The 72,089-nt window shown below is 37.5% G+C and overlaps 1 protein-coding gene and 2 pseudogenes across 2 annotated transcripts; 1 reads left to right on the forward strand and 2 right to left on the reverse strand.

Annotated features, from left to right (window-relative positions):
* Positions 1-35,196: 35,196 nt before the first annotated feature.
* On the forward strand, positions 35,197-36,239 carry LOC114265984 (vacuolar iron transporter homolog 4). The gene has a single exon (XM_028206861.2). It carries the CDS (start codon positions 35,287-35,289, stop codon positions 35,974-35,976), a length of 690 nt encoding a protein of 229 aa, XP_028062662.2. The 5' UTR covers positions 35,197-35,286; the 3' UTR covers positions 35,977-36,239.
* Positions 36,240-37,817: 1,578 nt separating this feature from the next.
* LOC114265983 (uncharacterized) lies at positions 37,818-42,444 on the reverse strand (annotated as a pseudogene).
* Positions 42,445-48,169: 5,725 nt separating this feature from the next.
* LOC114265978 (uncharacterized) lies at positions 48,170-58,735 on the reverse strand (annotated as a pseudogene). The gene is made up of 13 exons (XR_014364734.1): positions 57,887-58,735; positions 55,857-57,137; positions 54,462-55,014; positions 54,257-54,364; positions 54,073-54,173; positions 53,869-53,959; positions 53,655-53,765; positions 53,510-53,575; positions 53,119-53,178; positions 51,786-52,343; positions 50,556-50,682; positions 48,961-49,076; positions 48,170-48,652 (listed from the first exon to the last, which is right to left on the reverse strand). The product of XR_014364734.1 is annotated as an uncharacterized LOC114265978 (transcript).
* Positions 58,736-72,089: the final 13,354 nt, after the last annotated feature.

Genomic DNA, 72,089 nt, shown 5'->3' on the forward strand with positions numbered 1-72,089 from the left:
GGTTTTATTTTGCATAGTATTTTAAGCTCGCTTATGCACTGTTTTGGGTTTGGTCACTAACTGTAAAATACCATGTTTTGGGCCCCTATTCAAATTTTTTGAAGGGCCCTCCTCTGTTTGAGGCCAGAAACCATCACTTGCTTCTTTGTCTCCTTTTTGGCCCACTTCTTGCACAATGGTTTAGCCATACTTGTGTTTGTTTTCATGGCTTCTTGAAAACTGTAAAGTGCTTCATTTTGAGCCCCTCTTCAACTTTGTTGAAGGGCTCTTGGCCATTTAGGGCCAGAAGATGCTACTTGCTTCATTATCTCTCTTACGGGGCCATTTTTGCATGCTAACTTAGCCCTATTTGTGTTCACTTTTTGGCCTTGCTTAAAACTGTAAATATGCTTTTTTTGGGACTATCCTGATTCTGTCTTCCCACTTCATGTTCGAATAATGCATGCTTTGCATAGCCATAGGTCATTCCATGTACCTAATTTCATGTTTCGGGTCTCATTCCATGTATCGGGTGCAATGTTTCCATGTTCTGGGGTCGTTTTGCATCATATTTTGCTACTGAAATTTTCATGCTAGTATGCCATATTCCATGCCTTGCCATGTCTTGTTAGAGTGGCATTTGGTGCCTTAGGGTCGGTCCTCGGTTTGCGTGCATGTGTGCACGCATTTCGAGTGTCTCATTTTCATCTCATGGCCTCCTATGTGAGTGTGGCTGAGGTCCACTAATGTTGGTGTAAGTCCATCATGCATTGTGTATGCCATTTCATTTCATAGCGTTGCGTATGTTAGGTTGTATGTTAGAGCATTGTGTATGCCTTGTTGCATTGTGCATTGTGTATGCCATCTCATAGCATTGTGCATGCTAGGTTGTATATTAGTTGCATTCATGCATGTCATGCATATTGCATTGTGTTGGGGATAGGAGTTAGCCTGAGCACGGGAAACAAGGGGCGTTTCGTACTCCGAGTGACGGAACGTGTCTCAATTCCTCGGTCGCCGACACTCCGGATTATCCATGATGGAGTCTAGGCCTTGTTGTGTCCATATGTGCATTCATTTCATATTGAGTCATGCAATTCGACTCCTCGGCCATCATGCATTGAGATGCGTGATTGGTGGCACGAGGATCGAGGACTACACTCCCTGAAGGGTAGTCATGCATACATATGTGAAAATACTTTGCCATGCCCCTTTCTTGCTCTCTGTTACAGCAAATCCAGAATCAGCAGCCTTCCGAAGCTTGGCACGTATCCCGAGAATAATTGCAAATAGAGGCTAATTGGGGCATCGCAATAGATTTTCGCGCAAGGCAACTCAAGTATGCATCATCCATCATCCGGAGCAGAGTTGAGGCAGTCCCTGGCTTGCATGCCAATTTATTGCTTTCCTAATTTAATTTGTTAATTAATTAGGGTTTTGTACATATTTGGACTGTAATATTCATTCCAGACTGTATATTATTTATTCAGACCCTCTGCGCGAGGGCACAACTGTAATAAGTGTGCGGTGTGTGATGTATGTTTTCCAACCCCACGTCTTTCTTCCTTTTATTTACCCGCTTATGATGGTTAGATTAGAGCATGTTTCAATTAGCATACAGTATGATAGCATGTTTGCATTCATTCATCTGTCTTGCATGCACCGGGCTCGGCGCATCATACTAACTGCATTGAATTTTCAATTCCAAGTTGAATACATGTTAGCTGTAGCATTTCATATGCCATGTCTGGAATAGCCGAGCCTGCTATAGTTGCACTTTTGCATGTGTTGCATTAGGCATTTCTGTATAATTAGGATCATGCATGGATTTCTAATTAGTTTCTATTTTGGCTTGGAGTACTCAGTAAGTTTTATGCTTTAGCATCCTTGCATGCGTGTGAGTGAATGCCATGATAGCATGCTTACCATAAGGCTATGTGCTTATGTGATATAAACTGCCTGAATGCCTGCGGGTGAAGGTTGAGTTATTTGAATTGGAACAATTCATTAATTGTGAGTTTTAAGCCCACTAGATAGTGGCAAAATCATGTTTTCTAAGCCCACCTGAGGGTGGCAAATCCACGTTTTAGCCTACTTGCGAGTAGTACCATCAAACCATTTTCAAACAAACAAACATGAAATGTTTTGTTCCAATTCAAGCAATCCAGTCTATACTTGTATGCTGTACGCATCACATAGTAAATCTAGGCTAATAACCGGAATAAGAACGCATAATGTTTTCAAAAATAGATATCATGGTTAGTAGAGGCTGATCTTTGATCGGGCGAGCGGGGGTGCTCACGAAGTGACCTTCCCCAATCGTACCCAAGTTCCCGAGCCGAGGCAACTTTGGTGATGACGGAAACGTGGCCTTAGGCAAACGAGTCAGGGTTTCCTGAATTTTCCCAAAATAAAACATTTAGGTGGCGACTCTGTATCTGGCAAAGCAGTCCATATTTGGCACTTCTTTCAAAATATTTTTTCTCAAAACGATTTGCCGGATTTGGACTCTTTGGTTCAGATTTAGAACCGTGACAATTTGAGAGTCCGAACTGTAGTGAACCCAAATGAACAGAACGGGACTCGTTCCTCCCGGGGCGTTCGGGGACGTCTACAGATTCTAGCGACTCTGCTGGGGATTTAGAGAACTTGACTCGAACTCATGATATCTTTTTTTGACTACACTTATGTGTTTCTTTGCATTACATTTGCATTGGTGCGCCTAGGACACCGTGTTTGCCATCTGCTATTCCTGAATGGTTTGCCGGAGGCTTGTCTTGTCAAGACATGACTATAAGGCTGACCGGTTGTGGGCTCTGCCAGTATGGGAACACAAACCCCGGTTTTACCGGGGCACCCTTTTCGACCATTCGACCTAGTGCATATTCGGAATCCACAGTGACCATCCCAAGCTAGGTCAGGTTGCTTACCCGATTTAGGTTGTTTGAAACCGCTGCGTGCGTAGTGAAACCCTAGCTCCTGACAAAATAGGACAGGGAAACCCTACCCCAACATAGGGGTGTTTTGGCTCTCACTTGCTTGCTATGTGCTTTTAGGGTGTGTCCCTACAGGAATGCATGTATCAGTTTGCAAGTTTGGGCATTAGGCCTGCGGGCACCAGTTCAGTGTTTCTGGGTATCAAGGGCCTGCGGGCACCAGTTCAATATTTTGGGAATCAGTTATATCTGCGGGTATCAAATTCAGTTTTGGGGGCAGTAATTTTGGGAACAGTGATCAGCGGTCGAATGCAGTTATTCAGTTATGTTCATGTCTGTATTAGTGGGATTGGGCTGAGATGCTGTATGTTTTCTCTTTCAAGGTTCGGAGACTCGATTCAGAGCAACCAGTGTTCTCCTTTGCTGAGGTAAGACAGGAAAATGTTCACCGGTTCTTCAGATCCGTCAATCACCAGTCCGGTCCATCTGATCCGTCAGTCACCAATCACATCACCTCCGATCAGTTCAGCAGACTCGTGATGACGCAAAATTAGAAAGAAATTATGGTTATGGCAACCGCATCAGACCAAAGAATCACATTGTTGGGTGATACCGATGTTGAAGTGCCACACCCACCCAGGTCACCTGCCACACATCCGATCTGGGAACCCCAGTTATTTCAAACCCGTGAGCCCACCACATTCGAGTTGATGGGAATGATTGGTGACCTTCAAAGATCTGTGGCGGATCTAGCCTGTGGAATGTCGGTTCCGCCACCAAATGCATCGTATGTTGGGAATTTCATGCCGCAGGAGCCCCCGCTACTGGGGCGAATTGTAATTGAGCTTAGCCAACCTAAAGCTGTCTCAAGCTCTGGCAATGATATGTCAACAACAGTCGGACTTCGTACTGGTCAAGCAACCCAAACCTTCCACCAAGCTGAGGCTAGTGGAAAGAACAAGATGAAGATGGACATTGATCCCTATGAACAACTCCAGCAAGCTGTTGAGGCTTTGAAAGCCAGAAGGTTGAATAAGCAACAAGTACTTGCAGTTATGGCTAAGACTGTAGATGACATCTTCCCCACTAAAGACGAGAGCAGTTCAAGCCATGGGGAAAATCGAGATGGGGATCGTCGTACCAGAACAGTTCCTTCCAATTTTAACCCTACACCTGGAAAAGATCAGAGAGCCAAGGCAGCACCTGTGGATCCTTTTCCGAGTGCGTCCAGCAAAAACTCGCAGACTTCGAAATATCCGCCCCGGGGTCGTAGGGCCTTCCATGCCCTCTACACGCCTTTGTCTAAGGCCCTTCAAATCCTCGTAGAAAAAGGGCATCTCAAACCCCTCGAGCCTCGGCCTCTCCTGAGTCCTCTTCCGGTTAAGCATGATGGTACCCAGTACTGCGCGTACCACTAGCAAACTGGTCACAGCACCAACAACTGCTTCCGTTTTCGCCACGAAGTACAGGATCTGTTTGACAACGGGGTTGTCCTCCCGCCAAGCTCGGCGAAGTCTACCATCACTGGGTCAGTAAACTTCGAGGTAGTATGAGTATGTGATCAGGGGTTGGACCACCTGCGGGCGGCGCTCGGTTTACCTCAGATGTGGCGTATGGCACGTACTTTTTTTTTTAGCATTTGCGAATGCCAGTTTTGTAATCTCTGACTTGGGTGTTGAATCAATTCTGTAAGTTCTGTTTTGAGTCTGTCTCTTTGTTTTGAGTCAGTCTTTTTGTTTCGAGTCTGTCTTGTTGTATCGAGTCAGTCCTGTTTTGTTAGAGTCAAGTGATTCCGGGGGTGTTACCTCGGGCATCACTGTTTTGTCTTGTATCTATCTTTTGGCTTTCTTTTGAGTCTGTTTCTACCTTGGAGCTAGTAATGCCAACAGATTTGAATGAACAGCAGTGATTTTCATATTCTTGTGTTCGCTTCTGCCTTGTGCCAGTTATACCAGAAGTTCTGAATGAAACGACAGTGCTTTTCGCCTACTCTTATGCACCCCAAAATCAATGGATTGACCTAAGTTTTTCAAAACTTTTTGAACACTGCGGTGAAAACGAAGATGAAGGAATTCCTCGGGTTTTGCAAAAATTTGATCATTTGAGAGAAAGAGAGGCATGCTAAGCCTTTAATGATTGAGATCATGCTTGTTAATGTGAGTACTGAGAAGGATCCTGGCTTGATCTAGATTGGTCCCACACCGTCTTCAGCGCGAGCGATTAGTCGCTTTCTTAAAAGATTTCAAAAAAAAATGTTTTACGCGGTCCTGCGAAGACCTGTGTGGAATCGCTCTTGAGATTTTGCAGCTTAGGATCGCTCTCAGCCTCGAGACTCGACTCCTCATTTTCAAACCTTGGACTAGAACTCAGAAAGTTCAAAGTTCAACTACAATGTAAGGCCTGTGTGGCCGGATCCAGAACAGCCCGTGAATTCGCGGCAACAAAGTCAGATCAAGAAGCTTGCGAAGCTAAATCAGGAGCACCCCTCGAACTAGGGGCAAGAATTTCAAATGTGCTCGAAGAGTCCAAGATGAAGATCGACAAGAATGCCAAACCCCAGAAGGGAGGAAAGAAGAAGACATTGTTGAAGGACAACCGAGTTCCTATCCACAAACACTAGGGGCAAATTCACCCTCCATTGGATGGACTCTTGCATCGTCAGTGAACAACAGCCATTCTCCTGGATTCAGATGACTTCGGGATCTCAAAACCATTTGACATGGACAAAGCTATACTTTTACCCTTGAGAGGCTCACTGGGCCAAAAAGCCGGAAGGGCGGCCCAGGCAAAAGTTAGAGCAAAAAAAGAAGAAAAAAGAACAAAAAAGAGAAAAGAACAAAAGAACAAAAAAGAAAGATGCAAAGAAAAGAACAAAAAAAAGAAAATCAAAAAAGAAATGAAAAGAAAAGAAAAGAACACAAAAATTGAAAAGAAGAAAAACATAACTCGCAAGGTTGAAAACCCGCAAAGGGCGGCCTTGGCAAAAGTTAGAGCGCAAAAGGAGAGGTTAAATACCCGAGTGTACCTTAACCCCGAACTACGTAAGGCTTGATTCTCATCTTTGGGATACGTAGGCAACATCATTCTGAAGTCCAGCCGTAAAACACTTCAAATTCGATTGTGTCCATGCGATAGTTTTGATAATCTTTGTTTTCTCTGTATCCGAGAATTTGGTTGTGTTCGTCACTCTAAGGACTGACTACAAGGCGCTGCGGGGCCATTCAGACAAGGGGCAACTTTTCGTTGCCATTCAATGCGTTGCGGGGCCATTCAGACAAGGGGCAACTTTCCGTTGCCATTCAATGCACTGTGGTGCCGTTCAAACAAGGGGCAACTTTCCGTTGCCATTCAATGCGCTGCAGTGCCGTTCGAACAAGGGGCGACTGTCCGTTGCCATGCAGTGTCTTTCAGACAAGGGGTAATTTTCCATTGCTATGGGTCCGAGGTTGTGCATCTCAAGAGTAGGTTCCGTGCTCGTTGAGCAGTGGTTGTTTGCAAAAATGGTTTTTGAGAATTTTTACTGAGGTTGACTAATCTTCTCGAAAAGTACTCCATTTTTCAAAACTGGACCATTTCTTGGACCCAAAAAAAAGAAAACTCTCAATGCTCATAGCCTAACTTGCATGATTTTAAATCAGAAAATCGAATAAGCGCGTTAATCTAACTCTCATGTTGGTCAAAACTGTTTTAGTAGAAAGCAAAAAACAAAAAATGGTCAAAATGATGAATTAGGGGCACAGTTGAGTCAGGTGTTCTGTCTTTTCCCCTTTGTCAAAATACTTGCCAGAAAAGGCACTCTACTTGTCGGAAAGGGCACCGTATTCGCCAGAAAAGGGCACAACAAAGGGCAGAAAGCTCTCACATCCTCCAAGCAACGAGGTATCAAGCAAAGTGCGAAGCACGAACTAGAATGGGGCAAGATATTCCACTCCATCATCTGGACAGATCTTATCACGTCCAAACTCCCTAGCAAAGCATCATCGACTGATGTTAGCTGCAGATTTGCTACACACCCAGTTGTAGCGCAACCTTTCCGTGGGAGGAATTCACTAGCTGTGAGTGAAAGAAAGAGAATCTAGCAGAACGCTAGGGGCACGAGCCCACAATTTGCTGTTTATCCATCAACCACCCAGGGGAGGGATGAAAAATGAGAGATTGAATAATAGAGAGATGTGCGATGAGAGGAAAAGTGAGAAGAGGGCTTTTTCAGAAAAACAGAGCTTGAGGGTCGAGTGATGTGAGAACCACAAATGAGAAAGGGTGGGAAACACTACCCGGTGAAACAGGCTCCCTGTGCACGTCTGAGTGTCATGTCTTTTTATTTTATCTCGATTCTTGTTTTGAGTTGTTTCGAGTGTTACTCGATGTGTCTAGGTTGTGTACCTTTTATTTCCTTGTTGAGTCGTTTTGCTGTGTTCAGTCGTAGGCTCAATACTTGGTCGAAAACTCATCTCTCAATTTCAAAAATAAAATCGTTTTGTGCTCCGAGTGCCGTGCCGTTCTCCACATTTGTACAAAACAGAATTTGTTCTTTCATAAAACTGCAGGGTCCACCCCCGATAAGTGTGAACGGTAAAACAAGGACCTATCTGAAGCTATATAAGTTCCGGACTGCAAAGCAAAAGAAAAGAGGGAAAATTTTGAGCATCTGAGTGTGTTTCACCTTCAGAAAATTCTGAGATTGTATTCCATATGTACCTCTTCAGGCCTTGTCAGTGCTCCGAAGAATGAGTGTGCCTCTACTCCAAGCTTAAGCATGCTTCAAGTCAGAATGGCAATTAAAGCAGCAGCAGATGTTATCTCTCGCCATTATGAACAGGGTGTGCCCTTTCTGAGCTGAGTGTGTTGCAAAGTCCTCTAAGAGGCAAATCAGAGGCACCAGAGTACATATTTGATGCTCCTCTATTGCATAGAATGTGCACTTTCATATACACTTCTGTTACATGCGTACCGCGCATCGTTATGATTCATGCATAGAATATGCTTGCTTTCGATTCTGCATAGAATACGCTTTCAATATTGCATAGAATATGCTCCTGTTTCTTGCATAGAAAATGCACCTCATTTTGCATAGAACATGCATTCACTCACACTGTCTTGTGCACTTACACTTTGTATCTCACTAGCACTGTCTTCTGCATCTTGTGGTTGTATCTCACTCGCACTATTTTGTGCATTGCATATCACTCGCACTGTTTATCGTATTACACTGTTTAGTGCATTTCAAAATCAATCGCGCTGTTTAGCGTATCGCACTGTCTTGTGCATTTCTAATCACTCGCGCTGTTTAGCGTATCGCACTGTTTTGTGCATTTCAAATCACTCGCGCTGTTTAGCGTATTGCACTGTTTTGTGCATTTCAAATCACTCGCGCTGTTTAGCGTATCGCACTGTTTTGTGCATTTCAAATCACTCGCGCTGTTTAGTATATCGCACTGTCTCGTGCATTTCAAATCACTCGCGCTGTTTAGCGTATCGCACTGTCTTGTGCATTTCTAATCACTCGCGCTGTTTAGCGTATCGCACTGTCTTGTGCATTTCTAATCACTCGCGTTGTTTAGCGTATCGCACTGTTTTGTGCAGTTTATCACTCGCGCTATTTTGCACACTACAATCGCACTGTTTTGTGCAGTTTATCACTCGCGCTATTTTGCACACTACAATCGCACTGTTTTGTGCAGTTTATCATTCGCGCTATTTTACGCACCTCCATCGCACTGTTTTGTGCAGTTTATCATTCACGTTATTTTGAGCACCTCCATCGCACTGTCTTGTGCATTTCAAATCAATCGCGCTGCTTAGTGTATCGCACTATTTTGTGCGTTGTACCATTCGCGCTATCTTGCGCGTACCACCTGCACTTGTTAATGCATTGCACTTCACTCGCGCTATTTTGCGCATCGCACTATTTTGTGCACATTACTTGCATTGTGCATGCATTTTATCACGCTATCTTGCGCATTTCACCTGTACTTGTTAGTGTATTGCGTCGCGCTATCTTGCGCCGTGACCATTACTTGCATTGTGCATGCATTTTATCGCGCTATCTTGCACACCTCACCTTTAGCATCGCACTGTTTTGTGCATTCACTCTACTCGCACTGTTTTGTGCACCTTTAGCTCGCATTGTCTTGTGCACTCACCTGGTCCAGGAGACCTTAAATCCTCTGGTCTTAGGAGACCTTAAATCCTGCATCTTTATTCGCACCGTCTCGTGCACTTTCCGGTCTAGGAGACCTTAAATCCTCTAAAGGTGCAATTCCTTTGGTGTTTGTCATGCCCGAACGACTTTCGATGGTCTGGTATAGCCACCTGCCTGTGTTAGTAGTGAGTTCCTAGGAGACCAACTGAGACGGTGGAAACTAGAGTTCAAATGGCTCATGCCTAAAACACAAAGGTTCGGGGTTTCCGAGACTAAAGTCTGGTTTAAATACCCAGGGGTATATCCTCGGCTTGAAATCTGTATGGCAGCCCCATAGATTGAGATAGCATGTGCATACGCCTCAATTCTTGATACTGAACCAACCTAGTCTGTCACCCTGTTGGAGAATAGGGAAAACTGCGACCATAGTCAGGGAGAAAAGTAGTACCTGCGGTTCAACCAAGGAGAAACGAAAGATCCCCAGCAGCATGAGGTAAGTCATTGCCAATTGCCCCTGTAAGGTACCTTTACCTCTTAGCTATTACATTGCATTTTAGCCACTACATTACAGTGCATTGCATGAATCCTCAATTATCAAACCAGGCTTCGCGTAGCGTATAAGTCCAACTTTCAAAGCCGGCTTCGCGTAGCGTATAAGTCCAATTATCAAACCGGCTTCGCGTAGCGTATAAGTCCAATTATCAAACCGGCTTCGCGTAGCGTATAAGTCCAATTATCAAACCAGCTTCGCGTAGCGTATAAGTCCAATTATCAAACCAGCTTCGTGTAGCGTATAAGTTCAATTTTCAAACCGGCTTCGCGTAGCATATAAGTCCAATTATCAAATCGGCTTTACATAGCGTATAAGTCCAAATTTTCAAACCGGCTTCACGTAGCGTATAAGTCCAACTTTCAAAACCGGCTTCGCGTAGCGTATAAGTCCAATTTTCAAACCAGCTTCGCGTAGCGTATAAGTCCAATTATCAAAATCTTCCTGCATATCATTTTGCACCTTGCCCCCCACCTGCGGGCATGCCTGCGGGCACATCTTTGTTATCTTGCCTGTTTGTCTAAGTCTTCGGCCTTGTCAAAAATGGGTCGTCTCTGGGCTTTGACATTCACTCCCGTCAGTTACGACTTTCGAGTTCTGTCAAAGAGGGGCAACTGTAGACACCCCATTTTTGACCGACCTTAAGACTCAGACGTCACCGATTGAGCGCTCGGTGATGTTGCATGTTGTGCTCGTTCAGAGGTTTCAGAGTCTCGGCTGCGAGCCTTGCCTCCGGACTTCCGGACTCTTTCATGCTTTGCCTCGGTTTGAGAACCAGGCTCTGTTTTCTCTGTTTTCTCTTCCCGAAGGGAGGGAGAGGTCTCATGGATCATCTCTCAGTGGCCGTAGGCTACGTTTCGTGATCGTAGGCCATTTTGCCCGTTTGGAGTCCGGTTTCCGATTTTTCGGAGCCGTTGGCCGTGTGCCTCAGTTCAGGACCGCTTAACCACCTCCGTTTGCTTCGATTTTTGGCATGCATCTTATTTGCTCCCTTTTGAGGGACACTGTGGCTCGAGAGACCAACTTCGTGGTCGAACACCACTTCCGGTGCCTAAAAGTCAATTTTCGGGGCCTCGGGTTGTGCGTTTCGACCCCCGAACCTTCATTTTGCATCGGTTTGGGCTCATTTTTGGTGGAGACCTTATTTTCACTGCTAAGAAGGTCGTAGAAGGGTGGGAGGCCAGTAATTGTTCTGACAACCAGTTTTATTCCTCCATCGCCCTCCGTCGCCCGTTTTTCTCACTTGAAAGCCAATGTTGACCACCCTAAGGCCACTTTTTCTAGCCCTAAACCACATATTTGTGTTGTACACACCTGGGAGGCCACCAATATCATATGGCCGGCCAGTAATTGTGTGTGACCCTTTTGAGCCCCTCCTAAAAGTGGCCTTTTCTCTCTCCTGGTTCATTCTCTCCAGTTTTTGACCACATGGTTGTGTTGTGCACACATGAGAAGCCCTCTTTTTGGCATGGCCGATCATTAATCTTCATTGACCCTTTTGACCCTTGGCCGACCGGCCATGGGGAAGGCCGACCGACCACCTAAACCCTAGGAAACCGGCCGGCCATGATCCTCTCTCCAGGTACTTTACAGAAATGCCCTCTGTTTCCCTCCAGATTTTGTAGCCGGGGGGGCCAACTTTTGGAGAGAAACTTGAATTCTATTCCCCCCTTTTTTTCCCCCTCTTTTGCCTATATATCCAGGCCCTCCAGGTCCCATTAGAGAGATTAGAAATTTTGGTTTGGAGCTCCTACATTGTATCTCTCTCTCTCTACACTCCAACCCTCAAAACCTCCCAAACCCTACACCATTTCTACACCACCACCTAGCACCTTACCACCACCATCCATTCCAGCCGCTTGGAGCTGTTTTCCAGAGCTAAGGAGCCACCAAACTTGGTCCAAGAGTTGTCAAAGGTTTGGTCTTCAAGGGTAAGTCTTCTCCTCCCTTTTTCTTGCCTTATTTTGCTCAATATATTAGCCATATTTTCTTGCATATTTGGGCTCCGACCCTAACTGAAAATAGCATTATTTTGAGGTTTTTTTCATGTTTGTTTTAGGGTCCTTTCATGTTTAAGGTCTCTACTTACCACTTGCTTCTTTACCTCTCTTGTATGCCTCTTTCTTGCATAGTATTTTAGGCATATTTGTAAACTGTTTTGAGTTTGGTTATGAACTGAAAAGTGGCTTATTTTGAGCCCTTCTTCAATATTTTTGAAGGGATCTTCACTGTTTGAGGCTTCCTTTTGTCACTTGCCTCTTTATCCCTCTTTTGACCTTATTTTTGCAGGTTTTGTTAGCCCCTTGTGCTTGTATTTTTGGGCTCTGATCCGAACTGTAAATAGCCTTATTTTGACCCCCTCTTCATGTTTGATCAAGGAACCTTTGCTGTTTGAAGCTCCCTTTTTTCTCTTTGTGTTTAAACCTCTTTTTAGGTTTTATTTTGCATAGTATTTTAAGCTCACTTATGCACTGTTTTGGGTTTGGTCACTAACTGTAAAATACCATGTTTTGGGCCTCTCTTCAACTTTGTTGAAGAGCCCTCCTCTGTTTGAGGCCAGAAACCATTACTTGCTTCTTTGTCTCCCTTTTGGCCCACTTCTTGCACAATAGTTTAGCCATACTTGTGTTTATTTTCGAGGCTTGTTGAAAACTGTAAAGTACTTCATTTTGAGACCCTCTTCAACTTTATTGAAGGGCTCTTGGCCATTTAGGGCCAGAAGATGCTACTTGCTTCATTATCTCTCTTACGGGGCCATTTTTGCATGCTAACTTAGCCCTATTTGTGTTCACTTTTTGGCCTTGCTTAAAACTGTAAATATGCTTTTTTTGGGACTTTCCTGATTCTGTCTTCACACTTCATGTTCGAATAATGCATGCTTTGCATAGCCATAGGTCATTCCATGTACCTAATTTCATGTTTCGAGTCTCATTCCATGTATCGGGTGCAATGTTTCCATGTTCTGGGGCCGTTTTGCATCATATTTTGCTACTGAAATCTTCATGCTAGTATGCCATATTCCATGCCTTGCCATGTCTTGTTAGAGTGGCATTTGGTGCCTTAGGGTCGGTCCTCGGTTTGCGTGCATGTGTGCACGCATTTCGAGTGTCTCATTTTCATCTCATGGCCTCCTATGTGAGTGTGGCTGAGGTCCACTAATGTTGGTGTAAGTCCATCGTGCATTGTGTATGCCATTTCATTTCATGGCGTTGCGTATGCTAGGTTGTATGTTAGAGCATTGTGTATGCCTTGTTGCATCGTGCATTATGTATGCCATCTCATAGCATTGTGCATGCTAGGTTGTATATTAGTTGCATTCATACATGTCATGCATATTGCATTGTGTTGGGGATAGGAGTTAGCCCGAGCACGGGAAACGAGGGGCGTTTCGTACTCCGAGTGATGGAACGTGTCTCAATTCCTCGGTCGCCGACACTCCGGATTATCCATGATGGAGTCTAGGCCTTGTTGTGTCCATATATGCATTCATTTTATATTGAGTCGTGCAATTCGACTCCTCGGCCATCATGCATCGAGATGCGTGATTGGTGGCACGAGGATCGAGGACTACACTCCCTGAAGGGTAGTCATGCATACATATGTGAAAATAATTTGCCATGCCCCTTTCTTGCTCTCTGTTACAGCAAATCCAGAATCAGCAGCCTTCCGAAGCTTGGCACGCATCCCGAGAATAATTACAAACAGAGGCTAATTGGGGCATCGCAATGGATTTCCGCGCAAGGCAACTCAAGCATGCATCATCCATCATCCGAAGCAGAGTTGAGGTAGTCCCTGGCTTGCATGCCAATTTATTGCTTTCCTAATTTAATTTGTTAATTAATTAGGGTTTTGTACATATTTGGACTGTAATATTCATTTCGGACTGTATATTATTTATTCGGACCCTCTGCGCGAGGGCACAACTGTAATAAGTGTGCGTGTGTGTGATGTATGTCTTCCAACCCCACGTCTTTCTCCCTTTTATTTACCCGCTTATGATGGTTAGATTAGGGCATGTTTCAATTAGCATACAGTATGATAGCATGTTTGCATTCATTCATCTGTCTTGCATGCACCGGGCTCGGCGCATCATACTAACTGCATTGAATTTTCAATTCCAAGTTGAATACATGTTAGCTGTAGCATTTCATATGCCATGTCTAGAATAGCCGAGCCTGCTATAGTTGCACTTTTGCATGTGTTGCATTAGGCATTTCTGTATAATTAGGATCATGCATGGATTTCTAATTAGTCTCTGTTTTGGCTTGGAGTACTCGGTAAGTTTTACGCTTTAGCATCCTTGCATGCGTGTGAGTGAATGCCATGATAGCATGCTTACCATAAGGCTATGTGCTTATGTGATATAAACTGCCTGAATGCCTGCGGGTGAAGGTTGGGTTATTTGAATTGGAACAATTCATTAATTGTGAGTTTTAAGCCCACTAGATAGTGGCAAAATCATGTTTTCTAAGCCCACCTGAGGGTGGCAAATCCACGTCTTAGCCTACTTGCGAGTAGCACCATCAAACCATTTTCAAACAAACAAACATGAAATGTTTTGTTCCAATTCAAGCGATCCAGTCTATACTTGTATGCTGTGCGCATCACATAGTAAATCTAAGCTAATAACCGGAATAAGAACGCATAATGTTTTCAAAAATAGATATCATGGTTAGTAGAGGCCGATCTTTGATCGGGCGAGCGGGGGTGCTCACGAAGTGACCTTCCCCAATCGTACCCAAGTTCCCGAGCCGAGGCAACTTTGGTGATGACGGAAACGTGGCCTTAGGCAAACGAGTCAGGGTTTCTTGAATTTCCCCAAAATAAAACATTTAGGTGGCGACTCTGTATCTGGCAAAGCAATCCATGTTTGGCACTTCTTTCAAAATCTGTTTTCTCAAAACGATTTGCCGGATTTGGACTCTTTGGTTCAGATTTAGAACCGTAACAATTTGAGAGTCCGAACTGTAGTGAACCCCAAATGAACAGAACGGGACTCGTTTCTCCCGGGGCGTTCGGGGACGTCTACAACTTGTAGGTTAAAAACCCTATTTTTCTTATATAATATATAGATTAGGTAATGATTGTAATGATAGTAGGCATGGAAACCATTATATAATGAGTAACAGTTATGGTCGTTTTCTAAAACCTTGAAAAAGATTAATCATAACTACTAGTAATCTAACCATTAAAATTTTAAAGGAATTCAATGTAGTAATTATCAAATTTGTGAAAAGAGATATTAGTGTATATATGATCAAATTAAAAGCCTACTAATTTCATATTATAAGCAAATCTTTTCATTAAATGTTATGATAATTTTTAATATAAAAATAAAATTAGGCATTTTGTGAAAATACTACATATTTTTGTAGTAATTAATCTTACACCTTTTATGTCTACAAAAATAGTAATGTTGCCATAAAAATATATAATTTTATTTTTGAATCATAAATTATGATAATTCTAGGAAAAATTATTTATAAGTCTTATTTAGAAGACTTATACAATATATAATGCTGTGAAAAAACTTATGTTCCTATAAGTCCTATGGGTTGATTGCTGACACATTTACCCCCAATATTATTATTCAATAATCTAATTAATAGCAATACCATATATGAAAAATCCAATGTTACCATAAATTATGATCATATCTATATGGTTAGGAATTTGAATTTCAAAATTGACGTTCCATATATGAGAAATCCAATGTTGTCATAGATTGTGATCATATCTATATGGTTAGGGATTTGAATTTCAAAATTAATGTTTTGCTTGGTGATCAGAACTTTGATAAAGCTATATTTTAGGAAACAAACTATAAGTGATATCTTATGTATCACATCAACCTGATTTATTGTGAAACATAAATGAAATGTGATGGATTTACATGCTAGCAGTCGTGCGTCAAGTTTATTGGCATAGTTTGAAAGAGAAACGGATCCATTTTTCATATCAAATATAAATAGCTCTAACGTAAATGTGAGCTCACATTGAATGTAAAAGTTGCATTCTCATGTGCATAGCCCAATTGGGCAATAAGACAATTGCACAGTCAGAATGTCCACCAATCGTTGATTCTAGACTACGAAAAGCAATGTAAAAGTGTACACACTTATGAAGTCAATGTGACGTAATGTGGACATTGAATCCAATATGGAAAAATGCAATGCAACAATGGGAATCCTCAAATGTGTACCCTCAAATCTCGATGACAATGTGTACGCGACTTTTGAAAATGGAATGTGACAGAGTCACATAAATTGAATCCATTATGAAATTGAACTCCGTTGGGGGTGCGACACATTAGGGACCATCTTGGGATCCAAAATAAGTAGCCCAATGTTAATGTGAGCTCGGATTTAGACCAATCATTGGTGCTAGATTACGAAGCGCAATGTACATTTAAGTACACTTTGGAATGCATTTGTGACATGTTAGTGATCTGATGTCAACTAATGTGGGTTTGTAATGGTTGACAATGTGTATGTGACATTTAAAAATGGCATATGATAGTCACATAAACCGATGCATTTTTTGTATCAACACTAAACAACCCAACGCAAATGCGTGCTCACATTGAGTATAGGCGTGACTTGGTTGTACCATGGGGTCACAATGTATTGGCATGCGACTTGGCATGCGACATATGTGTTTTGCAATCAAATGTGAGCACAGTGTTGACATGGATGTATTGTTGTAAGGGAATAACAAGACATCGTAAATGTCCACATTCAATCCACATCGAACAATGGGATTCAATCCACATTCAATTACAAACTCAATTTCCCAATAATTTTGGCAACGTACTGTGACATGTATGTAAATACTGATTACAACAAAGACACGATACACATTCAAACACATATATAACCAAACAAACACACAAATGTCATCTACTACATGGTGTATATGGATTAACGTTACACACAAAATGTGACATGCATCATAACACAATTATCTAGGTCACAATGTATAATTGTCATCCTACGATGTAGTTCACATTCGACATCCAATTAACAATCAAACCCAAATACCTCCAACCCAACCCTTGAACCCATACACACCACTCCACACATCGAACATATCAAAACTCATCAACCACCACAATGTCAACTACACACATTCAATCAGAACATTGACCAAAGTGTGTCTATTGATTAGTGTAATAGATTGTCAATACCTTATTAAAGATGAACAATCCATCCTTCAACAAACAGCAACACGCTTCAACCAAAAAAAAAAAAACATACCTCTTCCCCTCAACCGATTGAAGTCAAAGTCTATCGAAGAAATCAACAGACAACCCTCAAACTTCATCATATCATAGACTATATCCACATCCATTTAAGTAACATTTTAAAAATGCACTGGAATCCCGGGATCAAGACAAAAACAACTCGCACAGTCATTACCTGTAGACTTTCCTTTCCCAAAAGCTTTCCCAAATGTGATATGATGAATGAGAAAGTAAGGTACAAAATGGAAACAAATTAGGGGTGTAATAGTATACTAATATTATTCATTTACAACTCATAGGATCTTATGGAACACATTCCTATTTAAATAGGATTTCAAGCTCTAAAAGAATATTCATAAGACTTCACATTAAATAAGTCTTCCAAATAAGACTTATAAATAATTTTCTCATAATTCTATCAAAAAAATTATGTAACACCCTGACAAATGAACATCCCTAATCCCCTTCTCATCCAGGCATTACCAATACAAGATCGACAACAAAAACGAAAAAAAATAGTAATCACATCTTTTGAACTATTTCTAAACTTTACAACATTGTTTCATTACATTTACAAACAAAAAATAAAATAGTTCAACAAGTAAGGAATGATTCAACAAAATCAGCTACCATTCATCTTTTCCTCAAAATTTGATCCTTGTTACATCAAAATACATGTCCACACACAGTCACCCAAAAATTGTCCCTGGCATATGCATAATATGATTTTAAATACAAGCTTTCACATCCCAAAAGTTTTCTTCAACTCAAAACATTCATTTAGGAGGTACTTCGTCTTCATTTCCTGAAATTGGTTAGCTTTGGGGGAGCAAAAACTAAGTAAGTAATGCACTTAACCAGTTATAACATTAATTGAAAAACACATGACCATGCAATGCAACATTTGGTAAATTTTATTATGTATGTGTATGGATGCCTTTATGCATGAATATAGAATGACAAAGTTATGGTTTTTCATGGATGGTAAATATACTATGACATTCCAAATAAGAGCCGCAATTCAAAAATACATACATAGGTATAGATTTTGTATATTTAAAATAGTCCCACATTTGCCGACTATAGAAATGACAGGGATGCAAACACCCAAAACCATGTTTTTTCACATTTGCCAACTCTAGAAACAGCGGGCTCGTGGATACTCAAAAATATTTTCCAACGTTCGTCTGGCGGTATGCCCAGACAGGGCAATTGGGCACCTTAACTCTTCACGCGAGTACCAAATATAATACACAACTCAAAACAACCCGACTCACTACCCGGACTCATAGACAATTTATCCCCTTTCAACTTTCCACTGTTCGCGCCATTATTGTATCATAAAAGAAATTTAATAATACATATAATGCATAAATTTGTAAATTCATGTTTTTCTCTAAAATGATTTTAATGCACACAATTCACTACTTCACCTTTCAATAATAATCATGGTTCCTTTAACAATCATCACCAACCCGAAGTGTATGTAAGAAAAGCATATCAATTCACACATTTCAACCTCAGTGGAATATGGAACATTAGAATTTTTTAATTCGGGGCTCCCATTTGACTAACGGATGCCATTATTCAGACGTTAGCTTTTAGTTGGCTGCAGACTCTGCAGGTCCTTCTACGCCAAAGCGTAGACTTTGGACGTGAGAGAGATGTAAACAATCCACATATGTCAAGTTTTTTTTAGGGTAATTTCTGTTTAAAATATTAAGTGAAAATAGTTTAAATAAATTTTAAAAATAATTAATTATTTAAAAATTGAGGAAGAGATGTTTTTAGTTTCTATTTTTTAATGATCAATTTTTAGTTTACAATAAGTTACATTATACAGAATTTTTATGAATTTTGTTCTAGTTATTTTAATTTACAATAGTTTAAATAAATTTTAAAAAATAATTAATTATTTGAAAATTGAGGAAGAGATGTTTTTAGTTTCTATTTTTTAATGATCAATTTTTAATTTACAATAAGTTACATTATACAGAATTTTTATGAATTTTATTCTAGTAATTTTAATTACATCAATGGATAACTTAAATGTTACACCCTTGAAATTTATAGGAAATTCCACCATTGATTTTATTTTTTAATTATAAAAGTTAACTTATTGCACTATCAGTTAAATTGTAATGTAATCATGTGATCCTAACACGAGACTTTTCACAAAATAAAAATGTGAATTTATTTCATTTTATTCTTCTACCCATTTCCCCGCCAATCTTCACATAAAATGATGAGGATCTAAATTCACCAGTTCAAATGATTGTTGGCTTTAAAACTGGTTTGATGTCACCAAATTGAGCAAGTCAAGACCGATAAGACTCTACATTTCTTTTTCTTTACTTTTCTTTTTGTAAAAAAAGTTCTGACATTTCAACCTAGTTTGATTACATGTATACAACCAAAAGTAGAAAACTAACCGTGTGTTAAGAAACCATGCATGCCCAAACTCCATGTAGGCATGTTTGTTTCGCTGACTGAAGAGGGGGTTGAATTGCTAGTGAGGTGTGCTTCACTTATAACTTGTTTGGTCGCCTTATTCTGCATTGGACTATTAATCCAATTGGATTGTAAATGTTGTACGGCAATAAGCTTAGCTTTTCCTGAAAAGGCATGGGATTGAAAAAAATAATAGTGCTGCTATTATCACATACCTAATTTCTTCGGACCCCCCAATTCTCACTTCTTTTTTTTTTATTACGATTACACCTTAAGATAAAATTACATTAAAGGACAATTTTTAGTGAAACACCCACCTACCAAATGAAAACAATTAGAATGATACTCTATAATATTGTACACCTACCTCCATCCCTATCTATACGTATTGTTTACCAACCTAAACCCTAACCATATTCTTTTTCATCACCATCCTAAATTTACTTATTCATCTTCAGTGGAAAAACATTTGAAACCATCTAATCAGTTAACGTTTTGTTCGGTGGTTTCAAATGTGTTCGGTATTCCGAATCAGTTAACGTTTCAAACAATCCTATTACAGACTTCGAGTTTCTACATTTGTGGTCGTTTTCACCATTCGTTGATAGTTATAGAGCAATAGAGGATGATGACAACTACTCTGATGAGATTGCATTGCATTGGTAAGTTTATTTATCTTGCATTTACGATTCTAAATCATTTTCGGTTTGGTACTGGTTTGCCGATTGTTAAGGTTCTGTTCAGTAATATAGTGTTGAACGGAAACATTTTGTTCGGCACTAGAATGCCGAACAGTTCAATTTTGTAGGATTTTCCTCTTATTTCTGTTTTTTCTAAGGGTTTTCCCTCTAAAACCTCCTGTAACGAGGGTTTTACTCTGAAATAAACAAAAATAATAATAATATGTAATGAGGAGTTGAAGATTACTTGAGAGAAGAAGAAAGAGACTATCGAAGAGATTTTCGACGATATTTTCGACTGAGATATCATTATTCAATATGACAAGGAGAAAGAAACCATCATTTATGTCAGAAGAAAAAGAAAGGCATAGTCAATTTGTCTCTCAATCGTTTGTTGTTCTCAATCGTCTCTCAATCATTCATTAGAAAATGAGAAGAGAAGGTGTGCAAAATTAGGTAGGTATGTACTTGGGTGTGATGATATTATGAATATGGATAAAATTGGTATTAAATAGAGTGTTCAAAGAAATCTTATTAAAATTTAAGATTTAAGATAGGGGTTCAAAGAAATTAGGTAGATACTAATAGCAGCCCTCAAAAACAATCCAAGGCCTAGTGTGTGAAATACCAATTTTGCTCTTTACCTATTGCGTCATTCAAGGGCATTTATGGCAAAACAGAGCAGAGTTACTGTCATGGTATTATTAATTTGGTGGTGTACAAATAAATATTCTTTATCTTACATCTCTAATTTAATATCACCACACTACTAATCTACTCATTTAATCTAAAAGTACTACTAATTTTATCCAATTTGACCCGTCAAACATGACATATGATCAAATTGGGAGAGACAGTTTTCTAAACCTTAGAATCAACAACTTGATCCTGGCGCAATGAGGAGGATCATTAATATGATTGTTAATTAAAGGTTCGCTTTTTTAAAAAAATAAAATAAAATTAATTGATCCTCTGATCGAACATGGAAAAGGAGTGATCTAGTTTTTTTAGTTGATAAGTTACCTTGTCATTTGTCAAATTGGTCTTAAGGTCTACATATACTAACAAATATATATGCATACAAAGTAGTTGATGATTCAAAAGGTTAATTATTGACTTAAATATCAATTTAAGAGGGTGCTTTTGTAGTGGTGGCCACCATCATTTCATGTGCCACTGCCATGTGTTTTGGATAAGAAGCTGCTGAGGCACACAGCAACTCATCCCTTGAAATGCTGCCAGACATATGCACCTTATAACAAAATTCTAACGATTGAGAGGGAGCGAATAGAGTGTTTGGTTTACTAAAATAAAATAAAATAAAATTTTATCAAAGTATCTATTTTAAATAATAAAATAAAATAAAATAAAATAAATTTTCATCAAAATATTCATTCTTTTATTTAGTTCCACTAAAATATAAGAAAAATAATGACAAGCAAGGCAACACCATCAGTACCTTGATAGGTTCCCGGGCCCCATCAAGGTTTGAAAAACTTATAAAACAAAAATTTATTTATATTATTAATATTTGATTTAATATAGTTTAATCCTATTAAAAAATTAATAGACTCCATCAAATATATATTTACACTCTAAGGAAAAAATATTGAGTGAATAAAAAATTTCAAATGCCAAATATCATCCATGTCTCCCACTAAGTTAATATTATTGTAATTCTTATCACAAATCAATATCATTCATTGAATGGTGATACTGTTATGTAATATCACCATTACATTTTATATTTTGTAGTTATGATTGGAAATATATCATAAATATTAATAAATAAGTATTTGTTCATTTTACTTGCAATTAGAAACCCACTATTTAAATCACTCTGTGTAGTTAATAATTTTTAAAAATAATTTCGAGTTTTTGTATTTTTTTAATCTCTAGTGAATTTTTTAAAATTTTAAATCTGCTTAATTTAGATATACTTAAAAGAAAAAAAAAATTGAATTTTGAAAAGATACTATTCTACATGTCAAAAATAAATAAAGGATGAACTCGTATAATTTGAAAAGATACTTAAACTAATGATATTATATTAAGCAAAGTTTCCAAAACTTTGACGGACGGTCAACTCCAGTATTAAAATGTAGTTCGACAATCGTTGTCCAGATGTCGGTGAGTTGTCCAACAAGACCAATAACCCTTTTATTTTCTTTGGGCCTAGGTGGCCCAAAGGTTACACTGAACAATACTGATGGTGTTAAATACATTAATTAGTATATTAATTAGTGTATTAATTAGTATTATATTATTATTATTGACCTTACCTATTAATTAAATTATAAATACTCAAAACTTTTAAAATTATATCACATCTGTTAGTATACTAATTAATATATATAACATTATTGGAACAATACTGGTCATGTGTTGTTTAATAATAATTTTTTTTTTCTTTTTCATTATATAATTATGTCCCAAAACATGCATTTGTTTTTGTTTTCAGCACGTAGGGCAGACTTGAGCTCGAGTTTTGGAAGATCAAAAAGGTTCTAATAGCAATGTGAAACCGCTAAGAATCCAGATTTAGGATTTCAGAATTTGTTGATTGAGATTAAATTAAAAAAATGTGAGATTTATAAGTAAAGTGAATTTGAACCATTAATTATTATTTATGTATAAATTTTAAATAAAAAATTATGAGTTTGTACTCTTGTTGTTAGTAACCTTCTCTTCCACTCCTCTCTAGGGTGAATTTTGTTTGAGTCAATTGATATAAAATTAATTACAAATATAAAAAGAAGTCTATTAAATTGAACATTTATAATTCAACAATCACTTTAATGTTATATTTGGTTAGGGGATTTGGAAATAGATTTGAAAAGAAAAAAAAAAAGATAAGTGAAATGTGAATAAAATATTTCTATATTTCACCTAATTTCATATATATTTTTTCTTTTTCTTTCTGAATTTTTTTTTCAAATCTCTTATCCAAACACAATGTAAGAAAGGCCATAATAGGAAGAAACAATCTTTTTGGTAGAACTTTAGAACGTTAATTTCAGGCTTTGATTTACACATGGTGTTTGTTTACGATTTTCAAAATTTAATTTTACACTCACTTTTGAAAACTCTGTCCAATGCAGGAAAATTTAAGCTAACCGGTCATCCGGTCGGTTCACCGGAACAGTGCATTTATTTTTTTTTTTTTTTTGCAATTGACGCATGTTAATTTTTATATATTCAATAAAAAATATTTTCTGAATTTTTTAAATTTTTTATAAGTTTTGAATAGAATTTTGAGTTGTGTGTTTGGCTATAAATTGAAAGTTTTTGTATCAAATATTATGGGCCTGTTTGGTAACGTTTACGTTTTCAGTTTATATTTACAAAAATTTTATAAACTGGTTTTTGTTTTTTTTTTATTTTTAGAAAAACATAAACTACAAACATGTTTGGTTTAGACAGAATGTTTAAAAAAATTTAAAAATATAAAAAAGAGTGAGACATGGCAAGTGGCGGCGGGTGGTGGGTGGTGATGAGTGGTGGCGGCGGAAGACGGTGATGGAAAATGATGGTGGATGGTGGTGGCGGAAGACGGTGGTGGAAAATGGTGACAGGTGATGGGTAATAATGGCAGAAAACGGCGGTAGAAAGTGGTGGCAAGTGGCGGGTGAGTGGGTGGTGGTAGCAGAAGACGGTGGTGGAAAACGGTGACGGGTGGGTGGATGGTGGTGACAGGTGAGTGGTGGATGGCAGGTGGGTGGTAGTGGCGGGTGGCTGGTGGTGAGTGGGTGGGTGGGTGATGGTGGCCGGTGGTGGTGGTGGTGGTGGTGGTGGCGGCGTGCGGTGAGTGGTGGTGGCAGGTGAGTGGTGGTGGTGGTGGCGTATGGTGAATGGTGGTGGCAGGTGGGTGGTGGTGGTGGTGGCGGGTGGGTGGCAAATGGGTGGTGGATGGTAGTGGTAAGTGGGTGGTGGCGGGTAGGTAGCGGGTGGTGGGTAGTACCGGGCGGATGGATGGTAGTGGCGGGCGGGTGGTGAGTGGTGGCGGGTGGGTGGTGGTAGTGGGTGGCGGCAGGCAGATGGATAGTAGTAATGGGTGGTGGGTAGTGGCAGGCGGATGGATGGTAGTGGCGGGTGGTGGGTGGTGGCAGGTGTGTGGTGGGCGATGGTGGTAGTGGCTGGTGGCAGGTAGTGGGTGGTGGTGGCGGACGGGTGGTCGTGGATGGTAGGTGGGGTGGTGGTGGTGGTGGGTGGGTAGGTGGTGGGTGGTGGTGGTGGTGGCGGTGGCGAGTGAGTGACAAGTGTGTGGTGGGTGGTGGCGGTGGCGAGGGGTGGGTAGTGGTGGCGAGTAGGTGGCAGGTGGGTGGTAGTGCTGCTAGTGGTGGTGGTGGCGAGTGGGTGGTGGTGGCGGGTGGTGGTGGCAAGTAGGTGGTGAGTGGTGGTGGTAGGTGGTGGTGGCGGAAGACGGTGGTGGAAAATGGTGGCGGGTGGTGGCTAGTGTTGGGTGGTAAAAAAAAAAAAACTCAAAACGAAAACACATTTTTTGAGTTTACATTTTTTGGCCAAATTTATAAACTGAGACCACTAATTTATAAATCAAAAATTTACCAAACAAGTTTTTATTTGAGTTTTTAAAATTTTTGTAAATATAAACTGAAAACTGAAAATGTAAGTGTTACCAAACGACATATGTCATATAAAAAATTTTTTACTTAATTCAAAACTCTTTTCAAAAGTCATTCACTAAATAAATTTTTCACACTAAAATAATAATTTTAAAATTTACAAACTCAAAATACAACTCTATTTTTAAATTATATTTAAAAAATTCTACCAAATGTAACCAAAAGAAAAATGCTTCGGACCCCCACTGAGAGTCGACCCCCAGTGAGATGGCGCGCCGTGATTGGACAAAAAAAAACTATTTTATTTTATTTTATTTTTTTTAAATTTGAGGCAGTAGGAGCTCGACACCTCGGGGTCTCCAGCATAAATTTGATGAGCCAACTTATTCCAAGAGTTGAGATGAAAGTACTTTTCCGCTACACACGAGGCCATGTGCTCCATGAAATAATGACTCACAAACAACAAACCCCCCACGTTATGCTCCATCATGAAAGTGATATACGAGTGTCGAAAGTGAAAGGTGATGGCCTAGCTCATCAACCTAAACCACTTCCAAGTCCAACACAGGAACTGGCAGGCCCGTTGGGCCTTGTAGACCATTTAGCACTGTGATCTTTGGACTTTAAAACCCAGCATTGCAGAGCCGACCCAAGTATCGTATCAGAGGGTGTGTCTTTGGTACAGTTTATTGGGCCTACTCATAATTTTTTCTTTTTTCTTTTCTAATTTTGATATTTTGTGTTAAAATATTTAATGTAAATTATATTGAGCTCTCTTAAGATTTTGAAAAAAAATACAGTAAATCCTACAATTTTAACATAAATATATTGATATCTCTTTTAGTAAGGCTAAATAGATCATAACTAATGCAAATGATGTGAACACACAAAGATAAATAATAAAAAATATATATTTTAGTATAAAATATATGATAATATCACTTTTCTAGCTATTTAACTAATGAATTATTCATGGAAAAGGGATTAATTGTTATATAAACAATAAAAAAAAACACAATATAATTATGCTTAAACTGTGAAGTTTATTATATTTTTCTCAAATCTCAAGAGTGATCGATGTAATTAAACCTAACTTATAATTCAAATATAATTTAAAAAAATTGAAAGAAAATAATCTTTAACTTTTACTTATAAACCAAATATGGTCCACAATTACATGCAGAGACCCTCCATTTTGGGAAATGGAAGACAAAGACAATGGCAAGAAAAGATTATCTGGAGTTATGCCTTTGTCTAAAGTTTGAAGTGATAAACCTTACTGGTTCCACCTTGACTTGTCCCTCTGATATTGTACCCAATTTTTGATGTTCAGCCCAATGGAATCTTCATCACCATTCCATAGATAAAAATTAATGGTCCCATTTCAGAATCATTTGTCTCGCAATTCCTTTCTCTTTATTTTTAATGTATTTTTAATTATTAAATTATATTTTAAGATTTATGTCTTTTGGCATTATCAAATAATCATATCCTATGACTAAAATTAGCTTGAGATAGAGAGACAAAACTTTAAAAAGAGTGTCTTTTGTAACCTCAAACACCACTTGATAATTAATTTTTTTTTTTTTTTTTTTTTCCGTTAGTGGTTCAATGGCATAGCTTATACAATAAAAGTTAGCTATCCTACCATAAACAGCTTTATAGCACTTGGTATAACGTTAATTCGTAATTAAAAAAAAAAATTATAAAACAAAAAAAGAGAAAAAAAAAAAAGAAGCAAAAGATAGAATCTGCAAATAGGAGTGTAAATTCGACCCGACCCACACGGACTTGGCCAATCAGCCCTTTTGTCTATTGGGCTCTGTCAAAAACCGAGTTGGTCCAGGCCAACCCAAGCTTAGGGGTAATCAGGTCTCAAGCAGTCCAAGCCTAATATTTTTTCTTCTTTTTTTTTATCAAAATAATTTGAAAATGACATTGGTCGTCTTGCAAGTCAAGCTTTAGATAGGGCCTCGGGCCAGGCTAGGCCAAAATAGCATGGCCCAAGCCCTAGCGCTGGGGTTGGGTCGGGCCGGGTCTGGTCAGGTCTCAGGTGAGTTTCAAACCAGTGAGTCATTTTTACACTCTTATTTGTGAAAAACCATTATTTAGCTTCCTATACAACCGCAATTCTTGAACAATAATAGAAGCAAAAGTTGTTTTTGATTGGAAACAAAAGATTAATCCCAAGATAGATTTAATAAAGTAAAATGATAAGACTATAGTCTAGCCTTATCTTTGTTAATCTCATGGGAAGTGAAAATAGGAATCACAAAGAGGATAAAGAAAATGCTAAGTGGTTTATTTTTCAATCCTCATTCTTGGAGTATTTTGCAATGATAATTATTTTTGGAGCTAGGGTTTTTGTCCCCAAAACATTTGTTTTTCTGTTTTTGTCTTATTACTCACAGTGACACAGAAAGTCTATCCATCTCATTACTCAAAATTCATGCACAATTAACTCCACTCTTAAAACATACTCTATAACTAGGTTTTTTGAATCATAACAACTCTTTAATTAAAAAAGACAAAAAGATATTAACACTTAATAATTTAGGCACTACAAAACTCTTCGCCAATATACTTCTCAATCTCTATGAGTGAAGAAGTAGTTTAATATATAAATTAGAGATAACCCTAGAAGTGTTGATTACAACTGCTTTAATATGTAAAATTTTTTAATTTAATTGACACGCGCATCGCATATGTCTCTTCTTCTAATCTAATATGTGAGAGTCATCAACTTCCAATTCAAATACATTTGAGTGGAATGACGAGTGAAAAAGTTAGAGAATAAAGGAAGTCTTAACCCAACATTTATGTTTGGATTAAATAAGATAACGAGAGGTGGTGGTATTCGTGTGGAATGCACACTCCCTTCCATTTACTTAATATTATCTTTCGTTCCTCCCACTCTCTCTCTCTCACACTACTTTAGTGCTTTCCTCTTCACCAAACCATTTTTTTGCCCAGTTTTGTTGGGGTGGGTTCTGTGGGGCCTAAATCCCATGTTTTTTTAGGTAAGGGTGATGATTGAGACCCTACCAATCACCACTCCCACCACCCCACACACATGTGGCCGGTGGTGATTGGAGGAAATGGAAAAAAAAAGAAAAAAAAGTGACTAATCAGGTGAAGAGGGGGTAAGGGGATGGGAAAAAAAGGGGTTCAAGTCATTATTGTTTTAGGTAATTGGCTCTCTCTTGAAAGCATCATCAACAACACATATGCCGGACCCCCAAAGAAATGTAAAAAAAAAAATGAAACATATGCCAACCCACATGACCTTGAATTATTAAAATGTAAACCAATAAAATTGAAGGGACCTAGTAGAGAGACCACCATGGAGAAAATTATAGAAATTACAATAATAATTTTGGACCATATTTGTAGAGATATCCCTCACTAAATGTTGTGATTTAATCTATGACTGATTTTGTATCTCAAAAAACATACATTTTTATTTAAAGAAATGATATTCATACTCTTTCTTTGTTAATCATTCTTTGTAATTGTTGATATTAGAAACTTCAGGAGATTATAAGATTAGATGATATCAAAATAATAAGTTTAGCATATATAAGATTAGATGGTGCCAAAAATTAAGTATACAAACTATTTCTTTGTATAAATTTTTCTCTTACACAAAAACAATAAGTCGACCCATCATCACTATGAGATTATGTGGTAAAATAATTAGTGTCTCTAATATTATTGTAACATTATTGTGACACCAAATGGTTTTGAAAATTTTATTTAATAGTAATTATTAAGCAGCCCATAATGGTGGCTGTGATTAATTAAGAGTGGTAGGCTTTGACGGAAAGTGGTGAATATTTAGGTACATAGTTGTTAGCAAGTTTAGCAATAGGTTATTTTAATTAAAAAATCATAAAAGTTATTATTAAAAAATTCTATTATCTCTATTTTTTTTATGTCTTTCTGTAAAAATTAAAAAAGTCAACTAAAATAGTATATTCCTAAAACAACTCTAAGATAATATTTGTTTATATAATATCTATTATATAAGGAAAATGTTGATAGGTTTTTTAAGTACAATGTCCCAATTTTTTATTATTATTATTATTTTTTTGTTGTTGTTGTTGTTGTTTTACCAAGTTCAAAGTCCTCCAAATCGAATTCAACTTTGTCTGCAACATTATAATCTAATAATTTGCATTAGTATTAGCTCCCAAAACATCAATTAAGGTGTTAAACTTTAGTTAGTGGTAAATTAGAATATTGACTCTCCTAAACTTCACTTTTTTTATTTTTTTGAACTTCCTTCTGATTGATATTGTATGGACATAGAAAATGTGACACTTGATAATGAAGCAACTCAATGAAGAAAATGATTAGAACCACGTGATCACCATTTTCAAGATAACACCTCCAGCCATTGAATAGCTGAAAGTCATCCGATGCCCAGGTTAATTATCCAATGTTATAAAAATATTTAATAGACAAATTTCATATCCATGTGATGTGATCTATTTATAACAACAGTGTTTTGCTTAACAAATAGTCTACGTGTTTTAAAAGTCTTTCTCAAACCATCTCTAGTTATTTAGAATTTCTATATCAATACAATCTCATCTCACAATGAGTTTTACTCCATATATAATACTGTTGTAGTGTTGCGTCACGTGACAGTATTAAGATCCAAATAATTCTTAATTTTTATTTCCTTTCAAAAAGGCATTACCCTGTAACAGTACAGGCCTTTCGGGGTGATGAACGCGGTCTTCTCCTCATCTGGAGGGTACATAGCAATCTGGTGGTACCCTCTGTATGCATCTAAAAAACTCATCCTTTCATGTCCCGAGGTGGCGTCTACCAGTTGGTCGATTTTGGGCAGAGGAAAGCTGTCTTTCGGGCAAGCTTTGTTGAGGCTGGTGAAGTCTACACAAACTCTCCACTTGCCATTCTTCTTTTTTACTACTACTGTGTTGGACAGCCACGTTGGGTACTGGACTTCTCGGATGGCCCTGGCTTCAAGGAGTCTGTCTACCTCTTCCTCGACTGCTTCGACGTGCATTAACGTCGGCCTTCTGGCTCGTTGAATCACAGGTTTTGCCGATCTGTCGACATTCAGACTGTGGCAAGTGACCTCGGGGTCAATGCCAGGCATTTCATAAGGTGTCCAGGCGAACGCCTCTATGTTTGCCCTTAAAAAATCTTCCAGTTCTTTTTCTTCTTCTCTAGCTAAGCCTGAGCCGAGAAGAAAAAACCGTTCTTCGTCGCCCTCCTGGACGAGGATTTTCTTTAGCGCCTCTTCGCTTTTCTCGGCTGGTTCTTTCCTGACGTCTTCTAGGACTTCCATGTCCTCGTCTTCAACTTCTGCTTTCTTTGGCTCTCGTATACTACAGGTGGATTTTATTGCTGCCATGGAGCAATTTTTGGCTTGTAGTTGATCCCCTCTGACTTCTTCAATCCCATGCTCTGTTGGGAACCGGAGTAGTTGATGCAACGTCGAGGGAACTGCCCCCATTGCATGCAACCACGGTCTTCCCAGGATGATGTTGTATGGTGAAGGTGTGTCAATTACCAGGAATTCCGTCCTGATCTTCTTAGTGCCGGCTTGTACCTCCAAGCTTGTTGCGCCCAGTGGCCATGTCGGCGTTCCATTAAAGCCGACCATCGGGCCGCTGGATTGTTCTAGGTCATCGAGGTGAAGGCCTAGCTCTTTGTAACATCTGACGTACATGATGTCACAGGAGCTGCCTTGGTCTATTAGGATGCGTTTTACTTGGCACTCCCCAACCTGGAGGGATACTACCAAGGCATCATTATGCGGATGTTGGACCAAGTCTAGGTCGGCTTCAGTAAAGGCTATCATTGGCCCTTGGCATTCTTCTGGCCGATGTCACTTTTCCCCGACTTGGTAGATATGCTGTAAATGTCTTACCCTCTGGGTTTCTCCTCTGACTTCGTTTTCGTTGACCCTTGAGTGGATCACATTAACCACCCTCGGTTCTCCTGCTTGTGGTAGCTGTGCTGGGGGAGGGGGTGCCGCTGGTGCTTGAGGCAACCTTGCCTGTTCTTCCCTCGTTCTGGCCTCGTCGACCAGGTCCCTCAGAAGGCCTTGTCTTACTAGGTCTTCCAAGTGTGCTTTTAAGGCTTTGCAACCTTGAGTTGGATGCCCTTCTTCATTGTGGTAGGCGCAACGTCTACCAACGTTCCTTCCCATAAATTCCCCTGGTGCTCTTGCTGGAGCCCTGAAATAAGGTTGATTTCGAATCCGATCTAAGATTTTATGGATTGGGATCCGGAATACCGTTGTTACCGCCTGTTTATTTCTCAATTCTATTTCTTGTTTGGTCAGTCCATTGTTGTTTCGGCCTCGCTTTGGCGAGCCGTTTCCCTTTTCTTGTTTCACCTCCTTGTTTCCCGATATATCTTCCTCGGCCCTGGCGTATTTCTCAATCCTTGCCATGAGTTCTTCCATGCTTTTTGGCAATGTTTTTGCCAAAGATTTCCGTAGTGGGCAGTCATCTTTCAGGCCGTTCTTGAAGGATACGACTGCTACTTCCTGGTTGCATTCAGGTATTCGGTTGAACACCTCGTAGTACCTCTTCGCATAGGCCCTGAGGCCTTCTTCTTTGGTGATTCGTAGAGCCATCAAAGCATCAACCCTCAGGGGTTGCAGCTTGTTGGTCACGAATCTGGCTACAAACATCTCGACCAAGCCTTCCCATGTCTTTACGCTTCCTTTTGGTAACTTATGGAACCAATCAGATGCAATTTCCCCAAAGGATGAGGGGAATACTTTGCAGAGCAATGGCTCGTTCCCGCTATACAATGCCATTGAATTTAGGTATAGCCCAACATGAAAGTTTGGATCTGACTTACCATCATAGATTTGAAACCTCGGCATACTGAATCTTTTGGGCGGTTCGAATTTGTCCAGTTCCACCGAGAAGGCTGTCCTCGGTTTCACTGGGGAATTTACCTCGGCTTCTGCATTCTGCTGCCTCCTCTTGAGGTAGTTCCTTAAGTCTTCTTTGCTCCTCCCTGGAGCTCGGCTGTCTTTGGATTTTAGTCTTTTCGGTATACTGCTTTCGGCCTCGTGGTGGGGTCGTTTGGATCTTTCTTCATGGGTTGTGTCAAAATGGAGTACTTGCCCCTGAACATGTCGATGTTCCTTGGGGTCTGGATTCTTCATGTGGTGTGTCCTTCGGGACTCTTCTTGCCTCGGGTTTTCCCGTCCGACTTCCCTAGAAGGCCGGTGAGAATGCCTTCCGCTTCTGGTATGCTGAGGGACCTCGGGGATTGTTTTTCTTCCATCCTTCTGGGTGTTGTTCGCCGGCATCGGCGTATCTTGCAGCGGCTATGGTGGCTGCATAACATTATTCTGCATCATGAAGTTGACGACTGACTGGAGGTCCGCCAACTTGTTTGCTAATTCTTTTACTTCTTCATCCCTCCTTAGGCACCTGTCCCTCCATACCTGGAGGTTATCTTCATTGTAGTATTTTCCTTGGTTTGCTCTTTTTGACGTGTCGCCTTCTGGGATGGCGTTGTTCTCTCTGTGACCCTGGTCACGGGCTTCTGTATTGTGGTTATCTCCTTCGATGTCAAGGTCAATTGGTCTGCCACTCCTAGTGGGAGCGTCATCCCCAATATTTTCCTGCTGTCCGTTACTGGCCATCTATTCTTCCTTCGATTCCCACAGACGGCGCCAAATTGTGTGGGTGAAAATCTGACCACACTGCCCGTTTAGTGATCAGCTGGAGAGCACAAGCAGAATAGATGGCTAAAGTAACCTGAAACAGAAAGAAAAAGCTCCGGCGGTGGTTCTTCCACCCGGGGGCACTCCGACGATCAAGTCAGTATATCTCTCAAAGATAATCAAGTACTAAATTGAATACTCAAAGTATAAGTTACATACCTTAGACCCACGGGGGTGCCTCTCTTTTATAATATACTCAATCCAAGTCCCACTAGAAGTATGACTTCTATGAATTCTAGTTCACTGTTTACTCTGGACTCTTTTAAGTGATACAGATAAACTCCTTGAAAGTTTTATCCTTATCTTAATTCAGTCCCCTTTGTGCCTTAGGACTCTTGCCCCATATCTCGGATTCCGATATCTTCGGAGATGACCTCGGCTTCTCCGAAATTACCTCGGCTTAACTACTAGGGCACGTGGCACCTCGGCTGACACGTCGGCGTCACCATGCCACGTATTGGTATACAGAAAATATATCCCCACACATGACATTACCTTTAATTCAAAAAAAGTAAATGTTGTGTGTCTCTCTATCTCATCACCATCACGTGACTTAAATTATTTTTTTTAATAAAAAATTAATTAAAATCAAATCGTATAAACGTGAGAGTGCATTGGATATATCCGTTATGGAAAGCGAGGATCCCGTACGTTGCAATTGGCAAGAGAAAATAGATTGAATAGTATTTTAGGGGAAGGACTAGCGAGCATTCCATGAACATGCATTGTTGACGTGTGGAAATTTCTTGAAAGAACAAAACAAAAAAACAATACATAACCGAAGAAACATAAATAAAGTTTGAAACGCGTGCTTTTTTATTTATTTGGGTTGATCATCTTATCTCATCTCTTATGTCTGCTTGTACAAATGTCATGCTTTACTCATGATGGTTTCTGGTCTGTTACAACTGCCTCAAAGCGGACACATACCCACACACACATTACTATCATCTTCAATTCTTTCGCTCTATCTTTGGTTAAAACTATTGAATAGTTTCCATTTTCACCATCACTAACTACTCTACTGTACTAAAACACTTACCCTCTATATGCATTCATTGTTTTTGTTTTCTTTTCTTTTTCTTCTCCATCATTATTATGTTCTTCTTTTTGAATAAATTCTTTGTTTTCTACCATTTTGATGATAGAGGTTTTTTTTTTTTTTTTTTTTTTTTCCTATTCAAAACATATCCGTTTCCACAGTAACCATAAAGTGCTGTTGAAATAAGACTCTTTGAGAATTTTTCTGTTTATTGTTTTCTATTTATATTTATTAAAATTTTTAAGTCCCATAAACAAGTGTCTATTTTTATTTTTGAAAACTTGTAAATAGCTTATAAATTTATTAAATTCTTAGTCACAAAAAAATTATTCACTTGAGAAAAAAAAATTCATTCCATACTCCTTTTTGCACCCCCCTAGCCACCAACCTATCGAAGTCGACAACCTCCTTTGGATGGCGACAATCACCTTCAGGTCTTCTGAAAATCACATTCGGCCACCACCTCCCACTGGGCAGCAACCACCACTTGTCAGAAACCATCTCCAGTCATCAACTCCGATCATCGACAATCACTTTCGGCCATCACCTCCCATCAACTACTCATTTCACTTATTTTTAAAACAAAATTTTAAAATATATCTATTCACCAAATATGTTTTTGTTTTCATTTTTACCAAAAATAAACATAAACATGTATAATTTTTCTATAAACAAAACAAAGAAACTGTAAATGTTATCAAACAACATTATAGTGCTCTGCTTTCAATTCTATGACTGATATTTATATTCTTAATGTTAATCCCATGAAGTGAGATAATTTCAGTAGTGTAAAGATGTTTGTCGTATCGATAACATACACATATATTTGTTTGCTTTGCACTTTCCTTTTTTTTTTTTTTCTTTTTTTTTTTTGGGAGGGGGGGGGTTAATACCAGTAACGGCTAGTCAATTTTGGAGATCCTACAAAACTTAGTTTTATATAGGGTAAATTATATAAATAGTCTTGTAATTTATACAATGTGTTAATTTGGTTTATATTATTTTAATTTATTTGATTTTGTCCCTTAATTTAATAGATTGTGTCATTTTAGTCCAATAAATAACGGTTGTTAAGTTTGCTAAACGGAAAGTCAAACTATGTGTCAATTTGGTCCATGTAGTTTACACAATGTGTCAATTTGGTTTCTGTCAAAATCGAGCAAATTAAAACAAGAACCAAATTGACACATTCTGTAAACTACATGAATCAAATTGACACATTGTGTAGACTTTTCGTCGACCAAACGTAACGATCGTTATTTAGGCCTCGTTTGGCAAGTGGCTTTTTTAGCCAAAAAGTCAAAAAGTTACTAAAAAATTTAAAAAGCCAACAACCTATACCAAAAAATCAAAGATTCCTTTTTCTCTCTATTTTTTGTACATCTTTTTGTAAAAAGCCAAAAATTCATCCAAAACATACTAGTTTTTTTTACATCATATTTTAGCTAAAAAGTCAAAAAATTACTTAAAAAGTCTGTTCCCAAACAAGGCCTTATTATAGTAAAAGGACACAATCTGTTAAATTAAGGAGCAAAATCGAACAAATTGAAACAATAAGGATCAAATTGACACGTCGTATAAACTATAAAGATTATTTACATAATTTTCCAATTTATATATATCACCATTAGACAGCATTGAGATTCCACACTTTTGCAGACTTGCTTGGGTAAATGAGGTAATTCTTCATTAGATGTGTCCATTATTTTTTTCACCACATAATGCTGTCTATCAATTTCATTTCTTTATCCTCAACAAGTAAAATTTATTCCATCATTTTAATTGTCATTAGTGCCCAAACCCCACCTCTCTCCTCCACTATAATAGAATTCTCTACTATAAATACCCATCACCTTCAAGGCATGTGTCCACCACACTCCTCTACTACCTCCCTATTCTTCCTCATCACCATCTTCTTGCTTATCAACTCTCTATCATTTTCCTTTCCATGGCTTCCAACCAAACATCTCTTCATGACGTGAAATTCTCAATCCCCATTCAAGACGTCGAGCAACAAACAAGCCTAGAAATCGAAGAAAAGGACTTTATTGATTACTCCAAACGGTCCCAATGGTTACGTGCAGCGGTCCTAGGAGCCAACGATGGGCTAATTTCTACTGCCTCTTTAATGATGGGTGTTGGAGCTGTCAAGCAAGACATTAAGGCCATGATCCTCACCGGCTTTGCTGGCTTGGTGGCTGGTGCTTGTAGCATGGCTATTGGAGAGTTTGTCTCCGTTTACTCTCAACTCGATATAGAAGTGGCTCAAATGAAGAGAGACAAGAAAAGGGTTGCTGTTGTTGGCGGTGGTGGAGAGAGAAAAGAAGAAGAAGAAGAGAGAGAGGGAGAGAAGGAGAGTTTGCCTAATCCGGTGCAGGCAGCTGCAGCTTCGGCTCTTGCTTTCTCAGTTGGTGCAATGGTGCCATTGCTAGCTGCATCATTTATAAGGGAGTATAAGGTAAGAGTAGGGGTGGTAGTTGGAGCAGTGAGCTTGGCTTTGGTGGTGTTTGGGTGGTTGGGGGCTACTTTAGGAAAGGCACCAGCTGCTAGGGCTGCAATTAGGGTATTGGTTGGAGGGTGGCTAGCTATGGCCATTACCTTTGGTTTGACAATGCTTATTGGTTCAAGTGGGCTTTAAACAACTATTGTATGTTTTAGTTTTGCTTAACGCTAAATATAAACAGATCTTTTATCAGATTTTTTTATTATTAGACACAAAATTAATAGGATCCACATTAATAAATACATGTGGAATTCATATTTTATGTCTAATGATAAAACAATCAGATAAAAATACGTTGTTGTATAATATATATATATATACATATATATATATATATATATGTGTATATACGTTGTTGTATATATTTTTGCTTGTATGTTAAGTTTTGTTTGCCCTCCGTATATGGTTTTTCTTTGTTTTGGTCAAGTGCGCTTTAACTGTCTCTACCTTTTTTTTCTTTTTTCTTTTTTCTTTTTTTTTGGGTTTTTATATTGTTGAAACAGCAATGCTAGGTATCATGAAAAGTCTTTCATGAAAATAATCATGAAAAATTTATGACCTTTGGATTACACTTACAATAAAGTACCACACACTAATCAAGGTAATTTAAGGGTCACAAAATTTTCATGACCATTTTCATGATCTCTAACATTTCTTTTGTTGAAATGCCCGTGGAAGAGCATTCCTTTGATTGGGGTGCTTGAAAGAAAAGGAAGGGAAAGGACGAAGAATTTTGCTTTCTTGTATCGTTTTATGTATCAAAAAAATAGAATGTTGGTGTATCTCTCTCTCACGATGCATAATGGTTATAAGGCCTATTCAACAATAATATTTCATTTGTCTCAAAATAATAACTCTTTTTAAGAGATTTAACTTTTTTTGGTAGTACAATTATTATACTTAAAAAATATGTGCTTATTTTTATTTTTCAAAAAAAATTTTCAAAAAATTCTACTTTCTTATTTTTCGTATTTTTTTGTTTTTACTGATTTTTTTTAATATTTTAAGCAATTTTTTTACTTTTTAGACAAAAATTGTAAAAAAAATATTTTAAAAATTCACTAAATACCAAAAAATACAAAAAAATACAACAATTCAGTACATATTTTGTATTTTTATATATTTATTAATTTTTTAAAATATTTTTTCACAATTTTTTTACTTTTTAGATACATCTAAGTAAGGTGCATCTAAAAAAGTAAAAAAAATGTTTAAAATTTTAAAAATATTCACTAAAAACAAAAAAATACAAAAATTAAAAAACTCAATTTTCAAAAAACTTAATCCAGAAAACTCAAACCAAACACACTAATTTTTTGAAATTATCCTTTGGTAATACATTTTTTTTTAAATATCAATTGTCATAATTGTACTTTTTTGTTGTTAATGAATTTAAAAGAATGATAAAATAAGAAATTCATATTATTTTAGTCTTTAATTTTTGAAAATGAACTAATATTTTAGGATAATAAAAAATAAAATAATTGACTAATATTTTGAAAGAGAGAGAGTATTACATGTGTATTCTTTGAAAATGAAACATGAGGATGATATTTATTTTTGGCATTGTCTACCTTACATCAAATTTAAACTAACAACACATATTTTAGGATAAATTACACTTGTCCCCTGAGATTTCTAATAAATATAAGGACATCTCCTATAATTTTAATAATTACAGTAACTTTTCTTATTTTATCTAACAATGTCAATATTCTTCCATTTCGTCAAAGGTATACAAATCACGTTAGTAACCTATACAAAATAATCATATTAACCTTGCTTTTGCATGCAAAAAGATAAAAATGCCCTTTATTCACAAAATCCCTAATCATATGGCTATATTCATAATAGAAATTGAATTTGAGAGAGAGAAAGAGAGAATCGAACGATGAATGTGAAGAAACAGAATTGGGAATACTCATCCAGTCATTTCAAAGTTTACCTCTTTGCACCATTTTCATCTCACCATGGCCTCAAACATCCAAGTTCTCCATTTGAATGTTTCTTTTGAAGGGCGCACACTCTCCAAGATGATCATAAAGAGCACTCTTGTCAATCCCCTGATGGTGATAGCTCTTGCAAACATAGAAAAACACACACGGCACTATCAAACCCATCAAATTCACAATCACCATAACCTCAACCAAGAACCCACCAACCATAATCCTCACAAAAATTCCATAACCCTCACCATGAACCAACACATCTCCAAAAACCCGATTATTCACCCCGCAAATTGCCAGGTACCCGAAAACAAGCACGACCGCTATTTGGGTCCTCCCCTTTAACAACTCATAACTCTTCCACATTGTCGCGAACCCAAAAATCGGTTCGAGGACCGAAACCACACTAGCTAAATGCCACAAAGCAGTGATGTAAACAAGAACAACAAGAAACAGAATAAAAATCACAACTACTGAGAAAAACAACAAAATTAGATTTTGGGTATGTAACTACCCACCACGTATAATGATTCGTACTTAATTAATTAAGGAGATTTGAAATTTAATTGTCAATTATTCTAATTTAATATGAGATTTACGAAAATTATGGAAATTGATTCATATATGATTCTATTGAGAATTTATTTTGAAATTAGAAATTGAAAGCCTAAATGGTTTAAGATAGTACAAATGGTGAATTGAATTATTTTAATTTCGAGTATCGGACCGTATAAGAGTTTAATTCAATATTCAATTCAGATTTATAAAATTGAGATTTGATTAATTGGGTCCGAAATAGAATTAATTAAGTTATACAAATTAGGAATTAAGATTATTGTGGTATTCAATTGAGTATGTTATTTATTGACGAAGATTTTGGAGTTTAATCTGAAATTGAAGACCTTAATGATTTAAGAAACTAAAATTGATGATGAAAATAAGTTTAATTTAATATTTGAAGTTTTTTGAAAGTTTGATTAAAAGCCTGATTCAGAATGATAAATTTGAATATAATTAATTGGGCTCTAATATAAGTCAAATTAAACAAATTAAATTACGTAGGACTTGTGATTAGTTATGATTAATTTAATTATGATCAAGATTAAGTAAAATTAAGGAGTGATTAATTAAGTTAATAGATAATTAGTGATTAATCTAATTCTACTCAATTAATTAACATTGTTTGTGTATATCAAAGAGGGTTCTAGAGAGTGAGAGATGTCAATGGGTTCAATTATATGTATTAGTGCTTGTGCTGGAGCCCGTTCATTCATTTGTTGCCTACGACTCTAGAGATAGAGAGAGAGAACCGAGAGAGAGAGAGAGAGAGAACTAAGAGAGAGAGAATTCAATTCTTTTGTTGAAAAAGAACCTTGTTGTTGGAAATAATGAAGTACGCTCAAGTGAAAAACTAAAGAATTAACAGAGGAAGTTAGAGAAAGTCAAAAATTGAGTAGGAGACTCGAGAAGTCAACATCATTAGGTAAATATTTATCCTAATTTTTGTAGATAATTTAGTTAAAAGTTGAAATTAAGAAAGTTATGAAATCATTCTCATGATTTTTGTAAGAAATTGGGTTTTAAGTGATAATTAAGTTAGGTTCATGGTTGTAGAAATTAATTTGAAAATTAATTATTTTGGGTTTTGATTTTGATTATTAACCTATGCATGTAATGTAATTTAAGAGTTTGATTCAAATTAAACATATTTTAAAACATCTATGATTATAAATTAAATTGAGGTTAAAAATTGAGTTAAGTTTACGATTAAGGAAATAAGTTTGGAAAGTAGTTAGTTTAAGTTTGATTTTGTCAGTCTTCATAAATTTGAAACTCAACCTTACATGCATCATGGAATTTTAAGGTTTTGAGATTTTAATTCATATTTTGAGTTTGAATTTGAATTTGATATGAGGAAAATTAATAAAAATCTAAATTAGAGCAATTCAAGATTTTAATTATAGTTTGAGCTTGATGATGTAGAATTTGTTGGATTTTGATAAATGTTTCATGCATGCAAATAATTTTCTAAGAAGTTTATAACTTTAATTTCATGTTTTGAAGAAAAATAGAAAGAGCTTGAAGTCAATTTTATGTAATTAAAAAGAAAATGAGGAATTGGAGCCTTATTCAAATTTATGTTAATTAATTTAGAAAGTAATCTCTTTGGGTTTGAATTTAGTTGTCTCAACATGAAATTGAGTTTCAATTGTACATGCATCATGAATGTTTAAGAATTTTGGAAGATCAATTTATGTTTTAGAATTTATGGATTTGAAATTGGGCTTGATATAAAGAAAATGAATTAAATTTAAATTCGGATAAACATGGAAATATATTGTAATTTATATTTGAGAATCAAAAATTAATTTGAATTTGATTTTGATTTGATTTTATACATACAAATATTTTTTAAAAGGGCTTTATAGATTCAATTTTAAGTTTCATGAAATAAAGAAAGAATTGAAAGATTTTTTTTTTTTTAAACTTGAAGTCCAAGATTTAAATGTGAATTAAAATTATGGAATTTTGAAATATAGGTGGAATTAACTTTAAATAAATGTATTTGGGAATATTTTTGCATATTCAAGTGAGTAATGTGTGAATTTGGAACCTTGGTAATGTGTTTTGAATTTTAAACAACATTTTGAAAAACCCAGAATTCGTCACCATCGCTCGAGCGAAGAAGTTGTCGCTTGTGCGTAGAATACAAGCAAGCAGTATTTTTGCAGATCAAAGGGTCCACTCGAGCGACCAATGTTGTGCTCGAGCGAAGAGTCGTGTTTCAAAAAAAATTTAAAAATCGTTTCATATTTCGATTTCCATTCTCTTTTACTTCCAAGCATTCTTAGGCAAGAATTATGACTCAACAAGATTAATAAACTACCAATTAACATAAATTAGTTGGTTAAAGAATAAGTCATTGACTTAGTAATAATTGATTAAGAAGCCAAGTAAGAAATTGGTTTATTTAGAAAAGAATAATTTAGTAATGAAAGAATATGTGAAACGAGAACCCGATTCATTTGAATAAAGAAAGAATAAGCGTAGTAGACCTTTAGATTATTTAAACAGAAGACAAGAAAAGTCAAGTTTAATCAAGGAATTAATATTGTGTTGCAATGTGTATATGTTATATGTTTGTGTAGGTCATGCGCTATCGTTTGCCTGATCTATCTGATTTGTCTGCATTATCTGATCTGTTAACGGAGCTATCTGTGAGTAATAACTCTGTAAAGTCATGTTTAACTTTAATTATTTTCTAATGATATGAAATGATCAGTTTTCTAAAATGTTATGTTTTGAATAAATGAATGATTGTCCAAATTTCTGAAATGTATTTGTGGCGTCCTTAGCATCATATGATATGTGTCCCTTTTATGGGTCTTCGGAATGCCTTTATGGTCGTCCCTTCATGGGTCATCGGAATGCCCTATGGCCGTCCCTTTATGAGTCATCAGAAACGTCTCTGTGCACATGAGTCCTTGGAATGCCTTCAAGGTCGTCCCTTGATAGGTCATCGAATCTGTTAGCGCTAATGGATGTACCACGTATGATCATATGTAAAATCTGAATATGAAAATGAATATGAACATGTACAATAATATGTTTTTGATTTGGAATCTGAATATGCATAAGACTCTGTTTTTTATAAGAATCTGTTTCTGATATAAAATCTGATTTCTGAATTTGATATAGACATCATTCATTAAAATCTTTACTCTGTTATTATTCACTAGGTTCCAGTTCACTGTATTATTTATGTATATAGGTGATCAGGCGCGTGACCAAGCCTAAAGCTTGTGCCTAGACTCTGTTTTGTTAGCCAACCTATGTGCCTCCCGTGGACGTTCTGGATATGTCTATTGGTTATGGCTAAGTGCAAAAAGTTCAAGTTTTGTTTCCTTGTTTGGTTAAACAAGTCTTTGCTTATTTTGCAAATAGGGTTAAGTCTCTTTTTGTCTAATCTGTATATATATGATGACGTAAGAATGATGCGTAAATATGTATATAAACATTTTAAAATTTTTCCGTCTTATATAAGTCTACACAGCTCAATGGATGTTGTATATTTGTCATTTGCTTCCGCTAGCCCCTAACATTATGTTAATTTATCTCAGAGGCCTTCGGTAATCCCAAGATTACTGGCCGGTTACGATACTAAACCTATAGAGGGAGTTTTGGATCATGACAGGGTATCTACAGTTATAACAAAAAGAAAACTGACAAACACAATGTTATAGATGATTATGATTAGAGAAACCCATATGTAGGTGATGAAGAGTCGCCAAAAAATGCAGGAAATGGCGGTGATGGTGGAAGAGAAAGAGAAGGGCTTGGAGGTATAGAGAGAGGCGATGGTGAAAACTACGGCGGCGGTGGAGAGGAGAGAGAAGGCGAAGAGAAAGATGAAGTAGAAGAACTGGAAGATGAAGAGCTTGGTCCATTGAGAGAAGTGAGAACCAGTTGGGGAGTCGATTTGGGTGAGGAGAGGGTGAGTGGAGAGAGAGTGAGCTACGATTGCAAAGGAGATAGGGAAAATTAGGGTTAGGGTTAGGAGGTAGAAGGTTTTGGGGGATTATTTAGGGATTGAGGTTAATTCTCTCAAGATGTCTGGTATGGAAAAGAATTGGAGTTCCTTATGAGATAGATCCATGGTTGTTTATACAGATTGTTATATATATATATATATGTATGTATGTATCTATTTCTTTGGAAATGTATCTATATCTATTTATTTATATATTTTTATGTTTACAAAAACTAAAAATTAATTACAAAAATTAATAAATTTTATAGACATATAAAAGTTAGGGAAAATTATTTATAAGTCATATTAGGAGAACTTATGCAATGTGAAGTCCTGTGTAATTTCTTATAGAGTTTCAAGCCCTATTTAGATAGGAATGTATTCCACAAGATCCTATGAGTTGTGAATAAATGGTATTAATATACTATTATATCCTATAGTGGCAAAACCATACATAGGAAATTGAATGTTACCATAGATTATATCTATATGAATGTGAATTTGAATTTCAAAATACATGAACAAGCAACATTTTCAAATTCAATTTAAAAAATCAAAAACCTAGTAAGTTTTCGAAACGTAACGTGATATGCACGTAAACACTAAATACAACAACGTCACAGCACAAATTCAAAGAAAAAATACAACCGAACGTAACACGCACAAAACATGACAACATTACAGATGTGAGTTAACATTACAACCTAAATGTAACATCATTGGAGGTTAATGAAAGTGTGTCAATGTATGGATGTACCATTTTACAATGTGAATGTTTTTTTTGCATCTGAATGTCGCATCTGATATGGTCACGTTACGTTACATTTGTGTAGGTATCACGTTACGTTTCACAAACTTAATGGGTTTTTAATTTTTTTAATTGAATGTGAAAATATTGCTAGTTTATGAAAAATTGTACATCCATACATTGACACACTTTCATTAGCCTCCAATGACGTTACATTTATATTGTAATGTTAACCCACATCTGCAATGTTGTCATATTTTGTGCGTGTTATGTTGGGTTGTATTTTTTCTTTGAAATTGTGTTGTGACGTTATTGTATTCAATATTTATGTACGTGTCACGTTACGTTTCGCAAACTTATTAGGTTTTTGATTTTTTAAATTGAATGTGAAAATGTTATTGGTTTATGAAAAATGATACATCCATACATTAATACACTTTCATTAGCCTCCAATGACATTATATTTAGGTTGTAATAATGTTGTCACGTTTTGTGCGTGTTATGTTCGGTTATATTTTTTCTTTAAAATTGTGTTGTGATGTTATTGTATTCAATATTTATGTACGTGTCAGGTTATGTTTCGCAAACTTATTAGGTTTTTGATTTTTTAAATTGAATGTGAAAATGTTGCTTGTTCATATATTTTGAAATTCAAATTCACATTCATATAGATATAATCTATGGTAACATTCAATTTCCTATATACAGTTTTGCCATTATTTATGATATTAACAACTAATATTGAGGGTAAATATGTATTTTGAAATTCAAATACACATTTATATAAATATGATCTATGAAAATATTCAATTTCCTATATATAGTTTTGCCATTATTTATGGTATTAACAACTAATATTGAGGGTAAATGTGTCAACAAACTTCCTACAGGACTTATGGGAATATAAGTTTTTTAGTAGGACCATATGTAGCATAAGTCTCCCTAATAGGACTTACAAATAATTTTTCCTAAGAGTTATTTCATTTAAATAATTTTTTTATATTCTTTTTCATTTAAATAAATAATTTTTAAAAAGCTATTTTTATTCTTCTTCATTATTGTTGATGGGTTAAGGACACTTGAGGGCATTATAGGCATTTTAGTGTTTAGCTTTAATGACATTAGTAGATTTTGTGAAGTGTGTAAAAGACAGTCAAAAAATGAGGAAATATTGATATTGTCAGGTAAAATATGAGAGGTTATTGTAAATATTAAAATCACAAGGAAAGTCTCTATATTTGTTAAAACCTCAAGAAAAATAAGTACAATTTACCCTATATTTTATTTATAATTTCAAGCATCCACACACAAATGAATAATTTTGAATTTGTTGTATACTTACTAACTATTACTAACTATTAAGTATTCTAGAACTACTTAGTAATCATCCCAACTTGATTAGCAAATTAATGGTGCCACTCACCATAGCTTGGCCAAATATTTGACACAAATATTATGGTAATCATGATTTGTATCAAAAAAATTTAAAACTCATTTCGGAATTTATAATCAAACAATTTTCAAAACTCTTTTCAAAAATTTATAATCAAATTCTTTTTAAAACTCTATATTAAAAAAAATTCAAAAAAAAATGTTTTCTTATTTTGTTCTTTAAAGTTATTTTTGATTTTTTTGAATTTTTTTTTTATTTTTTTGAAAAAAATATTTTATTATTTTTTTAAGTATTAGCCAAATAATTTTTTTATGATTTAATTATATATGGTCAATCCAAATTTTTTTTAAATTAAAAAAATATTAAAATAAAAATTAAAAATTATATATTTAAAATAAAAAAATAAAATATTTAAATATTTAAAAAAATTTAAAAATACAACGCACAAATATAGTAAATACATTAAAAAAATAAAAAAATATTTACCCTAAAAAAATAAAATTAAGAAGATTTTTAAATATTTAAAAAAAAATAAACCCATAACAATTTTAAAATTTATAATTAAACAAATTTTCACTTTTCAAAACTAATTTCTAAAATTTATCTTTCGAAACACAACTCAAAACTTATTTCAAAAACTAAACAAAACGAAGCCATACTTTCTAACCAAGGTTCTCTTTTCAAATCAATTGGCCTCATTTGAAAATATGTTATTTTAATAATTTTTTGACTATAATATGAGGTAAAAAAAATTAATATGTTTGAGATGATTTTTTTACTTTTTATCAAAAAATATGTAAAAAATAAAGAGAAAATTTTTTTTTTGACTTTTTATATAAATTATTAATTTTTTAATTTTTTTATTAACTTTTTAATTTTTAAATTAAAATATTGAGTTGTCAAACGATAGGTTAGGAACAAATTAGTAATACAAGAGACAATATCTATCTGTGGAGTGCCCTGCTGAATTTTGGATGAAAGACTAGCGACACAAATCAACTTATCAACCAGATCAAGTAACTACTTATAGAGAGAGGCTGAAAAAGATAAAGCGATCAAGACTTATATATAATTATCATCTCAAAAAATGGCTTCTGACTTTGAATCCCAATCAACTTTTTGTTGGGTTGCAATGCAACGGCTGAGCCACAGCTACGACAGTGGTGTCAGAAATGCTTTTGGATTATATGTAGATTTTGTCTAAAACTTTTGGAGATTTTACAAGCTGACCCAGTAGAATAAGGAAACATTAAAAAAAAAAAAAAAAAAAAAAAAAACTTTATGAGCTTCACAAATTGACCCCCCAATGGAATTAGAAAATATGTATAAGGAAATAAAAGTATTGCTTAGGTCATTAGAATGAAAGCAGAATGGAATGAAATAGAACGGTTATTTCTTAACCTTCTTATAAAATAATTATTTTTTTATAATAGTAAACGATAATACTATTTGCAATTCATTTTCATCATTTTTTAGTGAATTAAACATGACAAAGAACATTTTAATGAAATGATTATTTTCATTCTATTTTTATTCTAATTAACCAAACATTGAAAATGGCTCATCAAGATTGTGGCAACCAGCATACAAGGTTGTCAGTTCCTCGCAATTTTCATTATTTTTTCTCAACTCTTCTTGTCACCGTCTTTAAAATAAATATAAAAACCAAAAAAAAAAAAACTTGTCAATGGTTTACACCTGGAAGATTTGCAAAGTTAACCTGATTCAAGCATTTGGAGAAGATTTGTTTAGCAAAAAGTGTTTGCTTGATTTTTATGAAAGCAATAATAAGATTTTTTTTTAAAAAAAATTGTTTTTGTTGATGTGATTGACAATATATATAAGGAAAATTTATTTATAATTCCTATCTTGAGTAATGATGATTTATTTAGTCTCAAGAATTTTCGTATAATTAGTCTCATTAATTTTGAAAATGTAAATTTAATATATTATTTGGAAATTGAATTACGGTTATACCTTTATTTCTATTATATTTCCTTTTATTTTTCTTTTGTGCTAAAAAGGTAAGGTACTTAATTTATGAGAATTAAATTTAGGATTAATTTTTATATGGAAATCTTTTTTATTTGGAAAATATTTCAAAATAAGTATAAAAATAACTTAAAATATGGGATATTTCAAACATTTCAAAAGGATGTATTCTTCAAACATTTCAAAATAAGTTCAAAAACTCCTTAGTAAACTTTGGACAAGTGTATAATTTTAAACTGTAACACTCCAATATAATACTCAAATGTAATACTCCAATGTAACGCTTCGAAAAAAAAATTTAGTATACTTTTCTCAAATGTAACACTCTAAAAAAACTCCTTGGTATAACACTCCAATGTAACACACAAAAAAATTCATTAGTGTTCCTAAACATAACATTCTAATGTAACACTAAAAAAAAATGTGAGATTTATTCCAAAAAGAGTACAAAAATTCATTAGTAAGCTTTGGATAAATGTATAATTTTCAAACTGTGAGTGTTAGGTTTAGAAAAAGTACATTAAATAGTTTTTTAGTATTTTTTTATGTGTTACATTGGAGTGTTACGTTTGAGATTACATTGGTTGGAGTGTCACGTTTAGGAAAAATACACTAAGGAGTTTTTTTTATGTGTTGCATTGGAGTGTTATGTTTAAAAAAAATACACCAAGGAGAGAAAAGTACACTAAGAAGTTTTTTTTGGAGTTTTTCATTGTTATATTTGGGAAAAGTACACTAAGAAGTTTTTTTGGAGTGCTACGTTGTTACGTTTGGGGAGTTTTTTTTGGAGTGTTACGTTATTACGTTTGGAAAAAATACACAAATGAGTTTTTTAGTGTGTTACATCGAAGTGTTACGTTATTAGAGTGTTACATTGGAATGTTACGTTTTTGTTCGTAATGTGGGATTGTTCCATGAGGAGGGAAAATTCAAAACCTTTATAGTGTAGATTGTCCAAATGTATAATTTCATATTTAGAGAAACCCACTTTTATCTTTAAAAATTAAATTCAAACTACTCTTTTGTGTAATTTCCACTTTAATAAAATATTTGAGGTTCATAAAAAAATAAATAAATAATAAAAAAGACTAAATAGTTCACAATATCACATTTTATGATTTATTAGTATTTCACCCTATATATAATTAATGTATTATGTGAAAGTTGATTTTTAATAAATTGTGTGAAGGTAAAAAAATTTACATAATTACATTTGGATTACCCATTTATATGAAATTTTTGACTATGCCACTATGCCACTGCAACGAAGTACTTGTATTTATCAACATATATATATATGATCACGTCAATTTTTCATACTTTTGCAGGATAAGCTCTCAGTGCATTGGAGCCTTGTCGATCGATGAAAATGAATCAGATTCAACTCTAAAAGGTAATTATTCAAAGATTCAACAAGTTTTATTTTATTTTTATTTTTTTTTTTGAGGGGGGGGTATGGATGTCTTGGACCCAGTAGTAACGGTGACACATAAAAAATATCATTTCTTTCTATCTTTTTTTTGATAATTAAATCATTTCTTTCTATCTTCCTCGCATAATGCTAAATGAAAATATTATTTATAGTCCCTAGGCCAAGAGAGAGACGATTTACCGGTAGAGTTCTTCGCCATGAGGATAAAGAATAAATTTAATCAAGAAACACTCTGGAACAATGATGAGTGGTACTGGACAAATGTACAGGCACAGCAATTCAAATCTTAAATAAATAATTTTTTATTGATTGCTTACCGTATAGAAAAAAAGTGACAAAAAGCCATATGATAACAGGTATTCCTGATTACTGTCTCTCTCCCTTATCTTTGGATTACTGCATTGCTTCCCAAAAATAAAAAATAAAGAAAAAACCTCATATATGATTGCAGCAACAAATTAACAAAAAGCCCAAACACCAAAAATAACAACAAAGGCCACTTGGACCCGTGATTGCAAGCAAAGGCACATGCTAGTCAAAATTGGGCATGCTTTTTTCTCTGCAAATTATCCCTCTGTAAATACCCGTCAATTCAAAAATCCACCATTCAAGTCTGAAATCCATCCCTCCCGAAAAGAACCTCTGTTTCTGATCATATCTGAAAAGATGAACTGCTTCACCGATAGTCGAAGTTCATAACTTATTATTGCATCTTGAAGAGGCTTTTCAGTGTCACAACCAGCTTCCACTCCTCAAGAGACAGGTCGTCCTGCACAATTTCCAGTCACAATGAGCAATGAGATGTCGGTCCTGTTTTGTGCAGCTTATAGAGCTGCTTATAGTTTTTGTATTTTGCAAATTTGTACGAATATTTTGTGCAACTTCTACTTATAGCTTATTAGACAAAAATAACTAAAATAAATTGCGGAAAAATATACTAATTGTTAAGAAGCAAGGTAATGGGTGCTTTTATATTCTATTTCTGATTATTAGTGTTTAGGCTTGCAAGAAGTTGCACCAAACAGGTCGTTATCGTTGTGTAACAGAAACCCACATGGAGAGTTCAATTCTGCTTACCCGATAATTAGCTCTAAGTACATCAATTGACCTCCTAGAGATATGGCTGACAAGCTCATCTCCGATTTCAAAATGCCTGCCAAACATCTTTTGCTGCTCCTCTGGGTTGCTACTAACTATCTGTAGAAATTCATTATGAAATTATCATGTAACTTGATAAATCAATTGAAAATTAGGACATTTGGAAGGAGACTAGAATGCCAAAGAAGTAAAACCAATTCCAATTTGTTTTCTAGAAAGACTCTACAACTATTACCCTTCTTTGTTCTAGCCCTGTCTAAGTCACAGCATGTTGTTTTATTTTTAGTCAATTTTTTGTATTTAAAAAAAAAATGAAATTTGATCCAATTTTTTACATTTTTTTGGGTTTTTAGTCTACAAGCAACTAAAAAGTAAAAAATTTACAAACTATTGAAAGGGAAAAAAAGACGTTAACTAAAACGAAAGAATCGGCTTAAAAGTTGTAACTTGGACATGGCATGGTGGCTATAACATATTAAATATTATTTTTTATGTATATAAATTATAATACAAATTCCGGGATGATATTCAAAATGCTTCTACGAAAATGAAAAATATCAAAGATAAAGGCCCACATAAATCATAAATCATAAATCATATTCCAACTCCAAAATCACAATTCTACGATTCAAAGCAAGAATTAAGTTAAAACTGCACTTCTATCGAGAAAGGACCACGTTCCCAACTAGAATGGACATATGGATCCCAAAGAGAAGGAAAAAAAAAAGCTATCAACAAGAGAAAATATGAAGCATCCATCAGATTACAGGAAAAAATTAGCTCAAATTTATTCTAGTACTTCGAATTTACACAAATAATATTTATTCATAATTACAAAAAAATCATTTGTAGTTGACATAAATCTTTAATATTTACTCATACTTTAACATATATATTACAACTAGGCAAAATATATATATATATATATATTTATATTTATGTATGTTCACAGAGGTCAAATTTTTTTTTTTTTTTTGATCGGCAAAGAAAAATTTCATTAAAAACATGAAATTTACAGGTTCAAGGAAATAAAACGCACTGAGAGAGATTCGAAGAGTAAAAATTCACTGTCAAATTAGTGAAAGGGTTAGCCTCAATTTGCCAATTTCAAACTCTAGGAGCATTGTTTTGGTGGCAAAGGTCCAAACCAACCTCACAAGGAGGGAAAATATGTAATAAAGGGGAAAACAGCTGCAGTATCAGCAAACTGAAAGGATTTAACTACCAAGCCATGATAATAGTTATAGTTTAAGATTTTGGGCATCCCATTGAAATTTAACTCCACTATATTTCAGATAGTATTTGAAATGATTCAACAATTTTAACATCCTATCAATGAATATATCACCTATAAAGCAAGGTCTGGAAGATTTCAATGAAGCATAATATAGAGCTTTTTCATTTGGTGGTTGCAGTGCTGTCTCTATATCATACTATGTTTGCCCAAATATTAAAGAAAACTCATTTAAACTGATTTGTTCTCTTGCAACATACAATCCCCCCACCCAAAAAACCAATTAAAATAATAATAAATAAATAACAAAATTGTCAAAGATTGTGTAGAATGTCTAGACCTCATTCCTTAATCGCCACTTTCTGGCCCTTCTTTGCATAATCAACTGGCTTGTGGTTATTCTCAATGGATGCAATTCGACCAATACCAATAAACTTCTTCTGACGTATACAAATTGGAGTTCCAACCTGTGTAGTCCAGTTTAAATGGTATCAGATACCTTTGACACAAACTCTTAACAAATAAATTTCATTTTCCTTTGTTTTAAATTTGGAGGTATAATTGAAAATGTTGCTAGGATATCATACGCAACAGCTTCCAAATGATTTTACATATGAAGTAACTGATCTTGTAGTGCAACAGAAATGTCAAAGCCAAGGCAACATATCTGCTATATTTACAAGGGAGGAGATAAATAAACACTTCAACAATAATGAGAAACTGTAACTTTTCCCATGTCAAAAAAAATGTAAGTTAGAATTAGAATTTTCTAAGATGAAATGATGTTTACCAGGTGCCATAGGCATTTCATGCATAACATAGGGATTTATGCTTGTTTTATGATAAACTCAAGTTACTAAATATACTTGCTAGTTGAATAACTTGAATGTCCAACTATACCTGTCGGACACATATGTCAAGTTTCTGAAACGGGCACTTCGTATATTTAGAAGAGTTAAGGTAACATAGATTTTCACTAAATTGATTCGGTTTTGTGTTGAATTAGGTTATCAAACAGTCCCAAGCAAGCGAATTAGGAGGAATGAAGTGTTTAACAAACTGAAAAAAGTATATAAAGATAAATCATAATATGACTAACTTTCAAAGTATAATTCATGATTGTTGCATAATCAACAGCATAGAGGGATCTCATTACACATTATTTTAATGAAAACCCATCAATACTCTTCAATTTTCTCAAAACCCAGCAATTTCGTTCAAAACAATTACAAAACAAATTAAACATTCATCAGGTCCAGAGGAGTCCACCTATACAAGCAACGCAATGCAAGCACATCTCACAACAAAGAATGGATAACTGGGAATCAGCATCTCACCAGGATATTTGTTCCAAATCTAGGCTTATTCCAACTACAAGACTTAGCTGCAAATCTAAAATGTCTAACACACATAAGGGGTCTGGGCATACCTGAACTAATGGATTTTTGAATGTATTGTAGGTTTTTAAAGGCTCATTCGGTTGAAAATAAAACGTTAAGAACTCAGTAATATACTGCTAGTGGAATTGGAAAACAGATGGGCAATCAAACAAATGATGATGATTCAATACCTTAGCAATGCCTTCAAGAACATCAACCCCCAAAACAATGGGATCTTTCTTGTTAAAAACACAATTTGGCGTAATATTGAGAATACATGGGAAGACCACCTCTTCAGAAGCTTCCTTCTTCTTTTCTTCCTTGAGATTGTCAATGTAGGCCTTAAACTGATCAAACAGGTGATAAATGATATCGGCAATGAATATATTGACACCAACTTCATCCGCAAGTTCCCGAGCCTCTGGCGTCACTTCAACATCAAAGGTCAAGATTGCGGCATATTCCTTTTTCTTCTCAAGCATGACACTAGCCTTCATTACATCCTTCCTATGTACAGGGCCTATGCTTATACCACTAACAGGTATGCTTACGGCTGGAGATTTCAAGAACTCCAGCAATGCTTCCAATGATCCGATAGTAGAGGCCTGAACACAAACTCCTTCGCCACTTCTATCAATCCTGTTCAATACTGACTTCACATCTTCCATGGCTGATTCCATGATATCTTCTAAATCATCATCAAGCCCCACCACATACAGACTGGTGCCTGCAATTGCATGCTCAAGGCCCTGAAAAAAAAAAAATTTAAAAAAAGGCAAAAGATATCATGTCAACAGTTGTTTCCACCATGAATAAAGCTCAAAAGAGTGTGCAAAGAAGTGTCAATTGGGATTGGGATGTTGGACAGCCTGCATGGAGTAATAAAAAATAAATAAATAAAAAAAGAAACGCCACACAAAAGAAAATAAAATAAAATAAACCCTAATTCTCTTATCTGATTACGATAATCTCAATTCAATATCGTACTCCAGAAACATTACATTAAAGGCATCCTAGGAACCCTAATTGAAGTTACCAAAAAAATAAAAACTACAATACTTAAAGACTAATAAAATATTAAAACATAATTAATTATTAATCATAAGTAAGAAAATAACATTAAAATAAATCCATAATCTCCAATTTAATTTATCCAGTGCATTTCCATTCACCGTTAGATTGTCCATCCATGTCTCACTCACACTATAAGAATATGCATGCATTGAGGCACTTCTACAGTGTCAGAACTCCTAGTAAAAGTGATTATTGGATGAGATGGTTCATCTAAATGAAATCTATGAAAAGTAGGTAATGTGAAGATGAGGTATTACTCTACAGAATTCCTCCCATCATTTGAGTGAAACTCAAGTTTTCGATACCCTTATTGCCTTTCATAACACAAGTAGGAGAAACATCATTTGCATTTTCAAAAGAGTATAGTTTAAGCCTCCAGGTAAGATGGAGAAAGAGAACACAAGCAATTGTATTGTATAATAGTATAAATATTTGGAATAGTAACATCACCTGTGCAGTGATCTTGATACCCTGGGCAGCCTTGATTTCTTTATGATGCAGATAAGTTCCCTGAAACAAAACCACTGAAAGGTTAAATACTTATTGGATAAATTGAACTTAACAGACTGCCACAAAAATTACCAGACAAAAATATAAGCGTGTCCAACATTGAAATAAGGTTGAAAGCCAAAATGCAATGATCACTGGAAAGTGAGTCACACGGGTATACAAAATTAACAACTTCCCAAATAACCCCTCTTTATACATTCTTTTCAAATCATAGTTTCATATATCGATCTTAAGATCTTAACCGGAAAAGAGACACGAAATCCAAATAAATTGTCAAAAAACTTTTCAAAGGAACAAAAAATTAATAAATAAATGCTGAAGGGAACCTTACCTTAACACGGAGTTCCTTCATTGGATGAGGTGTCAATAATGCTCCAATTGATGTAACAATAGGTCCCTGAAAATAAAAATATATCTAAGATTTTGACAACCAACAGTGCTTTAGATCTTAGGCAGTAACAAGCTATCAATCTTACCTGCATCCCACAAACAACTATTTGATCTCCTTCGTGAAGCACACCATTAACTAACACGACATCAATGGTTGTCCCATGGCCTTCAACAACCTTAACCTCCAAAACCGTACACTGACAAAAGAGTTCCAAAACAACAGTCAGCAATCACATTCCCAACGTCTCGGCGTTCAACAAGCCAATAAGAGATTGTGCAGGGCAGAGGGGGGTGTTGTACCTGCACTTCATTACTGTACGTAACTTTCTCAACCATTGTCTTTTGAGTCCATTGAACTAACAATAACAACAAATCAGGAATGCCTTCACCGCTGTTGCATCCACAAACCCAAAATATCAGGACACTGGTGCAAAATATCTGGTTTTGTTGGATATGCTGCAGAAGAACTTTGAACCAATCATATCAACAGTCCATAAGAAATACCTGATTGCACTTGTAGGCACAATACTGTAAGTTTCCCCCATTTCTTTGTTTTTATAGTACAATTCAGTGTTTAATCCTTGTTCCTTGAACTGAGTAATAACCTGAAATGATCACAAAAAACAATTGTAACAAGGTTCACCAAAAATAAAAATCATACTGAGCGAAAGAGTGGGACATATATAACCTGAGTGAGCCTCATATTAAATTCAAGTTGGACATCTTTGGATTGTTGCTTCATTGCCTTCACAATTGGTGCATTCCGGCAAACTTTCTACCCATAGAGTCTGTCAACCTGCAAATTGTGAAATCAAAGAAACAAAGTAAAAATAATGGAAATAAAATCAGAAGCAACCCATACTCCAAGGGAAACATTGCTATATAATCTCCACCTTATTCAATGCAACAATAAATTCTGTATTCCTCATTTTCAGAAGATTGAGCGATTCAATGGTCTGAGGCTCTAAGCCATGCATTATGTCAACAACCAAAATTGCAATGTCACATAAACCTGAACCCCAAGACCTTAAATTGGTGAATGATTCATGTCCAGGGGTGTCAATGACCAATAGACCTGGGACCTTCAGCTTTGCATCAGCTTTCAGTTCCTTCATTCTCTCTCGTATGTTCTGTGCTGGAAAATATGTTGCACCAATTTGTTGAGTAATCCCTCCAGCTTCACCTTCCTGAACATTAGTGCCTCGGATACAATCAAGCAGCTTGGTTTTACCAGTATCGACATGACCCATAATGCAGCAAATCGGGGACCGGAGGTCAATTTCACCCTGATTAGGCTGAGCATCTAAATTAGGTGCTTCCATCTTCCCTGAAAGTTCTTTTCGCTTATTTTTTTCGATAACCTCAATCTCCGGAGATACTTTTTGGCTAAGTTACACGGACGCGGGTACGAGGATCGGGTGTGGGTGCGTATCTAGGGGTCGGACACTTCAAAATTAAAAATTAAAGATACGTGGATATGTATCCAAATTTGGATACGGGTACGGGGATACGTTAAATATATATATATATATTTTAAATATAGTTATTAAGATGAGTTATATTATATAAATAACAAATAATTATTTTACATATATGTGTTTATTTATTTTTATTAATATATATAAGTGTATATTATCTTATAAATATCTTATATGTTATACAATAATTATTATATAATATCTATATAATTTATATAATATCTATTGTATTATATAATTTTTTTTAGATGAATAATATTACATATTATTATATTAATGTAATTTATACTATATATTATATATTAATGTAAATGTAATACTTGAATAATAATTTATAAAAATTATTATTATATATGATAAATTATATAAATTATATTATATATATTATATATGATCAATATATATGATCATTAAATCAGAAGCGAAGAGAGAGAACAGATTGAGAGACGAGAGAGAGAGAGTAGCAGAGACGAGACGAAGAGGGAGAGAGAAGCAGAAACGAAGAGAGAGACGAAGACGATCGAGCTCGAGGTCGAGATCGACAGTGATCGAAGCCCTAGACGAAGACGATCGAAGCCCTAGACGAAGACGATCGTGATCAATAGTGAGAGCCCTAATCGTGATCGATGATCGAAGCCAACAGTGACCAGTGACCAGGTTTTCTTCCTTTCTCCTCTTCCATTTCTTTGCTGTCTGTAAAATGCCGTGTCCGAGAGAGATGAGGTGAATCCGACACAGATCTCACACCCGCACCCGTGTCGTGTCGTGTCGACACGGGTACTTCGCCCCAAAGTGACGAGTCCATGTAACATAGCTTTTTGGACAGCAGGGCCTGCATCACCACCAGCCCAGCGGGCGCTCTTTACCTCTTTTTTAACCACATGTTCAGGCTCAGAGTCAGCCTCTTCATCAGCAAATGCACTTTTACCAGGCAGTTTGAGATCAGCATCATCCCAACTCTTTGCATCCCATTCATCTTCATCATCATCATCTTCTTCTTCAATTCCATTCTCTTCAACCTCATCAGCAACTTCTGTTGTCTCCTCCACACTCATTGTATCCACTTCTTCAACCTTCTCCAATTCCATGGAATCAACCTCAGCCACACCTTCCTGCTGGCTTTCCTTTGTTTCTGTGCTTTCAACAGACTTTGCAGGGGCGACACTGTTTGCTTGAGAATGATGTTGTCTTGACTTCTTTGTTTCATACTTGGGCCGTTTTGTGGGGGCACCACCAGCATCGCCAGTAGGAAAAGACAAACCTCCTGCATTAGCAAGTATTTGGTTCCTCATCACCTGCCGTCGCCGAGCTTCTTCCTTCTGTTTGCCTGTTAAAAGCCTTCCTTCCTGTTTCTTCTTCAAAAGTTTCTCCTTTTCCATTTCCTTTCTCAAGCGCTTCTTCTCTTCTGCTTGTCTTTCAAGTTCTTCGTGCAGCCTTCGCTCTTCCTCTTCCTTCCGTAACTTCTCCTCTTCTTCCCTCTTTTTCCTTTCCTCCAATTCCTTAAGCCTAGCGAGTCTCTCCTGCATCTCTCTTACATGCTTTGGGACTTTTTTATCCAATGCTTTACTCTTGATTTCATTCTTTGTTTCTTCCTGCTTTTCTTGCTCTGCTGGTGCAGTTGCAGTAGCAGCAGCTGCCACCTTTTTCTCTTCCTCTTTTTCCTTCTTCTTTTTCTTCTACTTTGCAGCAGCTGACTCCACAATGTCTCCTTCTTCGGCTTCCTTTTCAACTCTTTCACCTACCAAACCAAATGGATCAGGCCGAGTCTGGGCTTTTTCCTCTTGTGGAGGAGCAAGAGCAGGAGCAGGTTCAGGTTTAGACATACAAGGCCCTTCACCAAGCTCTGCTAGAATTTTGTCAAGGTCATCTTCTTCTTGAGCAGTCCTTGTACTCTTCTTTTTCTTCTTTTTGTTCTTTGAAGTTTCTGCCAAATCTTCAATTACCTGTTTGTTACTTTTGGGATCAGCAGCTTCTTTGCTACTAGTACTCATAATAGGCTGTTCGGGTTCTACCACATCTGTTGATTCACCTCCCAATTCAAGTGCATTGAAAACACTATTAAGTGTGTTTGGTTTCTGGATTAAGTTTTTTAAAATTGATTTTTTTTAGTTTTCGTGCTTTTTTTTTTATTTTTAGTCAATATTTTTAAAATTTTAAATATTTTTTTTATTTTTTTAGATTCACTTTTAGATGTATTTAAAAAGTAAAAAAATTGTGAAAAAATATTTTAAAAAATTAATAAATACATAAAAATATAAAAAAATATACTGAATTCTTATATTTTTTTATATTTTTGGTATTTAGTGAATTTTTAAAAGATTTTTTTATAATTTTTTTACTTTTTAGGTGTATTTATTTAGAGCATCTCCAATGGTAGTAGGCATTTTACCTATCTAAATATTACTATAAAGTATGTATTTTATTTTACCTATCAGCCGTTTTATGTTTTTACTCCAACCATGCTCTTTATTTTAGCTATTTATCAAAATACTATTAATTTTATAGAATGTCACGTCAACAACAAAGATGGAGGGAAATGATCCTAATGATTGAATACATTTTGCCTAGCGTTAAAGGCTAGCTACATGTAGCTAGTGAATATGAGTTGAGCCAAAATGCCTAATCATATGCCTAGTGCATTGGAATTGAAAAAAGTGAATCACACTAGCCATTTTAACTAACAAGTATTATATGCCTAGTGCATTGGAGATGCTCTAAGTGTCTAAAAAGTAAAAAAGTTATTTAAAATATTAAAAAAAATTAATAAAAACAAAAAAATATGAAAAATAAAAAAATAAAATTTTTTAAAAAGTATTTTTTGAAAAGTGAAAACAAGAAGGTGATTATCAGAAAACATAATTACTGAATCATCTTCATCCACAGTACCAAATATCATTAGCTGCATCACCAGCTGACCTAGAAACAGACGTGCCATCTTCATTTTCTTCGTCAACAAAAACATAGGCACTACTCTTCTTTAAAGACTTCAAAGACTTTTTCTTCTTACCAGAGAAAGTAATCGCAGCAATGTCATCTTCTTCATCCTTTGTTTCATCTCCATTGACAAACCCATCAAGACTAGACTCCATGAACACGTTAGCACTACTTTTCTGATTAGATTTCGATGGTTTCTTCTTCCCAGAAAAAGCAATAACTGGCTCTTCGTCATTATCAGAAATAATATGCTCTTCTACCCCGTCCTCGTCACTGCCAACACCATCTTCTTCATCACGAGTCACACCAGACTTTTCATCATCACTCTCATCCTCATCCTCCTCTCCAAGTAACCCAAAACTTGAAGCGCTAAAAAAATTGTTATTCCTATTAATCTTCGAATTAGACTTCTTCTTCCCGGCAAATTGTACCGCCAAAGCATCATCGTCCTCTTCTTCAATATTCTTTTCACCTAAATCCTTTTTAGAAATTCCTTTCTTGCTCTTCTTCTTCCCACCAATTGGTACAACTTTCTCGTCCAAAACCGGTTGTTCCTCGGACAATTCTGTCCCTACTGAGTACTCATCATCATCAATTACCAGCGCCTTCCTCTTCAATTTCGCACCACCGCCCTGCGTCGGGGCAGTGGCAATGGCGATGTCGTTGTCACGGGCAGTAGGCTTTTTTCGACCCATCGATGTTTTTAGTGATTTCGACAGATAAACTAAACTCGAAACTGACCCTCAACAACCCTGATGTCAAATCAATCGTCAAAATCAGAATACACAACACTAAAAATCAATACACAATTATGTCTTTATATATATACTTTGCAGTGGCCACACGCGATGCGTGTGTTATTCATATAAATAAAAATAAAATAAAAAATTAATTATATATTATGTGTTATTGTGGTAAGAGTTTTATTCATTTGTTATAAATCTAAGGTTTAAATTCCCTCCACGCATCTATCTAAAAATTTCAAGACATCATAAGAGTTGTTCACTTTACAATAATATAGATATATACACGATTACGTTTACATACCTCATACAGGACATTAGATTCAGCCTACTTTGTTGTAAAATTATGTACTCATAAATTTGTTTTGACCACGGCACGTACAGCCTCAGTGTTTTTAGGTAGAGATGGCAATCGGTACCCGGCCCGACGAGGACCCGATCCCCCGACTTCGAATTGAGCGGTTATTTCTCGAAAAATATCCCCGACGGGTCGGGGATGGTATTAAAAATTGAATCATCGATGATATTCGGGCCGGGGACGAGGATGCATGTTTCAGTCCCGAACCCAGCCCGACCCTGGCCCCAATCCCAGCCCCGATTGCCCCCCGACATGAAATTACTAATTTGCCCCTATATATATATGTATATAATATATGTGTATGTGTTGGGGTTTGGCTAAACTGAACACACTCATTCACACACAATACAAACTGTTTCGCCTCTCTCTCTCTCTGTGCAGGTGCTCCTCACGATCACGGCGTCGGCAGTGGCGGTGGCTGCTCCTCCGCTGTCCTCTTCCTCCTCCCATCTCGCCGATCTCCGATCTCACCGATGGTGGTGGCAGCGGCTTCTCCGACGTCTCTGACGTCTTCTTCCTCCTTCCATCTTGCCGATTTCCGATCTCACCGATAGTGGTGGCAGCGGCTTCTCCGACGTCTCCGACGTCTTCTCCCTCCTCCCATCACGGCGATCTCCGATCTCACCGACTATTGCGTCGCCAATCTCCCTGCTCAAGAACATCACAACAATCTTACCGTCTTTCCCATCTCTCTGATTTTCCTTTTTTTGATCTATTATGTATAATGATTTTGTTGATCTGTTTGTTGATCTGTTGTTGTGTAAGTATACATGATCTGTAACAGATCATCTGTTGTTGATGCATGATGTTGTTGTTGTTGATCATCCTCCATTTTTGTTCTTTTTTTGTTCTTTTTTTTTGGACTGAGGAGTTTTTAGGGTCGGGGAAACCCGATCCCCATTAGGGGACGGGGGCGAGGGTGGTGATAGCTTCCCCGTCAGGGATCGGAGCTGGAGTCGGGGAAATTTTTACTGTCGGGGATCGAGGACGGGGAGGGTGATCCCCGGCCCTGCCCCACCCCGTTGCCATTCCTATTTTTAGGGTGGTGGCTCATTCAGTTTATATAAACCTACATATAGTTAATCTAATTTGATTTTTTGTTTAAAATAAGGATGGGCTTTCCTCCGATCCCTGATTAGAGGGTATTATTGGGCTTGTGAGGGTTCACAATGGTTCCGTTTTGATAATTTGAATCATTCAATGTGTAGAACTCGTCGAGTACTATATGCTTGTAAAAAATTACGCTGATCGGATATTGATAGCTATCTCATTAGATCAAATTTCTGTCAACCGTTGATTTTTTCACCGTCTATTTTTTTTATACAAAACTGATTTAATCACGTAGCTATCGTTATCCAATCAACGTGATAGTTTATAAATATATAGTACTCAACGGTCAGAACAGAGGTACGGATTTAAGAGGTGGCTCGTACAAATTCTAGAGGTGGCTCCCACAACAGTGTAGCACTTAACTCCGTACAGCACTTTGTTCCTCACAGAACAGAGGTCAATGGATCCATGACAGACAAAGGGTCACAAGGTGGTCAAACAGAGGCCAATGATTATTTAAGTCCTCCAAGACGTGGGACTCACGTGGTGGTACTTACAAAACAAAATCGTTTATAAGGTCATAATCAAATATTAAAATATAGACAAACACATTCATGGGTTTCATTTCACAAATAGGGTTTAGGAAATAATCCACGTAACTGAAATATTAATATAGTTCATAATACTTTACAAAATATAGCTTGTATAAATGGTAAGTTAAAACATACGTAAAATATATTATGGTAACTCAAGATATAATATAATTCACCTTAACTTTAACACCTCCCATTTCTTTTCACTACCAAAGACCCTTTCAACTTTTATTACTTTTTCCTTCATTGTCTTTTCCTTCCTTTCTCTCTTCTTTTCCTTTCTTTTCTCTTTTTTCTTTCTTTCTTTCTTTCTTCCTTCCTCCTTTTCTTTGTTTCACACCAGCTCCTCCTTCTATTCTAAAAGTGTAATGTTTGTTCTCCAAGGTTTAGGTGACACGTAGTCTTCCTATATCACAACCATTATTACATGCTAGATTTGAGCTTATTCTTTCAAGGATAAGTTTAAATAGTTACTTAATTATATTTAGGCCCAAATCTTTAACTAATTATATTATTTTACAAAAAATACTCATAATAATACAAAATAAATTATATATATTTTTTAACTATAATTAAATAATATTAGTATAAATTCTACAGAATAATTAAAAATCTGGGTTGTTATAATCTTCCCTCCTTTTAAAATTTCGTCCTCGAAATTTATGATATGTGTAAGTTATCTGCTGCGCACTCTGATAAATATATATATATTAGATGATTAATCTGATGGAAAATATTACTTCAAAAAAAATTTACCAAAAATAACTCACTGTCTAGTTGTCAAAAATTATTTTGGACCAAAATGAGAAACAATCAATGACTTTAAAACATTTTTCACTCGTTTTGTGTACGATAAACATAAATAAAAATAAAATAAGAACACAATGACATAATCATATGCAAAAGTTGAAAATTTTGAGATGAACTTTTCATTGATGGAAAATAGTTTCAAAATTGGTATCTTTATAATTTGAACCCACTTGTAAAATGTCGAAATAATTTTTTTTTTGAATACTGAATGGAAAATTATATATATTTAATTATATTATAATTTTGATGGGTGCTTGAGCCTAACATCATTTGTTTCTTTTCTTTCTTTTGCTATAACAAATATAAATTATATCTAATATCCTTCACAAATTATGCACCAAAAAAAAAAATATATGTATATATATAATCATATAAAATTATAATATAATTAAATCGACGAACAAAATATAATATTTAGGTACTAATTACTCGCTATCCCACTCCTTAAATGTGCATGTGTCCTATGCTCCAATGATGATTTATTTTTATAAACCATTGCTTTGATATCATTTGTCACAACCCGCTCCCCGTACCCAAGGGTTAAGCATCGTGATGGCCAGTAACTGAAGTTACCTCTAGCCAATTCTTAAACAAATAAATAAACGCAAGCGGAAACAATATTTAAGTGAGGGTACCAAAATAATCATCGGAGCTTCTATTTTTATTACAAAATTTATTGGCCAAAAAGGCTGATATTTACATAGAAAAATTCCATAAAAGTGCAGTGTGTGTCTAATCCGCAACCCGACTTTCTCAAAGCTATTTCTGAATTGCATAGTTTCCTGAAAATTGGTAAGCTATAAGCACATGGCAGAGTGAGAAATATTATACCAAGAGTATAAGAGACACGAAATAACTATGGATAATTATGTAACTAAAATAATTAAGATAACTTAGTCTAAAAAAATAATCATTTAAGTAGCAAAACTGAGATTAAGTAAATAAATAACCATAACCACGGTACCGAACAGAACAGAACAGAGGTCACATGAGTGACAGTCAGAACAGATGTACGGATTTAAGAGGTGGCTCGTACGAATTCTAGAGGTGGCTCCCACAACAGTGTAGCATTTAGCTCTGTACATCACTTTGTTCCGTACAGAACAGAGGTCAATGGATTCATGACAGACAGAGGGCCACAAGGTGGTCAAACAAAGACCGATGATTATTTAAGTCCTCCAAGGTGTGGGACTCCCATGGTGATACTTACAAAACAAAATCGTTTATAAGGTTATAATCAAATATTCTTTAAAATATAAACAAACATATTCATGGGTTTCATTTTCACAACTAGGGTTCAAAAAATAATCCACGTAACTGAAATATTAATATAGTTTATAATACTTTATAAAACATAGTTTGTATAAATGGTAAGTCAAAACATACGTAAAATATATTATGATAACTCAAGATATAATATAATTCACTTTAACTTTAATATCTTACTCTTTCTTTCCACTACCAAAAACCCTTTCAACTTCCATTACTTTTTCCTTCCTTTTTCTTCCCTTCCTTTCTCTCTTCTTTTCTTTTCTTTTCTTTTCATTTCCTTTCCTTTCCTTTTCTTTCTTTCTTTCTTTCTTTCTTTCTTTCTTTCACAGCAGCTCCTCTTTCTTTCTTTCTTTCTTTCTTTCTTTCACAGCAGCTCCTCCTTTTATACCAAAAGTTTAATGCTTGTTCTCCAAGGTTTAGGCGACAGGTAGTCTTCTTATATCACAACCGTTATTACATGCTAGATTTGAGCTTATCCTTTCAACGGATAAGTTTAAATAGTTACTTAATTATATTTAAGCTCAAATCTTTAACTAATTATATTGTTTTAAAAAATTACTCATAATAATACAAAATAAACTATATATTTTTCCAATTATAATTAAATAATATTAATATAAATTTTATAGAATAATTAAAAATTTGAATTGTTACAACTGAGCTTTCAACCTCACAAAACCAATGTTGAAAATCCAAACAAGAATGTAACTGAGAGCACAATGGTAGAGGACTTATTTGCCACATTTCTCGTGCCAACGAGAAATCACGAACACGGTGCATCAAAGTCTCAACATCATTGTTACAAACTTCACAATTGTCCTCAATCGAAATACACTGTCTTTAAAGTAAAGCTCGGGTTAGGATGTTCAAACTAGGCTTCCAAGCAAACACCTTTATTTTATTTAGGAGGTTAAGATGCCATACCCTCTTCCATAACCTCCCCTGCTCAACACCCTTCGTCCGATAAACCGAGTGTCGCACCTTCATCAAAATATCCATCTGCAAGTGATATGTTGGTCAGATCGAAAAGTGACCATTTTGATTATGACATAGGTAAGCTCATAAAGATTATAGCTCACTATTTAGGGCCCAATACATATCTCAAATACTAAAGCCCAGCACTGCTGAAACCCCATGTAGCAATAAGACCCAATGACATCAAGGCACATGGCAAGAGAAGGGCAAGCCACATTGGTCAACAAAGATCTGCAAAGTTATTACCACTGCACATCGCCGTTAATGAGGCCTCCTTACATCATTTATTGCGATAACCCCTCTCCGTCGGGACACCACGCCCTCACCCTGAACAAGGTAAGCTACAACGTAGACTTTCGGCTAAGGTGACAGGTCGGGAGGGACAACGAAATGATTATCAGAGGATATAAGCAGACGTTGAAGACAAGAAGAATGTTAAGCTTTTCTATCTCTACTCCATATCTCTACATTCTACTTCTCTCTAACTTGCTCATCGGAGGGTTCGTTGGGGGACTCCCCGTTCCCCGTTGAACTCTTGTGCAGGTTCTCTGGTGGGCTTGATCACCTGGATACCGGCTCGAGAAGCGTGGATCAGTCCGACCCGTTCTGCTTGGAACCCGTTACATCATAATTGTATCATCAGTTGGCACCGTCTATGGGAAACGCTTTGTTCCGCGCACCAGTTGTGCTCATTGTCGTCGGAGGCCCTGTCCCAATAACCCTTTCCTACTACTCATCAAAGTGCATGGCCACGACTAGATCCATGGCTTCTCACCATAATGCTGGCAACCATCAATCCGACCCCCCCAATCCAAACAACCCACCACAGTATTTCATCGAGCTTACCAACAGCATTCATCGCATGATCGAGCAAAACCAAGCCCTGATTAATGCTCTACTCCAGAGAAACCTTCTTATGCCCCCTCCACCACCTCCAGATATTTCCCCCAACCAAGAACGAGCCCCGAGCCATACTATCCCGCAGCCTAATCCCCCTAACTCGGAAGGCCTGCAACCCCCTCTCCCAGGTGTAAACCTGCCATCCCGGGGCCCACAGCCATCGATCTTGGCACTAGGAATGGCAACGGGGCGGGCCGGGGCCGGGGATCATACTCCCCGTCCCCGATCCCCGATGGTAACAATGTCCCCGTCCCCGGCCCCGATCCCCGTCGGGGGGGCCTATCACCATCCCCACCCCCGTCCCCTACCGGGGATCGGGTATCCCCGACCCCGAAATTCCCCGCTCAAAAAAAAAAAAAAAAAAAATATAACAACAACAAACAAACAAATCGAGCTCGTCGGATCGACATCAACATCATCAACAACAACTACAACTACAATTTGTTTCATCTGATGATCATCAACATCAACAACTAATAGTGAGATAAAGAGAGATAAAGAGAGACATCAACAAACAGAGATAAAATAGCAGTGAAACTCATATCTCATCTCAGATCTACAAAACTCAGATCTCCGACCGATTTGCTCCGTCTTCACCTTCTCCAAGAGTGCTCGGAACTGAGAGAAAAAGAGGCATCAATGGAGAAGTTGCAGACGATGGTAGCGGGATCGCCTTTGGAGACGACGGTGGTGGCGGGATCGCCTTTGGAGACGACGGTGATAAAGGAAAAAATAGATCAGTGAGTGAAGGGAAGGGAGAGGAGATCGGTGGTGGCGAGTGAAGAAGATCAGCGGTGAAGGGTGAAGAAGATCGACGGTGGAGGGAAGGGAGGGAGGGGGAGAGTGGAGGGAAGGAAAGGAGGGGGAGAGAGAGAGAGAGAGAATGAGTGAGGGAGAGAAATGAATCACACGGCTGAAATGAAAATGAGATTCAACCCTAAACTAAACATATATATATACGGGGATGCTCGGGTATTACTCGGGCCGGGGCCGGGCCGGGGCCGAGAAACCTATCCCCGTCCCCGTCCCCGAAACTATCGGGGATTTAATTTTCAATACCATCCCCGGCCCTATGGGGATAATTTTCGGGGAAAACCCGTTCTAATCGGGGTCGGGGGTTCGGGTCCCCGTCGGGCCGGGGTCAAATTGCCATCCCTACTTGGCACCAACCCCTGAAGAAGAAGCCAGCAGCGTCCAGCCTCCGCTCCCCTCCGGTGGTGACAACATCACTCTCTAGGACGCAGAACTACGAGCCATGAAGCTCCAACTCCAAGGAGTCATGCAGAACATACAACATAAACCATCTACCACAGCCAACTCCCCGTTTGTTGCCTCCATCAGAGACAAACCTCTCCCTCCTAAGTTCAAGATGCCCACCATTGACTCTTTCGACGTTACAACAGACCCATTTGATCACTTGGAGACCTACAGAACCCTCATGATCCTCTATGCATTCCTCGACGAAATCATGTGTCGGGTTTTCCCCGTAACACTAAAGGGGTCGGCTCAACTTTGGTTTAGTCAACTCCCAGCAGACTCCGTCTCCACTTTCTAGCACCTCAGTGACTCCTTCCTCAGCCATTTCATAGGAGCCCAGCGCCAGCGACGTCCAGCAACCCAACGCCTCAATATCTGTCAGACCAATGGGGAGTCGCTGCGCAGTTTCGTTACCCGCTTCAACACTGAAGCCTTGCAGGTAGTGGAAAACGATGACAAGGTCATCCTTACAGCCTTCATGGCCGGCCTACGGTCATCTGATTTCCTTTTCTCCCTCTCAAAAAACCCCCCGACCTCCATGGCAGCTCTGCTCTCCAAAGTCCAAAAATACATGAACACAGAAGATTCCCTAGCCGCTCGCCAAGACCCTAAAATAAAAAACTCGACCTCCCGAGAAAAGCGAAAAGACTCAGAAACCAGAAATACCCAGTACAATAACCAAACACCGCATTATACCAACCGACCCCCCCCAGCCGACTGGTTGGCACCAGCTCGACCGCGCGGTCGGTTCGAGCGGTACACACCCCTTAATTCTCCCATGGAACAAGTCCTCAATCAGATCCAGTGGGACTACCCCCTCAAATGGCTACAACCATCACGAAACCCTTCCAGTCGGAAAGACCAATCCAAATATTGTCGTTTTCACCAAGACCACGGCCATAATACCGATGAGTGTATTAACCTCAAAGATCAGGTCGAGACCTTAATATGTCAAGGACGTCTTAGCTGGTTCACGGACACCCGCCCTCAGCAGAGGCAAAGAACTGAGCCCATCAGAAACAACCGCCGGCGCACCCATCCCCGGCAGCCAGCCCAACTTAACCAAGGCCATGATCGCCCTCCTCAGTAACCTCGGGCGCAAGGTAATCCCGCCCCACCTGTTAGAGAAATCAGAGTTATTTCCGACGGGCTTGCTTATAAAGGACAATCCCGCTCGACTCAGCGGGCAAAACTCAGGAAAATAAGGCAAGGCTCAGATAAAGAAGTTGCCACATTGGATCGACCCTCCAAACAGCCCAAGCAGTGGACGGAGCCTATCACCTTTACGGACTCCGACTGCACAGGCATCTGTTACCCTCATGACGACCCTCTTGTCATCTCTACCCTCCTCTCCAACTACAAGGTCAGAAGGGTTCTCGTCGACAATGGCAGTTCCTCCGATATCATTTTCTTAAATTGCTTCCGCCAGCTCAAGATCGGGGAAGAAAGCCTATCCCCTCTCCAAACTCCATTGGTCGGTTTTACTGGTGATCGGGTGACCTCCATCGGCTTCATCGATCTTCCCATCACAATCGGAGAATACCCCAAGCAGACCACAAAGCAGCTCACCTTCCTCGTTGTCGACTGCCCCTCTGCTTACAACATTATCCTTGGCGGCACCGCCCTAAATGCCTTCCAAGCCATCACCTCCACCTTTCATCTTGCCGTCAAGTTCCCTACCGATCTTGGGGTCGGCACAGTCAGCGAAGAGCAGATTGTAGCCAGAGAATGCTATGTTGTCTCACTTAAAGAAGTTAAGCTTAAGGAGACCATGATTATTGAAGGACTTGACATCAGGGATGAGGATGAGCTGGTCAGAGGAAAACCAGTGAAAAAGCTTATCGAGGTCTCCATCGACCCCACCAACCGACAAAAACTGCCAAGATTGGCAGCCAACTGTCCTCCCAGGCCAAGGCCGACCTCACCGCCCTCCTGATTGAGCACAACAACGTCTTTGTCTGGACTCACTCCGATATGCCAGGTATTGACCCCTCCTTCATCACCCACTGTCTTAGCGTTAAGCCCCATTTCTGATCCATCTGCCAAAAACAGTGCATCTTTCACCCGAAGCGCAATAACCTTATTGCTTCCGAAGTAGACAAGCTTCTTGAGGCACAATTTATCACAAATGTGGACTACCCCAAATGGTTATCGAATATGGTTCTGGTTCGTAAGCATTATGGTAAATGGTGACTCTATGTTGACTACTCCGACCTCAAGCGAGCTTGCTCTAAAGACAGCTACCCTCTTCCTCGCATAGATCTGCTGGTTGACGCCACGGCCGGCCATCAAATGCTCAGCTTCATGGATGCTTTCTTTGGGTATAACCAAATTCTAATGCACCCATCCGACCAGGAACACATCTCCTTCATCACAGACCGAGGCAGCTACCATTACTATGTGATGCCATTCGGGTTGAAAAATGCTGGAGCCACTTACCAATAGTTGGTCAATGCTGTCTTCCATCATCAGATAGGCCGGAACATGGAGGTATATGTTGACGACATGCTAGTCAAGAGCAAGCTCTCCACTGATCATCTGGCTGACCTGCGAGAGACTTTCGGCACCCTACAGAAGTATCAAATAAAGCTCAACAGGAGAAATGCGCCTTCGGCGTAGGATCTGGGAAGTTCTTGGGCATCATGGTCAATCAGCGGGTCATCGAAGCGAACCCTAAAAAGATCAAGGCCTTGATTGAAATGCAGTCACCCAGAACGGGTAAAGAGGTTTAGAGGCTCACTGGCCGAGTTGTCGCCCTCAACCGCTTCATTTCCCGAGCAACGGATAAGTGCCTCCCCTTCTCCAAAGTCCTTTGGAAAACTTTTGAGTGGACGGCTGAGTCTGAAGAGGCCCTTCAACTGTTGAAATAGTGCATGGCTAACCCCCTCTACTTTCTCAAGCCATCATAGGCGAACCCCTCTTCCTCTACCTAACTGTGTCACACACTACAGTCAGTGCAACACTTGTTAGGGAAGACAGATCTGTCCAGCGACCGGTCTACTACATCAGTCGGGCTCTTTAGGGGGTGGAACAGAATTACCCATTGTTAGAAAAAATGTCCTTAGCCTTGGTCACCGCCTCCAGACGACTCCGCCCTTACTTCCAAGCCCATTCCATAATGGTCCTCACTGACCAACCGTTGAAGAAGATAATGCAACAACCAGAGCTTTCCGGCAGGCTTACGCAATGGTCGGTCGAACTCAGTCAGTTTGATATCTCCTACCCGTCTCGGACAGCAATTAAGGGACAGGCTGTTGCCGACTTCATCCTAGAATTCACTAACCTCACCCCAACCACAACTCCTCCACCCTCACCAACCCCTACCGAGCCAGAAGACCCCCACTCTTGGACCCTCAATGTCGACGGATCATTCCGCAAAGAAGGCAGTAGGGCTGGTCTCATCCTCACCGCCCTTGACGGTGGTTATTTCAAATATGCTCTCCGCTTCCTGTTCGATGCAAGCAATAATGAGGCCCAGTATGAGGCATTGATAGCAGGTCTCCGTCTAGCCAGAGACATTGGTGTCAGCCACATCCGAGTGTTCAGTGACTCCCAGCTTATTGTCAGACAAATTACGGGGGAATTCGATGCCAAGGATGACACAATGCAGGCTTATAGGGATCTTGCGCTCCCCCTTGCTCGTCTCTTCAATACTTTCCACATCCAGCACATCCCTCGGGCGGAAAAATCCAAGGCAGATGAGATGGCTCAATTAGCCTCTGCAGACCGGTTAGATCTCAACCATGGTGTCCGCCTCGAATACCTGACCCACCCTGCCATATCTCCCGACCAGCAGGCGGTCCACTACCTCCAAAATGAACCTATCCCCTGGGAGTCCGACATTTTTCTATTTTTGACAACGGGGGAACTACCAGATAACAAACAGCAGGCCGCTAGAGTCAGGGTCTGGTCGTCCAATTACATTCTTATCGATGGTCTTTTGTACAAGAGGGGCTGTAGACACCCCATTTTTTACCGACCTTGAGACTCAAACGTCACTGATTGAGCGCTCGGTGATATTGCATATTTTGCTCGTTCAGAAGTTTCAGAGTCCCGGCTGCAAGCCTTGCCTCCAGACTTCCGGACTCTTTCGTGCCTTGCCTCGGTTTGTGAACCAGGCTCTGTTTTCTCTGTTTTCTCTTCTCGAAGGGAGGGAGAGGTCTCGTAGATCATCTCTCAGTGGCCGTAGGCTACGTTTCGTGGTCGTAGGCCATTTTTCCCGTTTGGAGCCCGGTTTTTTATTTTTCGAAGCCGACGGCCGTGTGCCTCGGTTTGGGACAGCCTAACCACCTCCGTTTGCTCCGGTTTTCGGCACACATCTTATTTACTCCCTTTTGGGGGACACTGTGGCTCGAGAGACCAACTTCGTCGTCGAATGCCACCTCCGGTGTTTAACAGCCCATTTTAAGGGCCTGGGGCCGCGCATTTCGGTCCCCGAACCTCCGTTTTGCATCTGTTTTGGTTCATTTTTGGTTGAAACCTTATTTTCATTGTTAGAAAGCTTGTAGGAGGGTGGGAGGCCAGAAATTTTTCTGAAAAGCCAGTTTTATTTCTTCATCGCTCTTCGTCGCCCGCTTTCCTCACTAGAAAGCTAATGTTGACCACTCCCGGGCCACTTTCTTTAGCCCTAAACCCCATATTTGTGTTGTACACACATGGGAGGCCACCAATATGAATAGGTCGGCCAGTAATTGTCTCTAACCCTTTTGAACCCCTCTAAGAAGTTGGCTTTTCTCTCTCCTGGTTCACATTTTCTGAGTTTTGACCGCATATTTGTGTTGTGCACACATGGGAGGCCACCTTTTTGGGGTGGCCAGCCAGCAATTTTGATTGATCCTTTTGACCCCTGGCTGGCCAGCCAGGGGGGTGGCCGGCCGGCCCCCTGAACCTTTTGAACCTGGTCGGCCATGATCCTCTCTCCAAGTGTATTCTAGCTGTGCCAGCTGTTTCCCCCCAGATCCTGTATCTGAGGGACTGCCTTTTGGGGGGGAAATTTGAATTTGTTTTTCCCCCCTTTCCTTGGCCTCTCTCCCTCTTTAAAACCAGCACTCTACCACCATTTTGAAGGGTTAGAAAACTAGCTGGAGCATACACCCTTCCCTCTTCCATTGCTCTCCATTTTCAAGCTCCAAACACCCATTATTCTTGACCTTTACACACCACCTCTAAGCCTACAACCTCCACACTCCATTCCAGCAACTTGAGGTTGTTTTTCAGAGGTTAGGAGCTCCTCTTCTTGGACCAGAAGCTACGGGAAAGTTGTGCTACAAGGGTGAGTCCTCTTCTCCCTCTTTCTTGCCTTATTTTGTTCTATATCTTAGCCTTTTTTCTTACATTTTTGGGCTCCGACCTGAACTATAAAGAGTCATATTTTGAGCTCATCTTCATGTTTGATCAAGGACTTTTTGCTGTTTGAGGTCTTCTCCTCACCCTTTGTGCTTAATCCCTCTTTTAGGCCTATTTTTGCATAGTATTTTAGTCTTATTTGTGAGTTGTTTTGGACTTGGTCATAAGCTGTAAAATGTCTTGTTTTGAGCCCCTCTTCAACTTTGTTGAAGGGCTCTCCTCTGTTTGAGGCCAGCTGCTACCACTTGTCTCTTTATCCCCCTTTTAGGCCTTTTTCTTGCATGTTGTTTTAGACTCACTTGTGTTTATTTTCGAGACTTGATATAAACTATAAAGTGCCTTGTTTTGAGCCCCTCTTCAACTTTGTTGAAGGGTTCTTTGCTATTTGGGGTCAGCTGCTGTCCCTTGTCTCTAATCTCTCTTTTAGGGCCATTTTTGCATAATAGATTGGCCCTATTTGTGTTCACTTTTGAGATTTGTTATAAACTGAAAAGAGTCTCCTTTTGACATCATCTTCATGTTTTATTAAGGGAATTTTTTTGTTTGACGTCATATGCTTCCTTGTATGCTTGATTGTCCCTTATTTTGAGCCTTACACCTAAGCTCTTGTTGCATGCTTGGTTTGACCTTCTAGCCACTGAAATCCAGTGGATTTTCAGTGGCTAGCACACTATTTTGAGCCTCCAAATCAGAGGGGGGTAACCCCCTCTCACCTTGACTTGTTTGGTAGTCATTTTTGACCTTCCAAAGAGGCCCTATCTTGCATGCTTTGAAGTCACTTTCCAGGGTCAATTTGGTGAGTTCT

The sequence above is a fragment of the Camellia sinensis genome, chromosome 3 (genome assembly GCF_055761805.1).
Source record: "Camellia sinensis isolate YWXY chromosome 3, ASM5576180v1, whole genome shotgun sequence".
Taxonomy (NCBI): Eukaryota; Viridiplantae; Streptophyta; class Magnoliopsida; order Ericales; family Theaceae; genus Camellia; species Camellia sinensis.

Excerpts from the sequence above, each read along its gene's own strand:
- LOC114265984 (XM_028206861.2), top strand. The coding sequence starts at position 35,287 with ATGGCTTCCAACCAAACATCTCTTCATGACGTGAAATTCTCAATCCCC.